The sequence below is a fragment of the Triturus cristatus genome, chromosome 7, assembly GCF_964204655.1.
Source record: "Triturus cristatus chromosome 7, aTriCri1.1, whole genome shotgun sequence".
In the NCBI taxonomy this organism is placed as follows: domain Eukaryota; kingdom Metazoa; phylum Chordata; class Amphibia; order Caudata; family Salamandridae; genus Triturus; species Triturus cristatus.
Genome location: NC_140590.1, coordinates 1,595,932,971 through 1,596,005,059, shown reverse-complemented (window position 1 = coordinate 1,596,005,059; position 72,089 = coordinate 1,595,932,971).

Here is a 72,089-nt window from a genome sequence, read left to right as displayed (position 1 = left end):
AGGTGACCGTTGCGGAAGTTGGGGAGTGCGGGCCACGCATGGCTGATGCCATTGAGCTGCGGCCCCGTCCCCTTGCGTCGATGGTTGTGCCCTGCAGCCTGCCTGCTCCCGGGCGTTGAAGAGCCTGGGGCGGGCCTCGGGCCGCGTCATTTCGTTGCATCGGGGGAAACGCGGCGAGTAGTGCAGGGCTGCCCTCGCGAGGGCGGCGCCGCCCACCGGGGGGGGTGGCGTCCAATGAGCTGTTGAGGCTCGCGATACCGACGACTGTATTGCCGGAAACAAAGGGGAAAGGGTTGTGGTCCGTCGGCTGCGCGCCGCCTCTGGTGCAGTAATGCAGAGGGGGCGAGACGCGAGGTCGCGTCCACATTCTGTGAGTCACTTAATCACTAATTCACTCAATTCCCCGTGCCTAATTATATGTACGTAAACATGAACTTAATTATGGTTCTATGTAGAGCGTTCGCTACGATGAGGTGGCCTAACGGCCAGGGCGCTCGACCTCGGACCTCGGGAACTAGGTTCGAGTCTCGGTAATGCCGATGAACTTCCTGTGATTCGGGGCAAAACACTTGATCTCCCCGTGCCTTACAAAACGTGAATGTGGGTCCTCATGTAACGGAACGGGGGCTATGTAAGGCGCTGTAATACTTAATTGGTTTCGGGTCAAGTTCGCGCTATATAAAACTCGGCAAATATTTTCAATGCCTTCGGGTCGAGCTCGCGCTATCTACAATACGCGTAAAGGCGTAACCTATACATGAACCGAGGCTCATGTCCTCAAGGTCCGCTAGGAGCGGTGCCAGTTCACTGAGGCTCGGAGAATGGACGGGAGCGGTGGGAGCATCCCAGTCCCATGGTGTGTCCTCCTGTGCGGGACCCTAATCTTTAAAACGGTGTCTTTTCACCAATATCAGCGTGAGAAAAGAGGTTGTGGCGGAACGGCCAGAGCTGCCGACATTGTAAATAGGAACCAGGTTCGAGCCTCGGCGTCGGCAAAACATCCCGTGATTCGGGGCAATTCACTTAATCTCCCCGTGCCCAACAAGAAACAAGCAACCTCGGAGCGGGGGACCAGGGTGCGAGAGTCGGTATTGTCTTTTATATTGAATGCGGAGACGATTCATAAAATATGCATAAAAGCATAATCGAGACATGAACCACGCCTTATGGCTTCAAGGTCCGAATCTGGTTCGGCAGACACCTTCATCCCCAGCGAACGGATATGGCCCAAGGGAGAGTGGGGAGCGGTGCCGGTTTCTGAGGCCGGGCGTATGGACGGGAGCGGTGGGAGCATCCCTGTCCCATGGTGTGTCCTCCTGTACGGGGCCTTGTCCGCCTGTCGTGGCATCTCCTCACCCCCGCCGCACTGACTCTGGGGGTGCGAGGTCTTAGAGCTTCGGAGCCGCGTCCGCATCCCGAGTCGATAGGCCTCCCTGATTCCACTCGTAGGGAGCAAATGCGTTTGTCGGTTTACATCGGTGCTCGGGTACAGCGCTTTCAGACCTTCGCGATGTACAACTATAGTTGGGTTGTGATTTGAATAGCGAATGGCCCTTGGCCCTGACAACGATACAGGGTACTTAACCAGGGGCGAGCCGCGAGGTCGCGTCCACATTCTGTGATTCGGGGCTAATCACTTAATCACTCCGTGCCTCAATGTGTATGTAAATACGGTGCTACGGGATATATGCATAAAGAGCGAAACGTATACAAGGACCGAGGCTCAGGTCATCAATCTCAATCTGGTTGGTGTTTCGAGTCTCGGGGCCGCATTCTGTGATTCGGGGCACATCACTTAATCTTAACGCCCCCGTGCCTAAATATGTATGTAAATGCGGTGCTTCACGCTCCAATACCTTCGGGTCGAGTCGCGCAGGATAAAGAAGATATGCAGAGATTTCCAACTTAGGGGCAGGGAAGCAAGGTTCGAGTCTCGGGGTCGACGCCACATCCTGGGATCCCGGGCGAATCACTTAATCCCCCCGTGCCTGAATGTAAGCGGTGCTCATGTAGAGCGCTCTAATACCTTAGCGCTATATAAATCTACATTAAATAAATAACACTTGAATGGTGCTTGGCCCTGACAATGATACAAGTGACCCCAAGATGCGGGGGCAAAAGTAAAAAATAGCCATTGTCATACAAGGCGTATTTGGTCCCCGGGACATTACGTCACATGCTTGACAGAACCTGGTCGAGCGCCTCCTATACCTTGTTCAATTGCGCTCACCTTTCAATTCTCTCTCCTAGATCGTGCTTGGTGTCCGGTTGACCGACGGAACCCGCTGGTGACAGGACAAGGGTGTAAGTGGCGCAGGGGGCAAATTACCGATACCTTTGCGCTGTTGAAACATGCACAATTGGAACACTAGGTGGGCTCTCCCCACGTTGCCTGTGATGTGTTTATCGCCGGTTTTGAATGAGGGAATGGGACTAGATTGCTTGCTGGCAGTGGACCTCGTGCACGTTAGTTGGTATGGGAGCGGACAGCCAATAACCCGCGCACCCGGCGCACGGTGGGAGCGGGCATGAGCGTGCGTGGGTCCTTTGCCTTGGGACGCTTGCTCGCAAAGTTACAGGTTCAGGTTACATTGATTCTGTATCGGTTGGCGTACCTTTCGTTTGGTCCGGTAGAGCACACAGGTTAGTGATCGCCCGCGGGGCATACTTCACAATGGCGGTCGCCCTCGCGAGCGAAGTAAATTAACGGGGGTGCGGCCGGCTTGAAGCCGCATACCCTGTGCCGTGGGAGCCGGTAGGAGACTAGTGTGGGTTCACAGCCCCAAGGCACCAGCACTGCAAGGCTGGGAGCTGCCTGGGTCCCCGCTGATCGCGGTAAGTGCAACCCCTGTGGCTCTCCCTGGTTAAAGTTAAGGTTATCGCCCCCCCTCCAGTCGGCTACGCTGCCGTCGAGGGTGGGGGGGGGCATGCAGTGGGCTGCGTGCGGCAGGCGTAATGGACCTGGCTCGGGGATCGTTTAGTATGACACGAATCTGGTAAGCCCCCCGCGCTTGAATGTGTAATGTAAATAAGGTGCTCAGGTAAAGCGCTCCAACACCTTCAGGTCGAGTTCGCGCTATATAATTCTGCAACATGTATTGCTGATTTCCTATAGGGCAGTTAAATGACACAAGTGCGTGCATTGTTCACATACGCGATTATGGGCATTAATAAACCCCCGGCACCTCAATGAAAATCTGGTGCGGTGCTCGCGTGATCCGGTTGGGGAGCGGGTAATATGGTACGAATTTCTTAAGCACCCCTTGCGTAAAGATGTATTGTAAATACGGTGCTCATGTAAAGTGCTCCAAATGCCTTCCGGTCGAGTTCGCACTATATAAATATGCACCATGTAATTGCAGGCTTCCGATAAGGCAGATACATGATACCAGTACATGCACTGTTCACAGCATGCGATTACGGGTTTACTAATCCCTCCACGCACCGCAAGGGTTAATCGGGTGCGGTGTTCGCGTGACCTGGAATGGGTTTCGTGTTCTGTGGTACGAATTTCTCACGCTCCCCGTGCCTGTACGTGTAACGTAAATACAGTGCTCATGTGAAGCGGTGCAATACCTTTGGCGGCGAGTTCGCGCTATACAATATGCAACAGGTATGTGCTGGCTTGCTATAAGGCAGATACTTGATAAAAGTGCAGGCATCGTTCACAAGTCTTTGCTCTGATACCTTCGGGTCGAGTTCACGCTAGATAAATATGCAGCATGTATTGCTGATTTCCTATAATGCAGACACATATTCCACTGCAACCATAGACAGAGTTCGGGTTGCTTATGTGGGCCGCCTTCAACGGTCACTGATATGGGGAACTCACACATATCTAACTGTAACCTAGACACCCGGGTGGGTGCCTAGTCGGGCAGGGCAACGCAACCGAGATAGAAGGGTAGTTATTATCTAATGCTAAAGGAAGTCTGGATTGAGCCACTAGATGGTGTAGATATGGGTGCAGCTCAGCGCCCCAATCCCATTGAATTCGGGGACGCACTGGCATAGCGGCAAAAGAATAAGTGGTCACCACATAGCGCATCACTAGGGCCTAATCACGGCAAGGTTACCGGCGTGATTGTCCAAGTGGTTGCGGGTGCGCCGCTCGCGAGCGGATTGCAACCCGTGGTTTTCCTCTGTCTCAAATCGACCGATAGTTCATGGTTAAGCCGTTTGGCCTGCAGCACACTGAGCTGGGCTCCATAACCAAGAGTTAGGCCTGCAGGAGGATTAGCTGAAGGAACCATATAGGAATAGGTCCAGATGTACTTTGGGGGGCATTCCCCTGCAACCAAAGACAGATTTCGGGTTGCGCAATGAAGACCTTCCACCCGGCTGGTGGGTGGTATGGTTGTTATATAGCAAGTGTGCGGTCGTTCAAAGTTTGGTAAAGACCACGTAGAGCCCCAGGGCATCAGGGCATTATTGACCGTGCAGCACTCGCTACGTTCAGAATAGGGCCGGTATTTGCACCAAAGTCTCCGGTTGGTTCCCACAGACTTGTCTGCTCCCAAGGTTATCCTCCAGGGGTAGAACTTGACCTAAGGGGGTATTGCCTGCTTCGGCGGCACAAATAAGCGATAGCTACGCCGGGATGGAGTTACCATGCAGGTCCTGCCACCACTGGGTTCCCCCCAGGTGATGGGATCAAGTTAGGTGGGACCGCGAAGTCTACGGTTCTTGGGAAACTTCCTGCAGTAGGGCATTTAGCAACAGATAAGATACCAGCGTGTGAGTATCAGATATCTGCTTTCCAGCAGCTCCGTGCCCTGGGAGCACACGCGTTGCCCTAACTCTGTGGCCCTCCCACAAGGGAGCCGGGTAGCAAAACAAGTGAATAGGCTCCTTAGGCGGGCCTCTGGCCTTCAGCTGGGTGTAATCACCATCAATTGAAGAGAGGCCCAGGTAAAAGGGGCTTTCCGTAATGCTTGGAGGACCATTGCGGTTGGTGGCACCCCCCACCGGAATCACTGGTCGCGTACGGCAGCTGCAGGAGACTGGTGCTGCTGTTCCAATATCTGGGGTGTCAGCGGGGCAAATACAAGGGGACATTATGACAGTGCGCAACGCTTAAGCCAAACAGATTCCCGAAGCTGGTATGCCTATGGGATCATCACTGAGGGATCCGTAGGGGCATAATTCCTATAAGGTATAAGGGATGGTGGGCAGGGGCAAGAGTCGCCCCTTGCCCATGGTCACGCGCTGGCAGTGAGGTGCACTCCTGTGCCCCAGGTTAACTATCTGAGGGGACTGTACAAATGTTAAGTAACCCTTCTCGTCATAATAGTCAAAGCGGGCAGGCCCAGGATTGTGAATAGGTGTAACCTTCCCGCTGGGGGGCGAATAGTTATCGCACATCTTCACAGGCCCCTCTATTTCAACAGACCCCATCCGATTGGGATGGCGTCTGGGGATTGGGGACATAGATGGGGCCATCTACAATCCAGGAGCTATAGCTCACTGGTATGTCTTGGGCCTGTGGTTATAAGGGATCTCACAGGGTTTGAGTCCCGCCCAAAGGGGTTTGGGCTTTATTCGCCATGAGATGATCCGGGGGAATGTAAAGGGGTACTTCGACTTGGATGGAGTACACCTCTCCCAAAGAGGCATGGATCTGTTTTATTGGATTTAAGCCAAGCATTGGTGAATAGAGGGTGCAGGTAAAGAGCTAGGTTGGTGGGGGGCCCTGGCTGCGACGGTTAGCCGCCTCCAGGGCTGTGGCGGAGTTACAGGGCGATCTGGAAGCAGGCCGGTACAAAGGGTACCTCTGCGCGGCACCACGTGGTGCCTGAGCCAAAACGAGGAGCCTCCAGAGAGGTCCCGGAAGCCGGTCGGCGCCCCGCTAGGCCTGTGGGCGGTTGTGGGCCTGAACAACCGGGGGCTTGCTATGCGACGCTCCCCCCCGAGAGGGGGGGTGTGAGTAGAATCTCAACGGCACGTGATCGAAAAAAGAATCACTTGGGGGGCAGCACTTGCGGCTCGTTCCCGTGCTGCCCGGCTCATCAGGCGGGGCAGGTGAAGTAGATGGCCGCCTGCCCTTGGATCGCCCGTAAGATAACCCACCTATTACATATCCTGGAATTATGTAATAAATCCTGCAGCATTTGTTACCCAGTTACAACTGTTTCTTGTGTCTTCTTTGGGTAACCTAATTTGGGGGAGGGGGGAAAGCGGGGTGCCCCTGGGGGTACTATGCCGCTGACCGCGGCCCCCGCAGGGGGCCACTCGGCGGTCGGCGCCTTAGTGGCCCCGGGGCCCCGGTCACCCCTCCCCACTCCCTCCTTTGGGGGGGGGCGGGTGCGGGGATCCCGATTGTTGCCCCCCTCCGTGTCAAGGGCCGGAAGTGACGCGAAAGGCGCGTCACTTCCGGGCCCAGGTGTGAGGGGAAGACTATTTAGCCTTCCCCCACCCTCACTGGCGACCTCTTTGTCGCCCACCTCGCCTTTTTACACTCCCTACCGCTTACCCGGCGTGGTGTGGTGGGGTGGGGTTTTTGGCTGAACGTTTTAATGTTTTCTTTTCGTTGCAGGCGGAGTTACAGGGCGATCTGGAAGCAGGCCGGTACAAAGGGTACCTCTGCGCGGCACCACGTGGTGCCTGAGCCAAAACGAGGAGCCTCCAGAGAGGTCCCGGAAGCCGGTCGGCGCCCCGCTAGGCCTGTGGGCGGTTGTGGGCCTGAACAACCGGGGGCTTGCTATGCGACGCTCCGCCCCGAGAGGGGGGGTGTGAGTAGAATCTCAACGGCACGTGATCGAAAAAAGAATCACTTGGGGGGCAGCACTTGCGGCTCGTTCCCGTGCTGCCCGGCTCATCAGGCGGGGCAGGTGAAGTAGATGGCTGCCTGCCCTTGGATCGCCCGTAAGATAACCCACCTATTACATATCCTGGAATTATGTAATAAATCCTGCAGCATTTGTTACCCAGTTACAACTGTTTCTTGTGTCTTCTTTGGGTAACCTAATTTGGGGGAGGGGGGAAAGCGGGGTGCCCCTGGGGGTACTATGGAGCGCTCTTCGTAAATACCGAAGTAGGGGCAGACCGGCGGCCGGCCTCTACCTGGCCTTCCCAACTATTCATATGAACCACGAGGAGCAGTCGCTGGGGTTCGAATATCAAATGCCCATTTTACAGTGAGGTGCAGACACCACACACTTGTCGGCGCCGTTGACCACACTTGTGCAACTAAAGCTTCTCTTCACTTTAGAAATCTGATTATCTGCAAGGGAGATCCCTCTTCAGCAACAATATACATACAGGGCACACACATACACATCAGCGAACAGAGACTTGCGAACAAGCACATGAATGTGCGCACACACTTAGACTTAGTCAAGGACACACAGACAAGCATACACGAACATACACAAACAACCTCACATAAACACACAGACGAATCAACACAGGCACTCATACATGCACTCACAGATGAACATATAGATGAACACATGTACTCAGCAGGCACATATGTATACACGCGTATCCACAAATACACAACACGAACGCCGGTGAGCACACAAGCACGCAGGAAAACACGCACACCAACCCACTTACGCACTTCAGATCTTAAACACATTCTGAAACTAGCCCGGCGGGCCTGTCACGCGACCCAGTCGCAGTGGTATGCAGGTAGGCTTAAAGAAAAGCTCCTTTTAGTTGAAGGCGGCACCCGACACCACTTTGGGTACGTTCGAGTGGAGAGTAGCTATCAGAGGCGGGCACGGACTCCAGCAAGAACGGCCTCTCACATTCCTGTCAGCCCCGCAGGAGGTGCGGGCGAGCACCGCGTCCGAGGGGCCACTCCGAATTGTTAAGTCTATTGTAACTCTCTCTCCTCCATGATAATAAGCCCTCGCAGAAGCATTGGCATTCTCAAAGAGAGGGGATTCAGGCCGGCGCGCGACAAGGTAATGCGGTGCTGAGCCCTCTCTCCTACGCTCCCTGTCCCTCCCTTCAGAACATCAGGGCTCCCGGAATGGGCATTTAAGACACATATTCAGAAACAAGTTAGCATGATAATTAAACAGCTTTACTTTATGTTGTATTATTGACAGGAGACCAAGACTTCTTTCAGCCGGCTGTCTGCAAATATTTATAGAAAATGCAACACCGAACTTTGCCTCAAACAAATCGACTTGTTTTTATTATATTGGTGCCATTCCTAAGAGCTGTAAATAAAATGTGTTATTTTTACCTTAATTCGTGGTAACTCAATTTACCTATCTTTAGAAGGATGGAAGATTGAATCCCTTGAGCTGATTTCAACTTGTGACTTGAAGACCACCGCCTGTTTCATTAGAGAACCCTCAACCCACATATCCATTCCGTCATCTCTATAATGATGCTGTAAATCAACACAGAGTCCCCAACCATGCAAGTACTTTATATAGACAGAGCATCTCAGAATGATATATAATATCTGTGCAGAACTGACCACTTGTATTTATGCACCTGCATTGTATTAAGTGAATTAATTTATTTAACCCGACATTTCTCCTTAGTGCATTATTTTAGAGGGCACCGTTCAGAAACAATGGGCCCGATTCACAGAATTAACTTAAGACAAAATCCTAAACTTACTATTTTTGGTATTCACAGAATGCACTTACTACTTTTGGTATTCACAGATTGGATTTACGACTTCTAACTTTACGTCCGCACTCGGGCCGCAAATTCTGGCCTGGAGGCGGGGCTTCCGGCCCAGAGGCGGAGCTTCCAGGCCAGAGGCGGAGCTTCCGGCCCGGAGGTGGAGATTTTGGCCATGGCTAAATCTCCGCCACTGGCCGGAATCCCCACCTCCGGGCTGGAAGCTCCGCCTCCGGGCCGGAAGCTCCGCCTCCGGACCGGAATTTCCGGCCTCAGTGCGGACGTAAAGTTAGTAGTCGTAAATCCATTCTGTGAATACCAAAAGTAGTAAGTGCATTCTGTGAATACCAAGAGTAGTAAGTGCATTCTGTGAATTCCAAAAGTAGTAAGTTTAGGATTTTGTGAATCGAGCCCTCTCTCTCTGCGCTGGTGCACTTTAGGGTTCCTTGCACCGCATATACACCCCCCCCTGTTACCTAGTGCAAGGGTATGTACATGATGTCTAGCATAGGTTTTAAACACAAATGGTACCCTTATAGTACAAAATACGACCTTTAGACAGTTTAAAACTTTTCCCACTTTGTATGTGTGCTGTAGAGTAGATCACACTTGTAAAGTTGGAATCGTTTGGATAAGAGTAAATGGTTTCCCATCATTTTGCCTGCCTCGAGGAGGTCTACATTTTTGGTGCCAAGCCCTGTCTACTTTTTTAAGTGAATAAATCCCAGTTCAACACTTAGCTCCAGTTTGCATCAGTATTCATTGTATTGTAACACAAACCGGGTGCACAGTGTTAATACATTTCGGCCACAACGCCATGTTTATATTGGCTGTTTGAAAAGTGCAGGTGCCTGCAAATTAACAAAACTCCCCGTTTTTTAAGTCTCGCATGCGTTGCAGAGCAGAGCCCTGCTCCGTGAGAGATTTTGTAGGAGAGGATTTTCAGAAGAGGGCTTTAAGCCCCGCCCCTCATTCCCATTGGCCGGCGTCACCGTTTATGTTAAACGGAGGCCTGCCATTGGAAATGAGGGTTTTTGGTTGCCGCCCTTTGGCTTGCGATCGGACTCGTGGGGTGCTTCACGGCTGTCGTGAAGCACTTTCTTATCTTTATGGGGCCATGTGTTTAAACACATGGCCCCATAAAGACAAGAGATCCCCGCGTGATCCTCTTTCGCTTTCGGAACCGCGCTTGTTGTAAGCTTGCGTTGACAGCGGCCTCTAGGGCTTGAAAGGCCGTTCTTTCATGGTCCTGACCTCGGATTACGTGAGCATTTTATCTCTCTCTGACCCGGTGGCTCTGACTCGGCTCCTTTCAAGGTCTCTGTACAGCTTCACACGCACTGCTGCAGCGCACAGAAACAATGGCTGCGCATTTAGGAGCACTACAGCTGGTTATCCTTTTACAACCGAGGGGGGCTGAGCAGAGGGCGAGCGTTTTTAAACATTGCTTCCACTAAAGGAAGGTAGGGCTGGTGCTTAGCCGGTTACACTGCACAGTGCCCGAGGTGACTGATGTTTTTTCTCAAACCCTACTAGCCCATCTGATGTAAACTGTCATGATGCCAGGCCTCTCCGAGGAATGTACCACCCCTAAACCATCTCCACCCCCGGTCGGAGGCCCATTACTTTCTGCTGTCCTAGTCCGGCCCGAATTGATGGAAGCGCGCGTGAAGCCTGTTCCTTCAAAGCTCACATCCTCCATCATGATTATCCAGCATCACCATGGAGGGGACAGAAATGACGAGGGGGAATGCCCATGTACAGACTCGACGACTCACGAAAATCCAATGGATTTCTTTTGTGCCAGAGCACAGCTGAATAGATGCGGGGAAATACAATCGATGGTGTCCCGAAGGCGCGGCTGCGAGCGTACACTGCGCTCTCGCCGATCCTGACTTAGTCACACTTGGTCATTTACATCACTGCCATGCACGTGTGAGCCATGATGGGGCACAGAGTGTATCAGGGCCTCTGGCTGGCCTAGACCCTCTGCCGGTGAAGCTGCCCTCCGCTGGCAGAAACATATCACGACGCGTCTTCCGTTAATTATTACTGTGGGTTCCTCTCAGTCTAGGTCCTCCTTAGCGTAGTGCAAGGCCTGCTCCCTCACTGGTGCTTCTGGGGGCGCAAGTGCACACACTAGCTAGAAGTTCGTGCTCATCCCACCTTGGGCTGAGCATTAGTTTAGTATTTCTTTCAAATTAGACAGCATCACTCACTGTTTGTAATCGCGTGCACTGCATGTAAATGGAAGCCTGAGGGCAGTGTCACAACAAGACTTTAGGAGGCTCCTCTGCACGGTGAAGCGAGCGGTGCCCCCCACCCAACAAACAAGGGGTGGGCCCCCACATACAATCACCCTTCCACCCGATGTGTTCAAGTTCCTTACTATGCAACCCGACAGCATGCGTTTCAGTGATGCAATTAACTGCATAAATATAGTCATGACAGCAGCTAATACAATTTAATTTAACAAAATAGGGGTTGAAGGTCTGTGTCCATATCTGGCCTAACAAAACTTACATTTTCTGCATACCATTACTGAACAGTCACCACCCTAATGGAGGCCTTAAGAAAAGGGTCTTCATCAAATTACTTTGTGGGGGACATGTAGATGGAGTTTAAATCGATTAAAAAAAAAAAAAACAATAAAAATGTAATAGGTCTCGCCTTTGATTAAGTTAAAGCCATTAGATTTGCTATACAATACCATTAGCAAAGCAAATGCCTTTAACTTAATCAAAGGCGCGACCTATTGCATTTTCAATGCTTGTTATGCTCTGCTGGTGCTCCCAGAAACAAACCCCAGAAATAAATTCTCAATACAGAAAAGCCTCAAGGTCGGAAATGTTGGGCTGAACATGAGTTGTTTTCATTCCTATCCCTACAAAAATGCAAAATACAGCCGAAAACTGTGACTACAACCCCAGACTCTGTTTCAGTTTTCACTCATATACATAGTAACCAAAAAACGAATGGTTTTTTATCAGAGTCCAAATTAACAGCTTCACTTAAATGGATACATTCAGAACAGAAAGATTGTCATTAGGGAATAGACACCTAAAGATTGGAAGCTGCTGTGCACTTCTAGGCTCAGACAAATCACTGGTGAGTTCAAAGCAAAAGAGAATGGAACATGTGCAAGTAGTGCAATTAGAACATCATCTGGACCACATCGGTGCTGATCCTCATAGTATCCAAGGACCATAACTTGGCCAGGTGGAAGCAGATAAAGGGCATCCAGAACCGATGGCCTTCTGTGGGCTATGATGCTTTTGGCTCCATGTTGGCAAGACGTAAAATCAAAATAGGGAGCATAACATCACATGGCCACAAACTCACATAATGTAGAAAAGCTTTTTGACATTGTTTTCGATAGTGAAGTTCTTTTGAGGTTAGGTCCAATTGTCTCTGATTCGAATATTTATACAATGCTTCCTGGCTCTAGGATGGATCTCTGAAAAGAACAGGGCCAGTGATCGCACTGGGGATACATTTCAATGTGCTGCAACTAAGTAAAAAGTCTGATGAATTTTAAACTGCTTACTTACATGAAAAATGTATTGGAGTTGCCATAGGTAAGGGCAAATAATGGGAGAATTTACTAGGGTTTTTACTCTGGCGCATGCACGGTGAAAGATGACATAACGCATTTCATCAATTTACTTATCATTATAAAAACCAGCGGGTGCATTGCATGTACTGCTTTTTAAGATAAGATTTTATCGAAATAAAGCCTATTGACTGACTGACTGGCATTGCCAAGCTGCACACTAACTAAAATTTTGTAGAATGCAGTGAGATGCAGCAGTGAAAAATATAAACACTTCTTCAAAACAGGTTTGTTTTGTAGGACCTTTTTGCCCTACAATTTTCCCCATGGAAAAGGGGCAAATTTGAATCCTCTTAAGAACTAACAACTTTGTGATGCTCAAATAAAAATACCCCGATTTAAGACTTTGGCAGACTTCTCAGGAGATTGCAGCATTCTGCATGGACAGAAACATCTTAAGGTCGATTTATTGCTAGTCTGGTCACTTGTTGTGACTGAATAGAGCTTCTGGTATTTGAAGAGTGAGATATGGATTATGGCTTTTCATTTGTAGGTCATTTGAGCAAGTCTGCATACTTTCAAGTCGACAACCAGGTCTAGAGATGGGGGCTCTGGACAAGTTTGAACAGGTGGGTGGTTAACATTTCCTGATCTGTAGTGATTCCAAAACTGATTTGGACAATGCGGATGCAAACAAATTAATTTGGGCGAATAGCACCCTGATGGCTCTTTAGAGTCAGGTATCCATAATAATTAGAATGACCTTAGGTATTCCATTCAATTTCAGGACTTCCTTTTTCAAGATGTTCATTAAACATAAAGGTATTTTTTTTAAAATACTCAGACACTTCATCACCACTTGACAAAGTCTCGATAAAAATATGCTTCACAGACACAATGGCTTTATAGTCTTTAAAAAAAAAGGATAATAATCATGAAAATATATCAAATCACAATACTCTCTGTAAATGTAGTGTATCAAATCCCTGCCTCAAGGGAAGTACATCTGTAATTATTGTTGTTTCACTGAATATATTAGTGCAAAGTAGTGATAAACCTCTTATGTTTGCACAGTGACGAAATAAGATAGCGTTGAACAATTTCTAAAGTTGTCAGAGGATGATGATACTTACCTGTGCTTCTTCTAGGCAGGTAGTGGGGCGCCAACACTACCAGCAGTGATACAGGCAGTGTTACAAGCTTGCAGTAAAGCAATAGCGTTGACAGGGGAACAGTCGAAACACCGAAGTCTCGACCACAAGTTTTCCGACTCTGCAAGGTCTACCACGCATGCCTTAACTACGCGTATGCCTTAACCACGCAAGTGGGTGGTTAAGGCAATGCGCGATAGGGCCTGTGGACGGACGGAAGCAGGAACCAGGGAGCGATCCACGGTGATGTGTCAAGGTTGTTTTAAGCGGGGCTGGTGGGTGGGTGGGTTTGGATAGTTTTGTGGGTGTGTCGGGGGTAGTTTGGTGGGCTGGAGGGTTGGTCGGGGGTAGTTTCGTGGGCCAGTGGGGTCAGGGTAGTTTTCTGCCTGGGGGGTCAATCAGGGGTAGTTTTCTGGGCTGGGGGATTTGGGGCTAGTCTTCAGGGCTGGGGGATTGGATGTAGTTTTCAGGGTTGGGGGATGGGGCAAGTATTCAGGGATGGGGGTCATGGATAGTTTTCAGGGGTGGGGAAATTTTTTAGAGCTGGGGGTCAGAGTAATTTTTAGGGCTGGGGGAGTGTTGGGGTAGTTTTTTAAATTAGGGGTTAGGGTATTAGGCCTCAGGGCAGGGGGAGGGGAATGGGTAGTCGGGTAGTTTTTAGGGTTTAGGGGAGGGCAGGGCAGTTCTTAGATCTGGGTCAGGGCTGAATAGGGTCATGTTAAGGGACAGGGTTTTAGGCATTAGGGCTGGAGGAAGGCGCAGTGTGGGAGTTGGGAGGGGGTAGGGGTATTTGCACCTCAGTGCGTGAGAATGGCAGGGGTATTTGTACCTTAGGGTGATGGGGGGGGTGGGGGGTGGTGGCGACCTTAGCCATGCATACCTCTTTCCCAGGCATGCCTTTACCATGAAAATTTGTGGTAAAGGCATGCGTGGTAAAGCAATGCATGGTTAAGACGCAGTTATTATTTAGACAGCGTTGTTTAGGCATGTGGGGTTAGGGACTTTGTTGTTCTGTCATACAACCGCGTTCATATGATGGAAGGAACAAGTTCAGAAGGTTTTCTAGATGTGATGCTTTCAGTTTGTCCATAGTGGCAAACATATTATGGATGGTAGTGTTGAAATCATTCTCCCAACTACGAAGAATATGACCTTTCCACTTTCTCATGATTTTAAGTTCTTACAGTTACGCCGTGCTGAGGGTCCTTAACCAATAAACTTGTTGTCGGATGTCCCAAACGCAGCCCCCTAGTGTACAGTATATTAACAGGTCTTCTGACCTGCTCTCCCATTTCACACTCCACCTCCCACATCAAAAAGGAGAATGGAGACCCTTTAATAGTCACATTACATAATATAATATATTGATATTGTGGGCCTAATACACAAAGTCAGATTCATGAGTTAAAATGCATGCCAGTCAAGTATCCCGCAATGGGTAATTTGCACTTACTAGGGGGTAATTGTGTGTCACAACTTTGCACAATTATATACGTGTGGAGTGGGAGGATGACCCTGACCCACGATCGACCTTTGTACTTTGTGATTACCCTTCAACTTGTAAGCTGGTGGGCACTCTCAAACTCTTGTCTATCCCAACTTGGCAATTGTAAGATATTTGCTCTAGCAAAGTGTTGGAGGAAATCTTCAAGGGTGGGAAGTGAAAAGGAACACTCTAAAATGTTGTGGAGTGTACTGGAAAGGAATTCTCCAGGCAGAAAGATATTTTTCCTGTGAAGAAACAAGTACAACTACAAAGCGATCTTTTTCAGTGAGAAAATGTACTGTCTGTACAATCTGCATTTTGGAAATAGTAAAATCCAAAAATGTGACACAGCCAAAATGTCATATTAAGAAGTCATTGTAGAGTACAGGGATTGAAAAAAATACAAAAAAAATAAAACAAAGTGGTGGATATGGTCCAACACTCACAGAGCCAGACCCCCCTTCCCCCCAAAAGGGGCACAACAGTCTTTCTGCCAAATTTGGGGGTAGAGTGGTGGGTTGACCCTAATCTGCTCCTGGGGTACAGAACGCCCATTATACACTAGGTTAAACAAAAGGAAGAAAAAAAAACAAAGGGTTGAAGGCAGCCCACCATCTGTAGGGCCATGTCCACACTCAAAAAGAACACAAACAGCCTTTTTGCCCCCTCTTGGGTGTATTTTGGGGGATTTGTCCCCAATCTGCCGCCCCTTCAGGAACAAAGCTCACTAGACTCAAGAGATAGTACATTTGGGCAAAAGAAAGGGGTGTAGGCATCCCACCAGGCCATTGAGCCATACCGCCACACCAAAGGGGCCAAGCCAGTCTGTCTTTTCCCTGGGGGCACAGAGGGGGTTTTCCCCCAGTGAGGCAGAAAGCTCACTAGACACCAGGGATTGCAAAATGGCACCAAAACTAACAAAAGGATAGGGGTGGACTCCCCTGGCTGAGCCATACTCCCAACTCAAAAGGGGCAATGGAATCTTTCTGCCCCCATGGGGGCAGATATGAGGTTTGCCCAATTGGGAAGGTTTTCCAGATCTTCCCTCGCCAAAGGGGCAAACCAGTCTTGGCGAGGTTTACCTTCGGGAGGGGCGGCAGAAATCCACCAGACTCCAGGGATTTCAAAATGGCACCCTTACAAAAAACGAAGGATCACGTTATTATCATTTTATTTTCTCCTACTTACGCAGCTTCGCATGAGGGGGCGGGGTAGGGGATGAGTGGAAAGCAGCACCCTACTAAGTGCGCAAAACAATCTTGTGCACTTCGCATTTTCTCCATGAAGGCTGCATCGCAGCCTATGTGAAGTACAAGCCCAGGCCTCCAGTCAGCATTTGAGCGCCGAAACACGGCTCTCTGACCAATCACAATGCTGCTAAGTATTGGTGTGCTTCCTGTGGCTGAGCGAGTGAGGACTACAGAGGAGAGATGCGGCGAGGAAGCGGTGAAAAGGTACGCTTTTTTTTTATACCTGCTTTCCCTGTGTCCTCCCCCACCCCCGCCCCTCTACCTCTGATCCGTGCCGGCCGCCGCTGCAAACCACTATTTCTACCTTTACGGGGGCAGAGAGGAGATTTCTGCTCAATTTCCCTCCTGGGGCAGAATTCCTACTAGAAATCAGGAATTTCAACATGAGGCTAAAACATTCAAAAGGATGGGGCGGCCTACCCTTGCATTTAGCCACACCCACATTCCAGAAAGGACAACAGAGTCGTTCTGCCCCCTGGGGGCAGATAGGAGGTGTGTCCCGACTGAGGAGATTGCCTCTAATCTGACCCCTGTGTATGGCAAAAGCCCACTAGACACAGGGTTTTCACATTTGGGCAAAAGAAAGGAGCAGGGCATTCCACCTTGACATTGGGCCATACCCATACCTCAAAAGGAGCAAACCAGTCTTTCTACCACATGATGGGCAAAGAGGGTGTTTGCCCCAGTCTGCACTAATGGGGAAGGAAGAAAGCCCACTCAATGCCAGGAATATTTTTATATAAAATAATTGGGTGTGGTCTAGCCCATCCTGACATTAGATCACACCCTCAGCCCTAAAGCGACAACCATCTTTCTGCTCCACTGGGTTTTAAAGCATCCTCATTCCACTGGTAAGTGAGCAGAAATGTTGATTTGTTTGGTTGTTTTATTATACATAAGGGCCTGCAGAGTGTTGTTAAATCCCAATATCGTCTCACTTGTCATTGTTAATGGCTTCACTTTTCAGGCTTGAGTAAGCTGCTACTTGGGGAAACCTACCAAATCCAGACATTTCTGAAAAGTGGACATAGATGGGTGTCCATCGTGCAGACGTGCTTAACAAGTAGGGCGATGCGACTCCTGGCTTGAAGTTTGGAATCACTGCCCAGGCGTGCTTCCTTTTTGACAATGTTGCCCTGTCCGAGTGAAAGGACCACAGCCTGACGCTCTTCTTGATGACTGTTTTTAGTGCCGACTGCGAGGGATTTGATGCCCAGAATTCCTTGATACCTAACAGTTGTAAACTGTGGTTCAGGTGGTGCCGATATTTGTTGGTGGCATGACTTTTCTGGATTTCTTGGCAGAGAATGGCCTCCAAGGAACCCTCCCAAGCTTGACGCAGCCTGTTGCAGAACTTAATAAATGCGCCTGCTTCTACGCCGTGGTGGTCGAGTAGACCTAGTTCAAGGCGGACTTGTGCTGGTGATGGTGACTTTGGTAGGTAAAATGCACGTTTAAAAATTTTGATTGATAGTTTGTTTAAAAGAGTATTTGTGGTGCCCATTATGATCTCATGGCCATATGTCAGTGCGTTTGTTATCTTTACCTTCATCACTTTCAGCATTGGCGAAAAACTAGAGCCTAGTAGCTTCTTGGACAATTTCACAGCAGTGACCTCTATGGCCAGGGCTTTGGTCCTCAGTGCTTCTTTCTGTTTAACAAAAGATCATCTGGAGTCGAGAGTTATCCCCGGATATTTGTATTGAGATGTTGAGTCAATTTTTAGTTTGTTGAAATGCCACCCTCCACGCATCTTCTTTTGTTTCCCAAAGGAAATTGTTTTTGTTTTGGATAAGTTCAGCTCTAGGAAGTTGCTTGTGGTGTAGTCAAGCAGCTCGTCGAGTAGCCTCTGCAGGCCCACTTTCGTGTGGCTAAGCAGCACCAGGTCGTCGGCGTATAAAAGATTACTGATGCGCACTCCGTCTAGTTTGGGTGGGTGGCAGTTGACGCTGTCAAGAGTTAGCGAGGGGTCCGATATAAATAGGTTGAATAGAAGTGGAGCTAACACGCAGCCTTGTTTTACTCCACTTCTTGTCTTAATCTTTCTTGAAACGTGGGAGCCTGCACCAAGCTTGATTCTGATCCATGTTCCAGAATGAAGTTCGACTATGGCAAGGAGCAAGGACCGGGGTACGCCCCATGATTTTTATTTTTGTCATAGTAAACCCCGGGGAACTCGATCAAAAGCCGATTTGAAATCTACACAGCAGCAGTGGAGTTGGGTTTGTTGGACTTTCGCTTTCTCAATCAGGACGGACAAAGTTAATAGATTTGTTGTTGTAACTGAGTTAGAGAAAAAAACAGTCTAATTGAAAGGAAGGCGCTTTGTTTCGTTGGCCCAGGCCAGCAGCTCTTCCAACAAAACGCTGACATAGTATTTAGACTCGATGTCTAGGAGTGCTATCATTCGATAGTTGCTGGGGTCGCTTCTCTTCCCGGTCTTGTATATGGGGTGGATGATAGCACCTCTCCAGGACTCCGGGATGGTGTTATTTAGCTTGAGGTAGGAGAACTATGAGGTCAGATTGCCTGACCAGAATTCGGCATCCGATTTAAATAGAGCCTGCTGGAGACCATTTAGCCCAGGTGCACCCTCCGCTCTGGCTCTCTTTATTAAGCGCAGGATCTTGTATTTTAGTTCTTCCGTTGTCAGCTCAGAGGGTGGCACATTATGAATCCCGCAGTCCATGGATGTTGGTTCTTCAAGTGCGGAGGTGAGTGAAACTCTGTGACCAGGGGGGGGAGACTTTGTGGCCTCCGAAGTTGGTACCTTTGCGGTAACTTTATTGGGATATTTAGGGCTGTCTTCTTTGTTATTATTGCTCTGAAAATGAGATGATAAAAAGTTGGACCATTCGTCGGCACAGATGTTTGCGCTGCCGGAGCCACTTCCCCCATGCTGGGACCTGTTTACCAGAGCCCAGAATCGCTTTGAATTAGATTTCTTACTTTCGTGATAGAGCTTTAGCCAGAATTGATCAGTAGCCACTTGTTTTTCCCTACGCACTGCGGCCTTAAAGGCTGCTTGGGCTTGCGTGTATTCATTCAAATTGTTTTTATTGCCTGGGTTCTTCCTAGATCTCCGAAGGGCACGATTTCTCAGTAACGTTAATTTTTTGGTTGCTGGTGAAATGCGCGGATGAAATACGTGCTGCTCAGTGCTTCTCTTGAGTTGGGCTGCTTCTAGTAATTGGTTGATAAGGTTGGTCCAGCGGCTAGTTTGCAAGAAAGGACAACCTTTTTCATCGACAGAGAATACATTTGCAAGTGCAGGGGTTCTATTTACTTGGGTGATTTTTATTTTCACTAACTGGAGTTCAAATGTAACTGAAAATATTTTCAGATGTAATCCAAACATGAATATGATTTTGAAAATGGCACCTATTTGCAATTCATGTAGAAGTGTTATAGACATTTTCAGACTGATTGACAAGGATAAAATGGAAGTGGTGATTTCAAATGATATTGCATTACTGAGCGACTTACACGTACACAGAATATAAAATAACAATAGAAGGAACAAAAACAATGGTTGCAGATGAACTGTGTAAGTATTTTATGTTTAAATCCATGTGTAGATTGCAGCGAGCGAGTTAAACCAAGCTGACCGCACCCCAAGGGGACAGACTAAGGCGTTTAGCCCCAGGAATATTTTGCAAAGAAAGGGAATTCTTGGTGGATTTTACATCAAGTTTCTGAAAAGAACAATAAAGCTTTATGGTTTACAGAAAATTCTGACCTGTCGATTATGAACTGTTTCAATATTCTCAGCAAGACATGCCCGCAAAAGAGTGTCAGAGACATTCACTCAGAGAACATTTCTCAGTATAATTTTCCAACAAAACTGACTACAAGGCCGTAGGTTTCACAGGCAGCTCATAATCCAGCTATGCAATTTAGCACAACTTGTCTCTTGCTTGTAGCTTCCACTTTCTTTTATTTGCCTTCCAAGTCTTAATCCAGTTGAATAATTGGAATGAGATTTCTTTTGGAAAGCAGAAAGTAGGATAATGAAAAGTTAAACAAAACTCAGAGTCTCAGGCCTTAGACAGAAGTGGTATACTAAAGGTTAAAAAGATCTTACATGTTGGCTCAGACAGCAGAGATATCACATGTACAGGTTCAGGCAGCACACATACTCTCTAAATTGCAGAAATCCTATAATTTAGGCTTCAGTCTGTATTAGTGATGATATTGTTCTAGAAATATTTTACTCTAGTTGATGAAATGCCTTCACAAGTGGTATAAAATAGTCTTTGCCAAAAAGTTCCCTATTTATGCATGGCAGGAATTACTACTACATTTCAGATAGGTCCACTTTAAGGAAGGGTGGTCGCCAGACATCAGGAATGCTCATTAAGTGTCAGCGTTGGCCACCAGATATCAAGAGGAGCTACAGTGGCGTTAAGAAACTCATGTGGCCATCTTATGCCAGGAATGGCAACTAAACACAATGTCTCAGCACCTAAGCCAGAGATGGCCACCAGCTGCGAGGAAAGATCCACTATGCCAGGCAACCCATCTGAGGGTGAAAGTGGTGGCTCCCAAATATCATAGAAGGCCACATTATGTCCAGTATGCCAACATATGTTGGGTTTTCGACCAAGATTCAATGTATGACCACCAAAAGTAGCAGTGCCCACCAGTTAGGGATGGTTACTTTGTGGCAGGTACAGCGAAAATAATATAATTACATGTTTCTATATATCACTTCAGGATTAGGTCTTCCATATATAGTGCTGTAAATAAACAGTTGAACTGTTATCTAATTTATTGCTATACAACTTTACCAAAATTAGAGGGATGGCAGGTAGAGTTGGCCTTCCCAGTATGCAAATTTGCACCTGCATATCGCAGCGGATGATAGTAGTATTGGTTAACCTACTAAGGCATCCACTGTTTAAAGAGTTTGGCTACTGTGGGCCTTTGAGAAAGTGGTTTATTACCCGGGGTAGATTTCGGTTCACTACAAGTAAACAAGGCACCATACTTTTAGGTCAAGCCTGAGCCAGCGCGCAAGCGCTTCTCTGGCGATCTGCTGTAGGAATTGTACAGAGGAGAAGCCCCACCCATATTTTTCATTGGCTTGTGTCTTTATCCTTCGTAAATGCAGGCGTTTGATTCCTTAATAGGCTTGTTAGTCCCTCCTTAGTTCGGCCATGTCGTCATTTGCAACCTCCCATTGCTACTGGCCCCTTTACTTGGTTGTTACACGGTACGTTAACTTTTTCTTTCTTTATTGAGCCGCATATATTTTTTTAAGGGGGACACATGTCCCAAGTGAAAAATAGTGACGTGTGGAGGCTCCTTGGGAAAGAGTGAAACTTGATAGTGTCTCTGGCGAGCAGGCAGCAGCAGTGCTTCGAGCATCCATGGAGGGGAGACAGACCGGTCTAGTGGCTTCCCCCTCTGTGCTGATGCTGGAGCCTGTGTAGAAGTATATATTTATTTTCCTTGGCTCACCTTCCTTCTGTGGCTGGTGCTCCCCTGCGAGCCCGGGCGGCAGACGCTGAACAGGTAGTGGCTGGAAGAGAAGGCCAGGCGGTAGCATCATCGAAGCCAGATCATGGCGCAGGCCTGGCCTCGCCGCTCTTTCCTGGACGTGGAGCCCGGGTTGTAGCCTTTGGAGGCCGGCAGGAGTCACGGCTGCACGCGAAGGGGATCGGGCCGCGCTACTGCAACACTTCACCTGAATCTCTCTTGTTTATTTTCCCTGGGTCCGACTGGGGGCACGGGCTGACCGCGCATGCTGGTGTCTGGGGTGTGTTCCCTGGTGAGCTGCGGCTGGAGGTGGCGCTGAGCCAGTCTTGCGCTGCTCCTGGTAGCGGAACCGGCCAGCAACCGCATGAAAGGGACAGTGTGCTGCGGTAGGGCCCGGCTGGTGGTGCCCTGCAGGGACAGCAACCAACAGATCTCCAGCTTCATCCAGCAGACGGTGACCAGCTACAGGAAGGCCATTGCCAAGATGAGTCTGGGACAGCTGGGGGGCCCACAACATGGCGCTGCCCGAGAGCGGGTCAGGGAGAGGGCTGGCAGATAGCTCCGGGGAGGGCAGCGGAGCCCCGGGACACACACTCCCTGCTGATTTCCTGAGGTAAGCAAGAAGAGGCAGGGGCGCATGGAAGCCCACACGGTGCGTGAAACTGAGGCACAGCTCCAGGCTGAGTTGGTAGCAGGATGGTAAAGTTTAGTTGCCTAGGAGACCCTGGAAACAGTTTTTAAGCTGTTCCACCCTTTCCTAGTGCACGCAGTGTTTTCAGAGAATGAGCCAATGCACCACACTGCCAATTAAAAGGTAACGAGAGTGGCACTGTTGTGCCTCACGTGGGGGGGGCGATTGGCAGACCACAGTGTCTGTGTAATTTACAACACTTGCACATCTTCTTCACTGCACTGTTTATCACTACTTTGAAGACGTCGCAGGCCAGTCTCTTCGTCTGATATTTACAATCTAACAAGCAGTCGAGAAGGCCCTTTATTGCAATGCAATAGGTCTCACATTTGAAAAAGTTTAAGCTATTAGTATTGTAAATGAAAATGCCAATAGCTCAAACTCGTGTGAATGCGAGACCTATTGGATTGAAAATGCTTGTTAATGTTTGCATGGTGGAAAAGGCTAAAAATGAGCAAACTTGTTCTTGTGTCGTAGTATCATTTATGTAACTTTAATCAGGCTTAGTGGAATTTTTCAGACGCATGTATATTGATTTAAAAAAAAAAATCGAGTAGCTTGTTTTACTGTATTGTATAACATGTTTAATGGCTTTTATATTGGTGCATATTTTATTGTTTTTAATGATCCTGTACTGTATTTAAAACGTGAATGATCATATTTTTGATCGATTGAATAATTAATAATCTACTACCTATTTAATTCTATCTTGGGTTCCGGAGCAGCGTGCTACTCACTGTAAAGCGCTAAAGCACCTTGCCAAGGGTAGTAAGTCCTAAATGAATACAATTTACTAGTGTGGAATCATTTTTAGCAGGTGATGTGGGAAGCTGAGTGGTAGGAAATGTGTGTATCCTTGCAGATCCCAGAACTTTCCCTCGCAGAAATAGAAGGGAATGTATGTTTTTAGCCAAAGTTTGAGGCTTACAAAGTCATTTTTTTAAAGAAAAACTGTGTTAGATCCACGCAAGTCATGCAACACTTTCCCACATTTCTAGGTTTAGTAGGTTTCCCTGGGTACCAGCTAAACTAGAACCCAAAACCACAGCTACCTAAATTGCAAAAAGAGTTGATGGTCAGTGGAACAATTTGTGCATGTTGGATTTTGAGCCCTTACTTATAGTGGGTGCAAGACCTACCCACACAAGTGGGTAAACTGTGGGAATGCTGGGTGGTAGGTAATTTGTGGTTCCGGGAACTTTTCCACACAGAATAGTGAGGGAAATCTTTGTTTTTAGCCAGAGTTAGCGGTTTGCAATGGCTTTTGGATAAAAACAACCTCATGAGATTTACACAAGTCACACCACTCTGATGTCTAGTTTCAGAAATGTCTGGGTATGGCAAGTTTAAGAGGGTGACGGCTGAACTAGGGTCCAAATTCCACAGTCACCAACCTTGTAAAAAGGGTTGTTTTTCAGTGTAAAAATGGGTCCTATCCATTGTAAAAAAAACTTTTATTTTGCTGGCTGAAATGTGATGTCTGTAGGTCATATTTTCGGGCCTTTTGTGTTACACTCGCTAGACTCAACGACACAAGTGTTATACCATTTTTATCGGGAGATGCGAGGAAAAACAGAATAGTAGAACATTTGCAATTACTTATTGGATTTCTCTGCATTTGTGGCTTCCAAATGTAAGGCAGCTTGCAAGAAAGAAGACATTTTGCAAAATGTCCTCTGAATCACATTATGCTACAGGTAATAACAAATCAGAGGTGTACAAATAACCCAGTATTTTGTGTACATTTCAGAAATACATAGATTTCCTTCATATCCATTTTTCATTCTTTATATTTTATTATATGAATTGCTGTATAGCCTCTATACAATGATTTTGCATTGTAAGGAGCAGTTCAATTGTTGGCTCTGGGAACATGTATTTTTGGAGAACCTACACACCCTATATGTAGTCGAAACTAGAATGGTCTGTCATACATGGTGGTATATTGCTTTTGTAAGGTCTCCATTGTGACAAGAATTTACAGATGAAAACGTTCTCTCAATTGGCTGTCTTTTTCCTTCCCAGTTTCAATATTTTTTTGTTTTAACAGTTAGTTTATTTCCATAAAACTTAAGGGATCTACACAAGAAAACCCTTGCTGAATGCAGAATATTGTCTACCTTTCAGAAATGTTTAGCTTTCTAGGGTCATTCATGGGCTTCAAACTATTTTCCAAAACAATCTGCGAGCAGATGGCTAAAACCACAAAAATTAGGAAAAATTGACTACCCCCTTAGACAAATGCAAAAATTATGGGAAAACATTTTTTGATACAACTCTGCTTGTTTCTAAAATCCGTGAGGATGGTGATCTGAGCACAGCAAACCATTAGTTAATAGCTTTTTTAGGGAAAAAATATGCGGTCTTCCACAGCACTTTTTATCATTTTTTTTCCACCAAAAACAAAATGTAGCTATATTTTGGCTATTTTCTCAGTTCTCTCCAGGAGAATCTGCAGACATTGGATACTTTTAAAATCCCCAGATGCTGGAAAAAAAGACGCACAATTGGCATAGATATCTTTTGTGGAAAAACGTTACGGAGGTTTAAACGGGAGCTATCTCTAGCATCACGAAAAGAGTTTAGCCCAAAGGAGAAAATCCCTAGCAGTCAATAGGTTAATAAGTGCTAAATATGCCCTGTGTGATCTCATTTAGCAAACAAGCGGCCTCAGATCAATCATTGTCCCTACAACCCCTGTAGCACCCATCTAAACTCTCTCCCTTACAAAACATAACAAGCCTTGGCATAGCAATAGGTCTCGCCTTTGGGACCTTATAAGTGTTTAGCCATGCAACAGTTGATGTTGTTGCACCAAGGATATTGTTCTGCATAACTAAATACTTTTAAGGTCCCAAAGGCGAGACCTATTGGCTATACCAATGCTTGTTGGTTCCTGTTAATGGTACAATGTGTTGTCTAGGACTCCAAGTACCCGGATGTAGGAAGACTGGCTAACGGATGAGATCAGAGCAGAACACTGTGGATCCCCACCATGCCCCAGTGGGGAAGTACCGGCTAAAGCTGCACAAGGAGCCAGGTCAAGAGACTCGATTAGGATGGAGGAAAAATCAAGCTGTGAAGCGTGCAATGCCAACAACCTCTTTGGGTATCTGCGTAGTAAATCTTAGCTCCCGGTAAAGAGCAGAAATAAAACAGAAATTTCTTTTTTTATTTCAATTTTTTTTTAAATTGTTTTTACAACATATAACATATAACATGTAATCGTCAACGCTTAGTCGTTACAGGGCGGCAGCCCGAACTGGCTGTGTTAGTTGTAGTACAGTTTCCAGGTAATTTCTGCTTGACTGCCCCCTATCCACTGTCACAGTTAGGGAAAAGGAACGAGTGAAAGGGGAAAGGGGAAAGGATAGGAATTAAGGTAGAGAGAAAAGGAGATAGCATACCAGAAGTTCCCTATTTTCCTCGCTAGTGTCTTGAACCAGTGGGGGTGTGCTTTTCGAGCCTAATGTTTCATTCTGTTACTACTACTCAAGGCTAAAACAGAAATTTCATTAAAGAATGTTAAGTTCTTTGTTAATGGATTTAGGCTAGGGTTCGCCTTCGGTTAATAAACGGTTCAGTTATTCCTCGTAAAATATTTTACTCATTCCATAACTTCCATACGTCTTGTAGATAAATGTCTGCTTTCAGTCCGTACAAATTCCTTGCAATAACAGCCTGTGAAGTCCGTCCCAGTCACGCGCTCACATACGCAGTCTTGTCAGAGGATGCCAGCATCGCATTCCAGATGCTTTTCGGCTTGACGTAAAACATAGTTAATTGCTTTCAGTGTTCTGCAACTGTGCCCCGCCGCGGCATCTAAACACGTGCGCCCCGCCATTGCCCGATGGCAGTAATTGCAGAAGACGCAACCGCCACCGACCCTCTTCCAGCTGGACTCCTGGTGCTAAGTAATTGTAGCCCACTTGGAGCACACTGGGAAACTGGCCACATCAGACAGCAAAAAGGCTTTCTGAGCTGCGGTTAGGAGATTGGAATGTGTGTTATGACAGAGAAGGAAAAACTTGTGGAAGAGTATTTAGTCTAAATGTAAATTCATAAAACTGTTAAGGGAGTTTGAAATTGCGAAACATAATTGAGAATGGCGAGTTAATGAGGTTAAAGCTTACTAGAAATTGAGGTAAGTTTCTGTGAGGGCTCAGGAATACACCACACAGCCCTTGGCTCGACCAGCGCTGCCTAAGCGCTTCCTTTATAGACCCTTGCTTCCCTCCTAACATGGCTGACTCGGTTTTTCCTCGATGTGAGTATGTCTAGGTAGCAGGTGAAGCAGCTATGAAGCCTCACCTGCCATGATTCCATAAAAGATCAAAGTGGGTGTGTCCAACACTGATCAGAATTGTTCCGAAGAATGAGAGAAAGCTTTTTGAGGCTGACTTTAAAGCATCCACACATGTAAAGTGTTTTGTGTTTTCAGAACATAGGTGGGCCACTCAGCCAAAGCAACCCCTGAGCGCGCATTTTTGCGGCCTAATTGGAGCTTGAGTAACAAAATAAGGAGCAGGTGTGCTAAAAATTAATTTACAAAAAGTGGTTATAATTTGTGTACCAGCTATTTGTGAATCATTTCTGATTTTGCGAACTGAACTAAGTAGGAATAGGTCGGTGCACAAAATCAGCATTCGGAGTGATTTGCACTTTGACCTACCTCATCAGTATTCATGAGGTAGGTCACAAATTGCGACACTCTGATTGCATGATATCACAGGGACGGTGGTCTGCTGTGGGTCAGCAGGTCACCATTTCTGGGTTCACATTGTAATAAAGTATTTTTGTTTTAATGCATCCTGTTTTCATTAAAGGAAGGGAGGAAGGTCTGCATTAAAGATAGAAAAACGGTACTTTAAAATAAACATTTTAAAAGTTTGTTTGAAAATGGGCAGCGGTCCTCCAAGGACTACTGTCCACTCTTGAACAAACCTTTTTGTTCAATCCATTTACAAATGGGTTTACCACCGCCTTTGAGGGATTGGTAACCTATTAATATTTTGCAACCGAAAATACAGTTGCAAACCATTGATACATAGCATTCCCAATGGCTATTTGGAATGGATGTCTTAAACACGCCCCTTCCACATTGCAATTCAGAAAGCATTTCCTAACGTATTTTTTGATTTAGTAACCTGTTACCGAGTTGCAAATTGAGTTAAGTACATTTAAAAAAGCCATTTAGCGGTTGTAGACGAAGTGATTTAGAGAATTGCAGGCTTTGCAATATCTAAGTGGCTTAAAAAATCTGCCATGTGTGTTTGTAGCGAGTTCATGATTCTACCAGATGTTTATTTGGAATCTGTAAAAGTGGAGTGTATGTTCTCTCTCTTAAATTGGGTTTTGGGCTGTGAAAATCTAAGCTCAGTCCAGCTGCTCTCTGCAGGTAGAGCCTGTGTGAGGAAAGGCTGGCTTTCACAGATTTAAGTGGTCTGTGTGTTGTGATGATCAACTTTGTCAAACACTTTTAATAAAATCTCAGCAAAATGTGGCCCATTTTTCCACCCAATGTTTAGGTCTGCCAGAGCTCTTGCCTTTACTCTTCTAAAAATATACATACTGTGAAATACAGATGACTAAACCTTGCTCACTTCTTGCTGTTTGGCAAATCAATCATTCCACCTCCTTGGAATGATTGCACCTCTATTGCAATGCTTGAGAGACAATTTACATCTGAAATATCTTAGCATTCATCACACGTTTTGTCTTATTCACACTTTTATTTCAAAATTGCATTCTCCTCAGAAAGCAATATTTGTTTAAAACAATATTTGTTTAAAATATGCCATTCTGAGGAACTTCATGAAAACTGCTTTAAAAGCACTGTAATAGCTAGTGCCATGACGAACCATTAGCTACCAGGACGCGTTTTATGTTTCAATAGTCATTGTAGACATCCTATAATCGTACTTTTAATTTTCAATTTTAATATGGTCAAATTTTTATCTTTATAACTTGGGCATCGTCTCGCCACCCGTAATGCGCTTTGAAAAGTCGGCTAATATGCACAATGTTTCCATTTTTTTAAATAATGGTTTTGATTGACCAACCAATAAAGATGTCTATCTACAATCTTGTTTTCATACTGTACTTAGGTATTTTTTTTCCGGCTCTGCTTTCTCGCTTCTGACATCTTCAGCCTCACTCTTGCGTTTGGCACTTCTAAGCAACGATTTATAAATCACTAGCACAACTCCTGGTCATTTACATTTCTTATATATTTTTCAAGGGTGTTTTTTGTTCTTGTCGTGAGAATGCTGTGCACCTGCCAATCTGAATTTCAGTTTCTGTCGCATGTACTCTCATTTAAAGCAATGCATGTAGGAACCTATCAAAGTCAAGCAGATTGGCGTGAGGTCAGCAATAGATGCTCACTGTTGTTAACGGGACATAGCATCATTGCTTGGCGTTGCAGTATTGCAATTTGCTTTATGTGCTAAACAAACATGTGCAATCTTCACGTAGGCATATGTGTGCTTGAGTTCTCTCCAACAATTCCCACAATAATACACATATATATGCTTTAAAACTAGCTTGACATACATAGATGTTTGCCTCATTTGATCCAGTATATGTTCATCTTTTTTTCATATCTTTTTTACCACTCTTCCAATCAAGTACTACCAGAAACAATAAGTCTGCCTATAATGTGCTAACGAGTGCTAACCACATTCCTGCATGCCTGTGTTTGCATGTGATAGCACATTGAAGCCAGACCTGCTGGCTGTGCTTGTGCGCTTCTATGCCTCTTTGCAAGCTTCGCCTCCTCCCCTGCATGTCTGACATCCTCACCCTCTGATGCTCACTCCGCCAACCGTAGCATTAGCATGCACATTATTGCTGTAAAGTAAAAATTAATTTATTTTAGCTAGCTATCCGAAACAAGCCCTGGAGCATGTTGGCTTTTATGCAATAACTGTTTTTGTTCAGCTTCGTCTTCGTTTTCATGCTAATATATTAACACGTAATCAAAATTCAAGGCACTATGAAGGCAAATAATAAAAAATATATATATATACTTTACTGGCCGTCTTCCTTGAAGCTTAATGTTGTCTTGTGGTTACTGTACGTGTAAAAAATTGATAGAAGAGGCAATGAACCATGGCTTGCCACCGGTGATCATTACTGGTGTCAGTAGGATCAATTTTAATGTTGGTGCCTGTGATGTACTTTTCCTTCTTGTTTTTTGTTGTCTTTGATGCTTGGTTGACAGATTAGTATTCAGGTTATTGGAAAATCATGCTGATATAATTTACGATTTCAGCTGCATTATTGAATTTACATTAGAAGTCCTGGGTTCCCCGAGGTCCGTCGATATTTGCAGTTTTACTCCCTTCGCAATGCAGTCTGGGAGTAAGGCTGGTCTTGCCGACTCTGACTTCAGCTGGCTGTGCAAACCGGTCACTGGTGGCTGATGAATTAAAACCGGAATCCTGGCGCGTTTGTGAGGGCCGGTTTCAAGGCGCGGGGACTTGGCATGCTTTGTGAATGTTTGTAAGTCTAGTATTCTTTCAGTTTGTGTCTGGCAGTTAGTGACCCTAGTGCCGTTTTTAGGTCTCGCTGAGTCAGCGCGCATGCGCTGCTCGGAGAGACTTTAGTAGGTGAGTTTTCAAAGTGCTGCTGAAGTCTCTCCGAGCAGCGCATGCGCGCTGACACAGCGAGACCTAAAAATGAAATACACCTAAACACTCTCTATAAACTCGATTTTCTTTTTCTTGACAAGACCAGGCTTGAGGAGGCTTCCATCCTGGATCTAGCCATGGCAACGCCATCTGGATTTAAGACCATGCATGTGGATAGGGATAATAGTAAAGGGAGTGGTCTTACACTTCTATTTAGAGAGACATGCAAAGTTCTGTTTTTGTTCTCAACCCGGTTTTAGCTACAGAGCTGATGGCTTTTAAACTTATATTATCCCAGTAACTCTTTTACAAGCATTCTTGTTTATCGTCCTCCAGCCCCAAGTCATAGTTTTAGTGCTTTGTTCCCAGAACATCTCTCAACGATTGGGGCGAAGTCATTAACTTCTTGGTTTAAGGTGATTTTAATGTATGGGTTGACTGTCCAGCTCTTCCTAGCCCAGCTTGCTTCCTAGAGAATTGTAAAGAGTTAGGTCTTTCCCAGATGGTTTTGAGTTTTGAGTTTGACCACATTATGGGCTACACCCTTGACTTACCTTTTTATTAATCCAAATAGCAAGCAAATGCAAAGCACTCCCCTCCCCTCGACAGCTCATTACATAATACAGTTTGTTTGAAACTTGGTAGGCGTCTTAAAATGTTGTATAATAATAATAGTAATGCTATTACGATCTGTGCTTGACATAAAGGCACATCTGGGATATTTGCAGGTGTTTTCCGCTCTGTCGTACCGGTTTATGCCATGGATCTTTCGGATTTAAACCTTGTCAATAATACATTTATATTGCCTTGGAAGAAATAGCTCCAAGGAAAACTGTGCATTCTCATTGTACAAACTATATGAATCTTGGTTTTCTGATCAAATATGTATGTTAAAAAAAACACGTGAACGTGAATGGTTCAGTGACAATAATTCACAAAATAAATTAGAGTATGCAGCATTTTTTCACCACTACAAAACAATGAGTAAATTCTCTAAATCCAAGTATCTTGCCGAACAAACACAATCTGTGTCCACCCCCTTTCAACATTCTGAAAAAGTTTCTTAAACCTACAAACTGTCAAGTGAAGTGAAATATACTATCAAACTATGCCCTTGAGAAAATAGAGAAATTCTGTAAGAATTTCGCCGGAACGGATTTCTCCCTTAACTTAATTGGTTTCCAGTGGAGAAAATAATCATATTTGAAACAATTTTCTCATTGTGCCATTATGAACAACGGTCCCCTTCATATGCAAGAATAATTACACAGGTACAGATGGACTAAATGCCTACGCACTGCATCAAAAGATAAGTTGAACATTCCCCCTTCAAAAAAATATGTTATGGTTGGAGGGCTTGCTACACTCACTGCAAAATATTAGAATTATCTTCCTCATGCCTAAATTGGTAGATAACCATGTTAATTTTAAGAAACTGCTAAAATCCCCTTTTTATTGAAAAAGTGGTCCACGGTGACGTAGATTTCCTCAATTGCCTTACCATCAGGATCCCTAGATGGGGACAGTGTTCTATAAATCATACTAACATAAATCATTCCTAACATAACCTACAAAGTTTGCCACTCGCCACTGCATGTGGGACTGGTCGTGATTCCAAACTGCAATTTGCTAATCTCTGCATCAGTGTACACACAATCTTCTAAACTACTGTCGTACATCATTGACTGGCTCTTAATGTCCTAATCTAGTGCATCGGAACATTCCCATTCACAAGGACATTGTGAAATGTGCCTCGGTGGCAGGTGTACACTCAGTTGTTCCCAGATGCCAACTGCTCCTCCCTAATATGACCATAAACTCCAAACCCCTCCCATGTGTATCCTGTTCTTTATTTCACTGGCGACGAGGATGGGTTTGTAGCTCCTCGCAGCTGAGTCTGTCAGCCAGCAATCAGAATTTGAAGATTGTCACTGCATGAACTACTCTTCTCTGCATGCATACAAGAAGGTTGAGAGACACTGTTGTCTCACAGTGTATCCTTTCAGGACTATTGAGGTGAGGTACAGCAGTTAAAGTTGTTCCTGCCATGTCAGGCATTGCCAGACCTGCACATTATCAGAGCCACTTCTCATGCGCATTATCAGAGCCACTTTCCTCAGACAAGCTTTTTTGATGTTGGTATACCAGTGAATTGACCCAGCCTTCTGTCCGGTTCTGGGTCCGGCTACAGAGATTCCAAGATCCACGGGAGCGAAGATAATGTCTATACGCTCTCACAGGGTCCAGTCCCCTATAGGTGTATACACACTAGAAAAAGACATAGACCCCCTAGAGGGCGAAGAGACCAGAAAGGACCACCAGGTCTTCTATCGGGATGTCAGGCAAGAAGGTCAGGGTTCCTACAAGGAGACACAAACAACAAGGTATTCGTAAGTCTTAATCCCTCGTGAGCTCCCCCCACTACTGTCTGTACATTATATGCCTTCTCATACTCACACAATCAGACCTGGGGACGTGGACTTAAGGACTCTTCATGAAACAGGAAACTGCGCCTCTAAAGAACACCAGTGAGAAGAGGGCAGACTTCAAATAAGAAGGGGGGATTGAAGGAGGAATCACGCACTCTCTATGAAGAAGAAATACAGCGTCTTACACGGCGCTGTGATTAGAGTCCATCCACATATGTATATCTGATTTATCAATAGTCCTTTCCTGTTGACGATGATTTGACAGTACTGTGTGTCTCTGTTAATGAAATAGGACTGTTTGTCCAAATAAAGCTTCGAGCCTTCAATCCCAAGGACTACCGACGTCTTGAGGCACCAGTGATTTGAACAGCGCGTCCCAGCGCTGGGGGAGGAACAACTGGCAAGGGATCTAGCACGTTACCCGCGCTAATCAAACAGGAGCAGGCAGGAATCACCACAGCGCTTCCTAGCGCTAATGCCACAAGCAATAATCCCCAAGAGCGCGTTTCCAGCGCTGAACAAACAGGAGCAAGCAAAAACCACCACAGCGCTTCCTCGCTCTAGCGACACAGGCAATAATCCCAAGAGCGCGCTTCCAGCGCGCGAATCATAACATAGGCACGAAAGGTCGTAATTTCCACACGCAACCCAACTCACGGTACTTCAGACTTGAAGAGGGATGTTCCGTTGGTTTGCACTCCCCACACACGCGGGAAACAGGGAAAAGACGAGGATCAGGACCGGGAAGGATCCAAACAGGCAAAGGGGGCGTGGTCCTAATGCAGGAAGCAAGGCCAAGCACTCGTGATTGTGAGCCGACAGCCTATATGCCGGCCGCCGTCACGTGATCTATTGTAGTGCAGCATGGGAAGGCATACAAGATACTCCCTTTAGCAAGGCATTCTGGGAGTTGGAGTTTTCTGTGTTTACCTCTGATTTACATATAAATAGGGAACATGTAGCACGACCCCTAACAGTTCTCCCCCCTAACGGTCTACTCACAGGCCTGGGTTTGGAGGGGAACAAGGCGTGAAATCTCCTGACTAATACTGGAGCATGAACATTCTCTGCAGGTTCCCAAGTTCTATCTTCGGGAGAGTACCCTACCCAATCTATTAAGTATTGCAACTTTCCTCGATGTCTGCGAGAATCGACAATACGCCTGACTTCAAACTCTTGCTCACCATTCACAGTAATGGGAGGAGGGGGAGGCTCTGGGTTAGAGGGAGGGATGAAGGGTTTAAGGAGGGAAATGTGAAAAACGGGGTGTATATGCATTTCTGTTGGAAGTTCAAGTTTCACAGCTACCGGATTGATTATCCGAGTGATAGGGAAAGGTCATATATACCTGGGCCAGAATTTACGTGGTCCTGTTAGTCTGAGGTTTTTTGTGGATAATCATACCTAATCACCCTCAGAGTAAACAGGAGCCTGGCGCCTATGTTTATCTGCCTGTTCTTTCATGTGTTGTTTGGTTTTGTGCAATTCTCTAGTGGCTTGTTCCCATATGGACTTAAGGATCTTGTGGTGTTCATGTACTGCAGGAATGTTTAGCATTTCAGGAGGTAGATGTAAGGGTAGAAATTTTGGGTGTTGCCCTGTTACAAAGAAAAAAGGGGAAATCTTGGAGGCTGAGTGTGTGGCGTTATTGTAGGCAAATTCTGCCAAGGGAAGTGCTTTACTCCATTCACTGGTTACAGTGCTCAATAAACATCTCAAAAACTGTTCAAGAGGTTGGTTAGTTCTCTCCGTTTGTCCATCCGTTTGTGGATGATAAGCAGACGAGAGTCTGTGATCTATCTGCAATGTCTTACAGAGTCCATGCCAAAATTTAGAGATGAATTGGGGTCCTCTGTCTGACACAATGACCGAGGGTAATCCATGTAATTTCACTACGTTGTCGATGAAAATGTCAATGAGTTCAGTGGCTCGGGGAAGACGTTTGAGAGGAATGAAATGTGCCATTTTCGATAGCATATCCACCACCACCAGGATAACTGTATAACCTCTACTTGTAGGTAAATCAGTGATGAAATCCATGCTGATAGTGGACCAGGGGCACTCAGGAACAGGTAAAGGTCTTAACAGACCAGCAGGGGCACAATGCATGGATTTCTGCCGTGCACAAGTGGAACAGGCTTTACAAAATTCAGAGATGTCATGATACATTTCCTTCCACCAAAACCACCTTTGACAAGTTTGACGAGTTTTGTCAGTTCCAGGATGCGCAGCCAGAGGTAACGTATGACACCATTTCAATATCAGAGAGCGTGTTGCAGGTGAGGGAATGAACAGTTTTCCATCATGATAAAACAAGCCGTTCACCACGGTATTCAATGGCTCTGTTAACCATGTCTCTTGCCCTAACTCTTTATACTCCTGTTCCAATCGGGCAAGAAAGGAATCAGCCGTACCTTCCTCCTGTGTATTCAGAGCCACAATCTTGTTTTCAGGAATGATGGGCATAGGTTCTTCCTCTATAATACTAAGCTCTTTTCCTAGCCGAGATAAGGCATCTGCTTTTCCGTGCCGGGCTCCTGGCCTAAAGGTGATAATAAAGTCATATTCACAAAAGAAAGATACCCATCTCATCTGTCTGGGGGTGAGAGCTCTAGCGGATCTAAAGAATTGTAGATTTCTGTGGTCTGAATAGATTGTAATGGTATGAGGTGACCCCAGTAAATAATGCCTCCACTCCTGAAAAGCCATCTTTATGGCTAACAATTCTCGTTCCCCAATTGTGTAGTTCTGCTCTGCTTGTGAGAGCGTCTTTGAGAAATAGGCCACAGGATGGAGGGTACCTGAATGCCTATCTCGCTGCGACAAAACTCCCCCCACTGCGTATTGTGAAGCATCCGCTTCTACAAAATACGGTAGGGTCTCATCAGCGTGTCTGATTATGGGGGCAGAGGTAAATCTGTCTTTTAAGGCCTGAAAAGCAGCTTCTGCTGATCTATCCCAGACAAACTGCACCCCTTTCTTTAGCAGTCTAGTGATAGGAGACACTAATTCAGAGAAGTGGTGTATGAATCTTCTATAAAAATTAGCGAATCCTAGAAAGGATTGTATTTCTCTCACGGTCTTGGGGCTGTTCCAATTGGTGATAGCAGCTACCTTAGCTGGATCCATATGAATCCCTTCTTGGGAGATAACAAAACCCAAGAAATCAACCTTTCGTGTATGAAACAAACATTTGTCCAATTTGGCAAACAGGTGGTGTTCTTGCAATCGTTGCAGTATTAGCTTCACATGCTCTACATGGTCTTGCTCGTTTTGTGAATAGATTAGAATATCGTCAATATAGACAATAACAAAGAGATCTAAATAATCTCGCAAGATCTCATTCACAAAAAACTGGAATGCTGCTGGAGCATTACAAAGGCCAAACGGCATAACGCAGTATTCGTATAAGCCAAATTTGGTACGGAAAGCCGTTTTCCACTCATCTCCCTCTCTTACACGAATCAAATGGTACGCACCTCTAAGAGCTAATTTGGTGAATATTTTTGCCTTACGTACTTGATCCAAGAGAGTGGAGATAAGCGGAAGAGGGTATTTGTTCTTTACCGTGGCTTTATTTAACGCGCGGTAATCCAGGCATGCTCTCAATCCTCCTTCTCGTTTGGGGATGAAGAAAAGAGGCGAGGAGACAGGGGAGGTAGAATGTCGAATAAATCCTTTCTTCAACATCTCCTGCAAGTAGTCATAAAGATATTTTGTCTCTGGTTCAGTCAATGCGTATACTCGACTGACAGGCAGTTCTGCTCCAGGGATTAAGTCTATCCTGCAATCATATGCTCTATGAGGGGGTAGAGCTGTAGCCTTCACCTCATCGAATACACTACCAAACTTTGATATTCAGCCGGCAGACTGGTGGAATGAGATGATGCAGTAGCGCAACATAGAGGTGTTTGCCATAAGGCCGTTTCTTTGTAACAGTGTAAAGTGCAATAGGAGGACCTTAACGTTACTGTTCTAGAGACCCAATCTATATGGGGATTGTGTTGTTGCAACCATGGTACTCCTAATATGGCCCCAAACGTGGGTGTATCTATGAGATCGAAGGAGATTACCTCTGAGTGCCCATTGTCACACACCATGATAATATCAGGAGTATGGTGTTTAATCAACCCTGATGACAACTCTGACCCATCCACTGCTCGAACCCTTTCAGGACAGGATTTCGTGATGAATTGTAACCCCAGAGCTTTAGCTATTTTTATATCTAAGAAGTTCCCGGTAGCCCCAGAATCCAGTAAAATAGCCATAGACTTTCAGTGTTGAGAGGGCAGGATGAAGACCACCGAAATGATAAAATGTTTAGACATCGGAGACAAACTGTTAGAGACAGACTGCGAGATCTGAGACACTGAAGGACTTGGGAAATCGATCTCCAAACTTACCAAGTCTTTCAGTTTTCCGACACAGAAACTGCCCCTGATTTGTTTACGAGTTTATCTAGTTTTTTAGGCTTCACAGGACATTCTCGGGCAAAATGCCCTCCCTTACCACAGTAAAGGCATAGATTCAAACGTCGTCCGGAGACGGGGCCGCTGCGCCGCCGGATCTCCAGCAGATGATGCGGGAGATGAGGCAGGGCTTTGCCACTGTTGTGGATAAGGTGGACCGCCTTTCCTCGCGTGTAGATGCGTTCGCCCAGAAAATAGATGCCCACGAAGAACGCATCACTGAGGTGGAGCGCCGAATATCGGATAACGATGATACCACTGCAGCCCACTCTACGAAGCTTACAAAAATGGACAATGTACTGAGGGTCATCGCCGCTAAGAACGAGGAGTTGGAGGCCCGCAGCCGACGCAATAATATACGCGTGGTAGGTGTGCCGGAGTCCACCAACACGGGGCGCATGGAGGACTACGTGGAGAGGATCCTCCTGGCCGCGGTTGGCGCGGAGGCCCTCTCTAAACAATTCATCGTGGAGAGGGCACACCGCTCCCTCGGACCGCGGCCCCGGCCTGGCACTCCGCCTCGGCCCATCATCGCGCGACTCCTGAATTACCGGGACCGTGACGCTGTGCTGCGGGCTGCACGTCTGAACCAAAATCTATCTTGCGATGGGGTCAGCTTTACTGTCTTTCCAGACTTTACGCCTATGGTTCAGGAACAGCGGCGCAAATTCGTTGAAGTCAAAAAGAAGCTCAGGGCTCTCCAAATTGATTACGCATTGCTATACCCAGCGAAGCTACGAGTCACGCATCAAGCGAAGCAACACTTCTTCTTGAACCCTCAGCAAGTTGAAGACTTTTTGAAATCTTTGCGGAAGGTGCGGGATGCACGTCCTGAAGAAGACGTTGTCGACTGTGGTAATGAACATTGACTGCTGACTCCCCTGCCGTTGAGGTAGGAGGCCCTGCCTCGCATGCGACCCCTCTGTTTTGTTCCTAGTGGCTCGTGGCGGACGTCCTTCCTGCTGAGCGGTGGTCCTGGCTGACCGAGACTGTTCTGGTCGTGTGCTGGCCGGCGGACGGTATTGTATTCCAGGCACCACCCTTTCCCCCCGCTTCCTGTGTCCCGAAGGGGGAGCGGGCTGCAATGGGTGGATATGTGTGCCCCCTGGATGTCCCCTGTAGGGTATACCCCATTTACTAAACTGACTTGGTTGCTCCTGTTGAGCTGTTTGATTGCACTGTTGGGTGGGGGGTGGGAAGTCTTTTCTGGCGAGTTGGGGCTGCTTCAGTGGGTGGGGGTGGGGGGGGGGGGGTTTTGGGGCCTCGCAGATTTCCTCCAGTTGTCTCATGGGGGCGGCTGGGTTGCTGATCCTGCGGGATGTATGGTGCCCCCTTGGGGCTCTACTTGCCTCTTATGCCCTATTGGGTCTCGCTGCCCTTCCTGTAGGGGGTCACAGTGTGGCCACTAGGCTGGGCGGCTTGGTTCGTCCTCTTGTTACCTATTCAGTTGTATTGAGCAGCGAGGCGCATGACCCGGGATGGGGGAGCGTGCTTATCTCAGTAGGGTGGGAGTTAGGGGTTGAGAGCGGAGGGTGGGCTCCTCTCCCGGGTTGGGTAGCTCGTCACATCGAACTGAGACAGCCGCACGTTAGGGTAGGCTCCTGGATGGTATATGGCGATCCTGGCCCCAGTCCTTCTGGGTGGGGCTGTCACGCTCCTCCTGCCCGATTAGTACGGGGGCTTTGCATAGGCTTCCAATTGATGTTGTTGTCAGTGGTGGTTGGGAGTTTGGGAATGTTTCATATGGTTGCTGCACTGTTGAGAACAGCCGTGGTTGAGATAATACTGTCCGCGACGATGCCCGGGGTTGCCACTGGGTGGGCGGGACATGCCCCCCTTGTGTGGTGGAGAGGTTATATCATTGAAGACGTGATGTGTGGATGTGGCCTTGCAGATGGTGGGTGCCGTGGAGAGACAGGGCCCCTGCGAGTGGTGTGTAGCGTAGAGGACGTGCGTGCCTGTTTGAAGGTGGATGGCCGAGGGCCCTGTGCCAAGACCTACTGCTATTTATATGTTCTGACCTGCCTATGGGGGATACTGACCTAAATATCATCACTTGGAATGTCAGGGGCCTCGGAGATCCTAGAAAGCGTCGGCACATCCTGTCTTATTTAGATCGGCACGCAGTCCACATTGCGTTTCTCCAGGAAACCCACTTCCGTGCGCAGTCTACTCCTACCTTTGCGGGTAGATGGGCGCAATGCACTGCCTTTTCTTCCTACTCTACGTACTCCCGTGGGGTTGCAATATTGGTCAGAAGAGGTACCCCCTTTGTTCTGGCGGGCACTAAAGGCGATGCCCAGGGCCGCTATAGCCTGATGTGGGGAAGACTAGGGCACAGGATGGTTACGCTTGCGTGTTGCTACGGTCCCAATGTGGACGACCCAACCTTTTTTGCAGACTTGATTGCAGACGTGGTGGGTGTAGGCACGCAACACCTCATATGGGGGGGTGATTTTAATGTAGCGCTCCGCCCTGTGATGGATAGATCCCACCCGGCCCCGCACCATTATACTAGGTCCCGGGAGGCGCTGTCTGCGATCGTGGAGGAGCATAGACTAATAGACACATGGAGACACCTCCACGCTGAGGTCCGGGAGGGCACACATTTTACAGCGCAGGCCCGCACCTGGGCCCGGCTCGACTATGTCTTCCTGGCCCCGTTATTCCACGCGGCGCTGGTTACGGCACGACACCTCCCGCGAACCTTCTCTGATCACGCACCAGTTCGGGTTACCCTGCGGGCTGCGGACCTCGGCCCCCCTCTGGCGGCCTGGCGCCTGCAGCCCCGGATGCTCCTCGATCCCCCTTTCCAGGAGGAACTGCGAGAGGATTGTCTGGACTTCTTTCGGCGTAACAAAGACTCCGTGCGGGCTGTTGAAACCATCTGGGATGCGTTCAAGGTGACCTTGCGAGGCCTGTGCATTGCCAAAGGCTCGGGAGTTCTGAAGAGCATAATGTCGCGCCTGCGTGCATTGGAGGCAGACCTCCAGGCGCTGGAGACATCGTTGGCCGTAGGTCCGGATGATGCCACGCTTGCTAGTATCCGAGACAAGGTCTCGGAATATACTGCTGAGGCTGCGAGAGAGACGAAGTTCAGGGGTAGGTACTGGGTGGCCCGGAGCTACGGGGAAGGTGAGAGACCAGGGAAAGCCCTGGCGGCGACCATGCGCCTAGTGCGCCCTTCTAATACGATCATGGAGATAGTGGGAGCGGACGGCACGCTTTATAGGGACACTGCACACATCCTCAACACCTTCGTGGCACATTACCGTGTGCTGTACACGTCGTCTAGGTCAGAAGAGCTCCGCTTGCACGACTACCTCAAGGATGTCTCCCTGGGATGGCTTAGTGATACACAAAGGGAATTCTTAAGCTCTCCTTTTGAATTGGATGAGGTGAGGGAGGCCATCATGCACATGAAGTCAGGCAAGGCCGCCGGGCTCGATGGGATACCGATCGAATTCTACAAAACCTACATCGATTTTATGGCACCGGTTTTACGCGAGGTGTATGAGGACGCTCTGGAGGTGGGCCGCCTCCCCCCCTCTATGCGCATGGCCCTCATCACCTCGCTTCTGAAGCCAGGGAAGGCGGCGAGTGATTGTGACTCTTACCGGCCCCTATCCCTGCTAAATTGCGACGTGAAAATTCTAGCTAAGATCATAGCCACCCGCATCAACCTCCTTCTCCCTAACCTGATACTGCCCGATCAGTCCGGGTTTGTGCCAGGTAGGGCTACATCCCACAATCTCCGCACTTTCTTCTCGGTCCTTAATTCTGTACACGAAGACCTTCCCATGGCCGCCGTCTTCCTTGATGCCACGAAGGCGTTCGATTCTCTCGAATGGGACTACCTGTTCCAAGTGCTGGGGCGGATGGGATTCCCGAGCATTTTCATTTCATGGATCAAGTTGTTATACATAGATCCTAAGGCTAAGGTGTTGGTGAATGGTCAGCTCTCCCCCGCGTTCCCTATTACTAGAGGCACCAGGCAGGGATGCCCCCTCTCGCCCCTGTTATTTGCCTTGGCCATGGAGCCACTGGCGGCCAAGCTGCGGCAACACCATCGAGACAAGGCGTTGCGTTGCTTCCAGCGGGAAATATTGATATCCATGTACGCTGATGATATCACCCTTTACATCCGTGACCCTAAGGAGAACCTCAACCCGATCCTTCGAGAATTTGTTCGATTTGGCATGCTTTCCGGTGTCCAGATCAATTGGAGCAAGTCTTGCCTGTTTCCACTGACTGCCTCTACTGCGCGATTTGAGCTGGACTTCCCCCTCGCCTGGAGTGATGGGGATTTCAAGTACCTGGGCGTCCGCGTTGAGAGGAGTAGGGACGAGCTTATTCGGGCTAATTATGGTACCGCGATGTCTCGCATTACGGATTATGTCACTCGCTGGATCGCGCTGCCCCTCTCCATGGCTGGCAGGTCATCATTAATCAAAATGGTAATACTGCCGCAACTGCTGTACCTCTTCTTGAACATTCCTTTTTCCCCCGGTGCCTTCTTCTTTCGCCAGCTCCGTTCGGAGCTCACCAGATTGGTGTGGGGAGGTAAGACGCCTAGGCTCAGGTGGGAGATACTTATTAAGCCCTACGACCAGGGCGGGTTTGGCATTCCCAACTTCGAGCTCTACTACCTAGCGGCTCAGGCGCACTATGCCTACTTTTGGATACGGCAGCCTCGGTATATGCCACAGGTTGCGGCTGAGCACTGGCTGGCGCACCCCATTCCTATAGAGGGTGCATTGTACATTCCAGTGCAGGGAAGGGACAGGACCCCCACGACGCTGATTAGTACAGTGACTGCATGGCAGGGGTTGACTGCCACTCTCGGATTGGACTTGCTGTACGCGCCGCTGTTGCCCCTGGCTTACCACCCGAATATGCCCCTGTTGCAGGAGGCGGGTTTTCGGAAACTGCTTCACGCTATACATGTTGAGACATGGGGGGATTTGTACCATAATGGCGCGTTCCGTTCTATGGAACACTTGTATGGCGGGTTGCAGCCTACTCCCTTGGATACCTTCCTGTACCTCCGACTCCGGCAGGGGGTGAGGGCGCTCACGCCCGACTTCCCGCAGGAACCCCCCCATATGGTCCCACTGCAACGCATATTGAATGACGACACTCCGGCCAGGCTCGTTTCCAGAATATACCGTTCAGTGCATGCTTCGGCGCCGGCGCCGCAGCTGGCGGCCAGAGAAAAGTGGGACAGTGAACTACCGGCCCCGCTAACGGATAAGCAGTGGCAATTCTGCTTAATGCAGACGGACCGCGTTTCCTCCAGTAGTCGCCTTAGAATTATCCATTATAAATACATCCACAGGCTTTACTATACCCCGGCTAGGCTTCATAGCTATAAGCTGCGCGAGGACGACCGGTGCGAGCGCTGCCGGGCTTCTGGTGCGGGCTTTCTCCACCTAGCTTGGTCATGTGCGGCGGTACATCAATATTGGTGTCAGGTGTTCGAGGCGCTCTCGAAGATGATCTCCACAGCTGTGGCACCGTCTCCTCTCCTTGCCCTGCTGGGTTACGTGGAGCCTATACAGGCGGCGCACCGCAAGTTCATGGCGCTTGCCTTTCTGCTTGCTAAGCGACGAGTGGCGTGTCGATGGGGTAGGGGCAGGGCTCCGAAATTTAAGGACTGGATGCGGGATATGGTATACTGTCAAGAACAGATATGTACTTATTCTGAGCTTATGCCCCCGACGTCCAGGCCCACGGATATTTGGGATCCGCTGCGCTGCTATTTGCGTAGTGAGGGCGCCGCCACAGGTGATGTGCCGTCAGCTGAGTAGTGCTGTGCTGGTGACCGGGGTGACTGGCGTAACTGGATGCCTGGGCTGCTGGCAGATGTCAGGAGCGGGGTGAGTGCTCTAGATGTGAGTCGTGTGACTGGCTGCCTCGCTATGACTCCGGCATGGATTTTGCAATGTCGGATTTCCCTCCCTGGGGTGTGCGCGCCGGGCATCGCTGTCGGAGATTTGAAACAGAAATGTTGATTTGCATTGATCTCCATCTGATGCTCTAACTTCTGTCATTTGTACTGTACTGCGAGTCCCGCTACCACGCCAACTCTGTCAACTGCTGACTGTTCTGTGATTCAGTGATTCTCCTTGACCACAGCTGTATGTTTTGCTCTAAAATTCTCAAAAATAAAGTTTAAAAAAAAAAAAAAATAGATTCAAACGTCGTCGTTTTTCTCTTTCTTCGGCAGTTAAAGGGCCTCTGACCCCTCCAATCTGCATAGGCCCACTCGAATCTTTGGGCTCTTTTTTATCAGGCCTTGACAGAAAAAGACGTGAGTATTCTCCTTTTGACTTCTCTCCCTTCCTTTCTGTCAGCCTATGGTCCAATTTGACCACTAAATCAATAAAGGACGCACAATCTTCTGGAGGATCTACAATCTGAGACAGAATGTGTCTCAGTGACTAACCGGTTGAACGTGGTTATATACGTAAGAAGGTCCTTTGACCCTTGTTTCAGGTTCAGCAACTCGTTGTCGCTGGCCTGCATGTAAGAATGCCGCGCGAATAAGCTTCGCATCCGTTCCTTGAAGTGGGCTAAATTATAGAGAACCGGATCGTCGTTATCCACTAACGGTACCGCCCAAAGGGCTGCGTTCCCACTCAGATAAGATAGGATGAAAGCTACTTTTGCGGCATCATCGGGGAACGCCGCAGCTCGACAAAGGAACTGGAGATGGCACTGGTTCATGAAGACTGCATATTTAGTGCTATTCCCATTGAACCGTTCAGGCATGGCCAAGGGAGTATGGGGTGGAGTGACAACCGTAACATTAACAGGGGCAGACGGGGATACAGGAGACCCGGATGTGCCTGGGGATGGGAGATGAAAATGACTTGGCTGAATATAACTACGCTTCTGTTTGGGTAGTGTTCCTATTCCTGCCGTCTCTAATGATGCGTGTGTTTTTAATATTCCTAATTCTGTGACCAAACGTTGATTCTCTCCCCTTAACACTCTAAGTTCTGTCTGCAATGTGAGTACGGTATTCGCTAACCCCGACATAGTAATGTCAGGATTGTCAAGGCGCGACGGTTCTAACCTAGATGCATCATAGGAAGCGCCCTGATCCATCTTCGCTCAGGGGATTTAAAAATACGTGGGCTTGGCCTTTCTGTCCGGTTCTGGGTCCGGCTACAGAGATTCCAAGATCCACGGGAGCGAAGATAATGTCTATACGCTCTCACAGGGTCCAGTCCCCTATAGGTGTATACACACTAGAGGAAGACATAGACCCCCTAGATGGCGAAGAGACCAGAAAGGACCACCAGGTCTTCTATCGGGATGTCAGGCAAGAAGGTCAGGGTTCCTACAAGGAGACACAAACAACAAGGTATTCGTAAGTCTTAATCCCTCGTGAGCTCCCCCCACTACTGTCTGTACATTATATGCCTTCTCATACTCACACAATCAGACCTGGGGACGTGGACTTAAGGACTCTTCATGAAACAGGAAACTGCGCCTCTAAAGAACACCAGTGAGAAGAGGGCAGACTTCAAATAAGAAGGGGGATTGAAGGAGGAATCACGCACTCTCTATGAAGAAGAAATACAGCGTCTTACACGGCGCTGTGATTAGAGTCCATCCACATATGTATATCTGATTTATCAATAGTCCTTTCCTGTTGACGATGATTTGACAGTACTGTGTGTCTCTGTTAATGAAATAGGACTGTTTGTCCAAATAAAGCTTCGAGCCTTCAATCCCAAGGACTACCGACGTCTTGAGGCACCAGTGATTTGAACAGCGCGTCCCAGCGCTGGGGGAGGAACAACTGGCAAGGGATCTAGCACGTTACCCGCGCTAATCAAACAGGAGCAGGCAGGAATCACCACAGCGCTTCCTAGCGCTAATGCCACAAGCAATAATCCCCAAGAGCGCGTTTCCAGCGCTGAACAAACAGGAGCAAGCAAAAACCACCACAGCGCTTCCTCGCTCTAGCGACACAGGCAATAATCCCAAGAGCGCGCTTCCAGCGCGCGAATCATAACATAGGCACGAAAGGTCGTAATTTCCACACGCAACCCAACTCACGGTACTTCAGACTTGAAGAGGGATGTTCCGTTGGTTTGCACTCCCCACACACGCGGGAAACAGGGAAAAGACGAGGATCAGGACCGGGAAGGATCCAAACAGGCAAAGGGGGCGTGGTCCTAATGCAGGAAGCAAGGCCAAGCACTCGTGATTGTGAGCCGACAGCCTATATGCCGGCCGCCGTCACGTGATCTATTGTAGTGCAGCATGGGAAGGCATACAAGATACTCCCTTTAGCAAGGCATTCTGGGAGTTGGAGTTTTCTGTGTTTACCTCTGATTTACATATAAATAGGGAACATGTAGCACGACCCCTAACAGTTCTCCCCCCTAACGGTCTACTCACAGGCCTGGGTTTGGAGGGGAACAAGGCGTGAAATCTCCTGACTAATACTGGAGCATGAACATTCTCTGCAGGTTCCCAAGTTCTATCTTCGGGAGAGTACCCTACCCAATCTATTAAGTATTGCAACTTTCCTCGATGTCTGCGAGAATCGACAATACGCCTGACTTCAAACTCTTGCTCACCATTCACAGTAATGGGAGGAGGGGGAGGCTCTGGGTTAGAGGGAGGGATGAAGGGTTTAAGGAGGGAAATGTGAAAAACGGGGTGTATATGCATTTCTGTTGGAAGTTCAAGTTTCACAGCTACCGGATTGATTATCCGAGTGATAGGGAAAGGTCCTATATACCTGGGCCAGAATTTACGTGGTCCTGTTAGTCTGAGGTTTTTTGTGGATAATCATACCTAATCACCCTCAGAGTAAACAGGAGCCTGGCGCCTATGTTTATCTGCCTGTTCTTTCATGTGTTGTTTGGTTTTGTGCAATTCTCTAGTGGCTTGTTCCCATATGGACTTAAGGATCTTGTGGTGTTCATGTACTGCAGGAATGTTTAGCATTTCAGGAGGTAGATGTAAGGGTAGAAATTTTGGGTGTTGCCCTGTTACAAAGAAAAAAGGGGAAATCTTGGAGGCTGAGTGTGTGGCGTTATTGTAGGCAAATTCTGCCAAGGGAAGTGCTTTACTCCATTCACTGGTTACAGTGCTCAATAAACATCTCAAAAACTGTTCAAGAGATTGGTTAGTTCTCTCCGTTTGTCCATCCGTTTGTGGATGATAAGCAGACGAGAGTCTGTGATCTATCTGCAATGTCTTACAGAGTCCATGCCAAAATTTAGAGATGAATTGGGGTCCTCTGTCTGACACAATGACCGAGGGTAATCCATGTAATTTCACTACGTTGTCGATGAAAATGTCAATGAGTTCAGTGGCTCGGGGAAGACGTTTGAGAGGAATGAAATGTGCCATTTTCGATAGCATATCCACCACCACCAGGATAACTGTATAACCTCTACTTGTAGGTAAATCAGTGATGAAATCCATGCTGATAGTGGACCAGGGGCACTCAGGAACAGGTAAAGGTCTTAACAGACCAGCAGGGGCACAATGCATGGATTTCTGCCGTGCACAAGTGGAACAGGCTTTACAAAATTCAGAGATGTCATGATACATTTCCTTCCACCAAAACCACCTTTGACAAGTTTGACGAGTTTTGTCAGTTCCAGGATGCGCAGCCAGAGGTAACGTATGACACCATTTCAATATCAGAGAGCGTGTTGCAGGTGAGGGAATGAACAGTTTTCCATCATGATAAAACAAGCCGTTCACCACGGTATTCAATGGCTCTGTTAACCATGTCTCTTGCCCTAACTCTTTATACTCCTGTTCCAATCGGGCAAGAAAGGAATCAGCCGTACCTTCCTCCTGTGTATTCAGAGCCACAATCTTGTTTTCAGGAATGATGGGCATAGGTTCTTCCTCTATAATACTAAGCTCTTTTCCTAGCCGAGATAAGGCATCTGCTTTTCCGTGCCGGGCTCCTGGCCTAAAGGTGATAATAAAGTCATATTCACAAAAGAAAGATACCCATCTCATCTGTCTGGGGGTGAGAGCTCTAGCGGATCTAAAGAATTGTAGATTTCTGTGGTCTGAATAGATTGTAATGGTATGAGGTGACCCCAGTAAATAATGCCTCCACTCCTGAAAAGCCATCTTTATGGCTAACAATTCTCGTTCCCCAATTGTGTAGTTCTGCTCTGCTTGTGAGAGCGTCTTTGAGAAATAGGCCACAGGGTGGAGGGTACCTGAATGCCTATCTCGCTGCGACAAAACTCCCCCCACTGCGTATTGTGAAGCATCCGCTTCTACAAAATACGGTAGGGTCTCATCAGCGTGTCTGATTATGGGGGCAGAGGTAAATCTGTCTTTTAAGGCCTGAAAAGCAGCTTCTGCTGATCTATCCCAGACAAACTGCACCCCTTTCTTTAGCAGTCTAGTGATAGGAGACACTAATTCAGAGAAGTGGTGTATGAATCTTCTATAAAAATTAGCGAATCCTAGAAAGGATTGTATTTCTCTCACGGTCTTGGGGCTGTTCCAATTGGTGATAGCAGCTACCTTAGCTGGATCCATATGAATCCCTTCTTGGGAGATAACAAAACCCAAGAAATCAACCTTTCGTGTATGAAACAAACATTTGTCCAATTTGGCAAACAGGTGGTGTTCTTGCAATCGTTGCAGTATTAGCTTCACATGCTCTACATGGTCTTGCTCGTTTTGTGAATAGATTAGAATATCGTCAATATAGACGATAACAAAGAGATCTAAATAATCTCGCAAGATCTCATTCACAAAAAACTGGAATGCTGCTGGAGCATTACAAAGGCCAAACGGCATAACGCAGTATTCGTATAAGCCAAATTTGGTACGGAAAGCCGTTTTCCACTCATCTCCCTCTCTTACACGAATCAAATGGTACGCACCTCTAAGAGCTAATTTGGTGAATATTTTTGCCTTACGTACTTGATCCAAGAGAGTGGAGATAAGCGGAAGAGGGTATTTGTTCTTTACCGTGGCTTTATTTAACGCGCGGTAATCCAGGCATGCTCTCAATCCTCCTTCTCGTTTGGGGATGAAGAAAAGAGGCGAGGAGACAGGGGAGGTAGAATGTCGAATAAATCCTTTCTTCAACATCTCCTGCAAGTAGTCATAAAGATATTTTGTCTCTGGTTCAGTCAATGCGTATACTCGACTGACAGGCAGTTCTGCTCCAGGGATTAAGTCTATCCTGCAATCATATGCTCTATGAGGGGGTAGAGCTGTAGCCTTCACCTCATCGAATACACTACCAAACTTTGATATTCAGCCGGCAGACTCGTGGAATGAGATGATGCAGTAGCGCAACATAGAGGTGTTTGCCATAAGGCCGTTTCTTTGTAACAGTGTAAAGTGCAATAGGAGGACCTTAACGTTACTGTTCTAGAGACCCAATCTATATGGGGATTGTGTTGTTGCAACCATGGTACTCCTAATATGGCCCCAAACGTGGGTGTATCTATGAGATCGAAGGAGATTACCTCTGAGTGCCCATTGTCACACACCATGATAATATCAGGAGTATGGTGTTTAATCAACCCTGATGACAACTCTGACCCATCCACTGCTCGAACCCTTTCAGGACAGGATTTCGTGATGAATTGTAACCCCAGAGCTTTAGCTATTTTTATATCTAAGAAGTTCCCGGTAGCCCCAGAATCCAGTAAAATAGCCATAGACTTTCAGTGTTGAGAGGGCAGGATGAAGACCACCGAAATGATAAAATGTTTAGACACCGGAGACAAACTGTTAGAGACAGACTGCGAGATCTGAGACACTGAAGGACTTGGGAAATCGATCTCCAAACTTACCAAGTCTTTCAGTTTTCCGACACAGAAACTGCCCCTGATTTGTTTACGAGTTTATCTAGTTTTTTAGGCTTCACAGGACATTCTCGGGCAAAATGCCCTCCCTTACCACAGTAAAGGCATAGATTCAAACGTCGTCGTTTTTCTCTTTCTTCGGCAGTTAAAGGGCCTCTGACCCCTCCAATCTGCATAGGCCCACTCGAATCTTTGGGCTCTTTTTTATCAGGCCTTGACAGAAAAAGACGTGAGTATTCTCCTTTTGACTTCTCTCCCTTCCTTTCTGTCAGCCTATGGTCCAATTTGACCACTAAATCAATAAAGGACGCACAATCTTCTGGAGGATCTACAATCTGAGACAGAATGTGTCTCAGTGACTAACCGGTTGAACGTGGTTATATACGTAAGAAGGTCCTTTGACCCTTGTTTCAGGTTCAGCAACTCGTTGTCGCTGGCCTGCATGTAAGAATGCCGCGCGAATAAGCTTCGCATCCGTTCCTTGAAGTGGGCTAAATTATAGAGAACCGGATCGTCGTTATCCACTAACGGTACCGCCCAAAGGGCTGCGTTCCCACTCAGATAAGATAGGATGAAAGCTACTTTTGCGGCATCATCGGGGAACGCCGCAGCTCGACAAAGGAACTGGAGATGGCACTGGTTCATGAAGACTGCATATTTAGTGCTATTCCCATTGAACCGTTCAGGCATGGCCAAGGGAGTATGGGGTGGAGTGACAACCGTAACATTAACAGGGGCAGACGGGGATACAGGAGACCCGGATGTGCCTGGGGATGGGAGATGAAAATGACTTGGCTGAATATAACTACGCTTCTGTTTGGGTAGTGTTCCTATTCCTGCCGTCTCTAATGATGCGTGTGTTTTTAATATTCCTAATTCTGTGACCAAACGCTGATTCTCTCCCCTTAACACTCTAAGTTCTGTCTGCAATGTGAGTACGGTATTCGCTAACTCCGACATAGTAATGTCAGGATTGTCAAGGCGCGACGGTTCTAACCTAGATGCATCATAGGAAGCGCCCTGATCCATCTTCGCTCAGGGGATTTAAAAATACGTGGGCTTGGCCTTTCTGTCCGGTTCTGGGTCCGGCTACAGAGATTCCAAGATCCACGGGAGCGAAGATAATGTCTATACGCTCTCACAGGGTCCAGTCCCCTATAGGTGTATACACACTAGAGGAAGACATAGACCCCCTAGAGGGCGAAGAGACCAGAAAGGACCACCAGGTCTTCTATCGGGATGTCAGGCAAGAAGGTCAGGGTTCCTACAAGGAGACACAAACAACAAGGTATTCGTAAGTCTTAATCCCTCGTGAGCTCCCCCCACTACTGTCTGTACATTATATGCCTTCTCATACTCACACAATCAGACCTGGGGACGTGGACTTAAGGACTCTTCATGAAACAGGAAACTGCGCCTCTAAAGAACACCAGTGAGAAGAGGGCAGACTTCAAATAAGAAGGGGGATTGAAGGAGGAATCACGCACTCTCTATGAAGAAGAAATACAGCGTCTTACACGGCGCTGTGATTAGAGTCCATCCACATATGTATATCTGATTTATCAATAGTCCTTTCCTGTTGACGATGATTTGACAGTACTGTGTGTCTCTGTTAATGAAATAGGACTGTTTGTCCAAATAAAGCTTCGAGCCTTCAATCCCAAGGACTACCGACGTCTTGAGGCACCAGTGATTTGAACAGCGCGTCCCAGCGCTGGGGGAGGAACAACTGGCAAGGGATCTAGCACGTTACCCGCGCTAATCAAACAGGAGCAGGCAGGAATCACCACAGCGCTTCCTAGCGCTAATGCCACAAGCAATAATCCCCAAGAGCGCGTTTCCAGCGCTGACCAAACAGGAGCAAGCAAAAACCACCACAGCACTTCCTCGCGCTAGCGACACAGGCAATAATCCCAAGAGCGCGCTTCCAGCGCGCGAATCATAACATAGGCACGAAAGGTCGTAATTTCCACACCCAACCCAACTCACGGTACTTCAGACTTGAAGAGGGATGTTCCGTTGGTTTGCACTCCCCACACACGCGGGAAACAGGGAAAAGACGAGGATCAGGACCGGGAAGGATCCAAACAGGCAAAGGGGGCGTGGTCCTAATGCAGGAAGCAAGGCCAAGCACTCGTGATTGTGAGCCGGCAGCCTATATGCCGGCCGCCGTCACGTGATCTATTGTAGTGCAGCATGGGAAGGCATACAAGATACTCCCTTTAGCAAGGCATTCTGGGAGTTGGAGTTTTCTGCGTTTACCTCTGATTTACATATAAATAGGGAACATGTAGCACGACCCCTAACACCTTCAACCCTTGCATCCATCACAGCAGCCATTTTGAATTTCATTTCGTAATAAAAGGAAAAGCTCCCTATACTTTACCACAGTGAGATCTCCGTATGGTAAAATATGGGGACCACTTAGAACGTTTTTTAAACTTGGAAAAAAGTGTGTATAAATATTAATTAATTAATTTTATATATTTATTTTAAATGTATAACTGAAGAACAAAGTGCTACGGCACTATTGACTTAATTTTGAGTTAAATCTTTAATAAATGTAAATATATTAATTTAAAATACATTTATTTTTCTGAAGTTTAAACTAAAAAATGAATTTCCACCTAAAGTAAAAAAAATCGTTTTTTATTATGTATTAATAATGATTAAAAGTGGATTATAGAATTAATTAAAAGTAATGTAATTATATTTTTAATTAAAATATCAGCTAACATTAATTGTTAATTCTAAAAAGGTGGTGAAGATATTTTATAAATAAATATGAATTATTTTTATATATTTATGTTTACAATACATTATATTTATTTATATATTTAAATAATTAAAATAATTTAATATTATTTCCTACAGGATTTTATTTCAAATCCCTACCTCTTTCTATGTGATGGTGTTTTAATACAACTGGTTGGAAATGTGTGGTAAGTATTTATTGTTTGATTAATTTAAAAAAATCTTACAATAAGCACTATGATAATAAGACTCGTGCGTACCACTTTTAAAACAAAAGATAGCGATGCAGATAACAGCGATGAGCAGATTTAGAAGAAAAATGACCACATTTTCTAAAATGCGGGGCTTAAAAAGGGATTTAAGCAAGTGGTAGTTATATAGACACAATTGGATTAGTTTACAATGTTAATCCTCAGCCTATTATAATGACACATTAAAAAACACATGAGCAGGTATGGAAGCCAGGGTGGAAAAGTGCGAGTGCCAGATTATTAAAAAAAAGTTCAAGTATGGTGTGGCCTCAAAGTGCATCAAGGTGGAAGAAACATGATGTCCAAATGAAGTGAAGGTAGGTGAAAAGTGTAAGGCCCAATCATTAAGACTGAGTTACGAGCTGCTGCACCATATTGGTCACCTCACGGATTATATCAAAGCCTGAATTCTGATTTTATGCGTTTGTCAACAGCTATGAAAAATGTGATGAAACGATAAGTAAGTTGAATGTTGAAACACTCCATGTAATGATCATAGCCTGCTGACAGAATCCTATTTGCAGGGTGTTAAATAGTGGTTTTTATAAACAAATCTACTCCTCCTTAAATTTCGAGCACATGCACAATAAGTGCATGGCCGATTCATGGTGATAATCAGTAAATGCAGGACCTCCCTGGAGTTGCCTGCTCCCATGGGGGAGCACAGTCTGTTGAAGGCTGGGCACCAAACCTATTAAACAGAAAACACCTTTTCAGTGATAGTTGAAATGTTTTCCCAAATATTGTTGAGGGTTTAAGAACTTATATGATTTAACGACAAACCAAGCGTGAGATCGAGAGTAAAAAAAAGTTTTATCCTCCAAGAGTGACGCTTTTTTGGCCATGGAGGTAGCTGCCTTTTTGAAAAGAATATGGGGGCATATTATCAAGGACGGTGTTAAAATTATCGGCAGTTTAGCAGCAGAAAACTGCCGCTAAAGCGGCGATAATGGGCTTGATAATATGCCCTGGAGAATTCCAATAGAAGCCCATGTTCACACCAGAACATGGACTACTATTGGAATTCTCCAGGGCATATTATCAAGCCCATTATCGCCGCTTTAGCAGCAGTTTTCTGCCGCTAAACTGGCGATAATTTTTAACGCCATTCTTGATAATATGCCCCATGATTTTTTGTAACATTTCAAAGATCTTGTAACCCTAACTTAATAAGTGAAACTAGTCTTGTCAATTTGGCTCAACCCCCTGTTTCAAGTGCCCAAAGTAATAAAATTACTCAAAAGGGTAATCTAGTCTTCAGGAGGGCATTGTATCTCAGAATATCATTAGCAAATATATTGTCTGATATAAATATTGTGTTCTAAATATTGGTTTAAAAAATATCGTCCCTCTGTATGTAGATTTTCTATGATTAATTCCAATTGAGCGATATGCTTTGGTAAACAATATTTAGGACACAATATTTTGGTCAGACTATGTTGGTATTCTGTTACCATACTGCTTAGCTATTTGACCTTGCAACCCTTCTTAACCCCTTCAGCGCGGCGTGGTTTTCCGCGCCACGTTGAAGATTCCGTGCGCGGGCGGGGCCATGACGGAACGGTTCCGTCATAAGCACAGCCCAACCGACGTGCATGACGGAACCGTTCCGTCAAGCGCGTCGAAGGGGTTAAAGTCAAATTCTAAGGAGGAAGTACTTGGCAATTAATTGGGATTACAGTATATTATGGCTCCTGCGGTTCCAGGGATCACTGCAATACTTGATTGACAACCAATAGATCATGTTGACCCTAGTGAACAAATACCCCAGGACCTTAAAGGGGTCTCTGATTGGGAAAGTAGTAGGGGCCCCACAGCATGAAGCACTTTACAAATACACTTAAAATATGACATATCAAACTTTTTTGTCTAAAGTGGTCAGTTCTGTGCCTTTTGTTAATTTATAGTGCACAAAGACATATAGATATATATTCATCAGACATAAAGAAAAAGGCAACCTAATAAATTATTTTCTCAGACAAGATTGGAGCTTTTCATACAAGTTCAGTGCTTAATCTTGCCCTTCGGGTCAGATGGTGAGCAGGGGTCTCGTTTTTGGGTATCAGGACTCACTTTTCAGCATCAGATATCGACCCTGGGCATGACAGAGAAAGACAGAAAAGAGAGAAAGAAGGAGGGAGAGAGAAAAAAACTGACCCAATGGAAAGAACAGCCATGACAAATAACTCTCGAGATTGAGATAGAGATGAGATAAAGAAACAGGAAGTGTAGGGGGTGAAAAAAGAGTCTTGAAGTCAGCACCTCACCTCCTCTTTTCAAAAAAATACTAATTAAGCACAAAAAAGTGTTTCTACACAATTTGTGACGCCATTGAGATCTGCTGATCTCTGCTTGTATCATTATTTTTAATTAGAAAACAAATATTCTATGTAGACAAATGCTCACTGCTTTCCGATACACATGCGAACAAGCAAAAATGTGTGTACTATCACTGAATCTCACTTCTAATTTTAGCTGTGGGTGATAACCGGTGAGCACATCCCATAGTCGCCTCGGGTGATCGGCACGAAATATTTCACCGCCGATAAGGATCAGCCCCCAGGAGATACATTCCTTTAATTACAAAATATTATAAAACGATTTAAAGAGGGGAGACAAGGGCTTAAACACTCATTTGTTGGCACCAACAATATCCTACGCTGGGTACTGTAGGCTGGAATTTCTAGGTAAAAGATCCCTTTAATAAATTGTTTTCTTTAACATAATTCTACTTTATGAGGTCTAAAAACATTTCTAAATAGTAATGAGTGTATGGGTACGGCACCTATAAACATTACCACTGCCACCCGCGTACCTTAGTAAGCCGAGCCCCCACCTTTCGGTGATTTAAATTATTAACCAATTGAAACCTTTACTTGTGAGCATCTGTGTACTAGTTTGTGTCCTGCTTAACGTTTTCTGCAGGTACTCTGCGCTCTAAAACTATAACTAGCGACCATTTTGTATGCAAGTACATTTCTTCCAAAGCGTTTTCTCTAGATACTCGGAAACAGGGACATTTTAAGGATTTTGGGGGCCCTGTTTGGAACATTTGAATTTATAATCCAATTTCAGCTCTTTCGTGCTCTCTTTGGCCATGTCACTGACAGTGCACATTCGTCCAAATTCTAATATTCAGGGATAGTGAGGTGTGTTTTCAATATTGTAACACAGCAGCAGCTCAGTAACATTACTGCAAATAATCTCTGTGACACCCTCCCATTTCTCATATAGGAGGTCCTGTTTTGATCTAAAAGAAACTGTTTTTAATGGATTTTGCATGAAACAAAAACACAACAATTCTCAAAAAATTTCCGTAATAGACACACACATCCAGTCCTGCCAAGTATCACGCATCACGTGTGACACTAACGCATTTCAGTGTGGTGTTCTGCATCACCGCACTGAAATGCTTTGTCACGCATTTTTAATGCCACTGTCTTGGGTGCTACTACTAGCGCGCCGGCTCTGCTGCTCCCAGCAGTCTTGCCGCCAGCAGGCCGCTGAGCACTCTGTCTGGCTCATAAACAGTTAAGGATCGTCATCATGCAGTTCTGGCTGGAGTCAGAGTGCTGCAGTGCTAGCTACAATGTCACAATTTGCGGCCTCACTGAGCCGCGCCGCCTGGCTTTATTATTCCCGGTGCCGCGCGGCAGGCTGTGAAACTGGCACACAGCCCACACTCACCAGGGCGCCGGGGCCTGCCCATGATTATCCGGATGTGACCTCAGCTCTCGCGGTCCTCCTGCACACTGCAGGAAGTGAGGTCATCGCCAGATAAGGCTCGCTCACTCGTGGAGTGAAGTAGTGCGGTGCGCTCGGCTGCAGCTTAGCTGCACTGACTGAGTGACTGCTGCCTCAGCAGCTGCTGCTGCTGGCTGGCGCGGCGCAGCCAGTTCCACCAAGCTGAGGTGCCTGAGCCGGGTTCCACCAGGCAGCCAGCGCAGCCCTGAGCCGCCCCGTTGGATGAAGGCGGGCAGCGCGAGTCACAGTTACTGTGGCTGACAGTGACTAGTGTCAGAAGATCATGATGATGATCATCTCGGCCCGCCGGGCCCCGGCGCTGCATGATGACTGGCATCGTGGGCGCTGCGGGGGGGGGGGGGTCTGACTCGACTGCCAGAGTGACTGGTGGTGCTGCAGCCGGTCATCATGTCATGTGCCAGCCAGTGCGCCCGCCGTGACCCGTCCCCGCCAACTAAGTTCCACCACTGGGCAGTCTGGACTGGCGCTGCTGCCACACTGTGCGGTAAGTAAGTTAAATAGTCTCTATCACAATCACTGTGTGTACTTAGCACCGAGCCACTCACACGGTGAAAATTAATGAGATCATGATGTTGATCTGAATTTCAGACAAAAAAAATCTGCAGGCAGGGCTGCTCTGACTCTTCATCCTGTCCGAGACAGAGAGTGTGAGGTTATCTACTAGATGATATAATCTGCATTCATACATCAGTTTAATTATCTGTAGGCCGAGCGGCAGGGCTGCTGTGTGAGTCAAACCTTCAGAGGTCATTTGGCACCGACCAGTGTGTACAAACTAAACTGAGTGTTTGTCTTCAGACAAACAATTACCGACTCTCCCCCAATCGATGCCCGCGGCTGTCATTATGAGTTAGTGAATTAACTCATTACTTAGGCAGCTCATCTGGGACGCTGGCTGAATAACTGGACTGTAGGTAGCGGCGCGCCGACCCGGGCGGACTGCTTAGAGCTAAGTTTTAAATTCGGGTTGACTCTTTTTTGCTAAACACTTAGCGCCCTTGATGCCGGCTGTAAGTGGCAGTTATGAGTTATCTCTCACCATATAGTAGTGCAGACACCGAAGAACGTGTACCCTAACATTACAACATGGCGAACTGTATTTTATGACATAACAGGTGCACGGTTACCCGTAGGTGTCCTGGCACTGAATAACAGATGTTTATTGTTACCCAACTCAATGGTACTCATTTTATTGACCTCAGATGGATGAAAGGCTGGGTGGACCCGCCAGGGTTTGAACCTGTGACCATGAGGTTGAACACAGGCCCCTGAAGTGGCTGTTTTATTTAACTGAGCCACCAGACCTGGCTGTAGACAGCTCAGAGGGTTTTTGCTTGTGCCACGGCAATTCTTTTCTTACTTTTGGTCCAGCCGTACCTCCGGCTGAGCTGGAAGACAGGGTGGTGTGCTTGGGTGTAAAAGTTCCTGCAGGAGACTCGTGTACCCTGACATCAGGAACTGTATTTTATGTAGACCGCTCAGTGGGCTATTGCTTTTGCGACAGAGATAATTTTCTTACTTGTGGTTCAGCGACTCGGCCGAGGGTCAGGGTGGTCCCACCCCGTCCGTCCCCATACCCGCCGGTCCCTGGGACTGACGCGACTCCGGCGTAGGTCAGTGCCTTCCTCTCGGCCATGAGGGGCCTGGCTCCGCCGTCGACGCCTGCCGGCGTGCCTTTGTGCCCCGCGGGCTCAACTGGGCGACCTCGCGTGCCGGCGGATCCGACCCCGGCGCTGTCGACGACTTCGGTCCCGACACTGCAGGTCCCCGAGGGATCCAGGCCTGGATCTCTGCTGGCGCCGGTCGACCTCACGACGCCTCCTCTGCCGGCGCCGACACCGGTTCCGCCCCCGGCGCTGTCTCTGGACGACGCCGTTCCCCGGTTTAGCCCCTGTCCGGGCCCGGCGCCGGTGCGGCGCCGCTTGACGCCGCACCTGATGCCGATGGATGAGCGTTTCATCTACCGCCCGGCTCCGATCATTCCTCCTGTTTATCAGGAATTGGATGACGTGGGCGACTGGGAGGGGTCTGCGGACCCTATGGCCATACAGGGCCAACTTTCACAGGACTGGGCAGACGAACTGGGGGATGCCAGTGGTCTGGCCACTTCCCCGGACGCTGGTTTCATCTCTCCTCCGACTGTGGCCTCGGAGGAAGGTGCAGCTTTTTCAGTGGTGCTGCGCAAGGCGGCCGCAGCCATGGGGCTCGAGCTGCCTGCTGTGGCCGTGAGGACTAACGTCCTCACAGAGGTGCTTCAACCGTCAGCAAGCTCCACTGAGCCTCTGCTGCAGTTCAATGAGGCTCTCATAGACGTTCTGCAGGGCACTTGGTCCAAGCCCTCCACAGTTCCTCCTGTGGATCGGAACGTGGCCCGCGCCACCGCCCTGCTCCGGGCGACCCCAGTTTCCTGTCCCAACACCCCACCCCGAGAGTCTGGTTATCCAGGCCTCCACTTCCCAATCCTCCTTTCCGTCCGCCCCTCCGGATCGGGAATCCAAGCGGCTAGAACAGTTCGGAAAGAAGCTGTTCTCTTCCCTGAGTTTGGGCCTGCGGTCTTTGAACACCGCTTGCCTCTTGGACCGTTTCTCCCACTCTCTGTGGGATACGGTGGAGGACGTGCTGCCCCTGTGTCCGGAGGAGGTCCGGACACGTCTGTCCCAGGCGCTTGCTGACGGGCGAGATGCAGCACGACATGCCATACGGTGTGAACTAGACACTAGACTCGCTGGGTAGGGCGATTTCCACTACGGTGGCGCTCCGGCGCCACGCTTGGCTGCGGTCCACGTCTTTTTCGGGGGATGTACAGAGTTCCCTCATGGATATGCCCTTTGATGGCACTCGCCTTTTTGGTGAGAAGGCGGATAGTGCGCTGGCTCGTTTTAAGGACTCCCGGGTTACGGCCAGGTCCTTGGGTCTCTCGGCCCCACGGCCGCAAACTTCCGTGTTTCACCCCTTTCGTGGCCAAGGAAGGGGCGCCTCCTCTTGTCCGCCTAGCCAACGGCCGCAGACCCAACCTGCACGCGGTCGCGGACATGGATTCCGCCGTGGCAGTACTAGAGGACAACGTGCCGGTCAGTCCACATCCACCCCGGCAGCATCCGCCTCAAAGCCCTCCTAGTCCGAGCTTTCAGGCCCATTCCACGCCAGTGGGCGGCAGAGTTCCCCATCACCTGCTCCACAGGTGATCCATCTCTTCGGACAGGTGGGTGCTGTAAATCGTCCGAAGGGGCTACTCCCTCCTCTTCGAGACGACCCCTCCAGCCATGCCACCGCAGTGCTACCGTCCTCCGGAAGGAACGGTTCAAGATGCTAACTTTAGCACAGGTTCTGGCTGCCCTCGACCCTGGAGACTGGATGGTAGCGTTGGACTTGCAGGACGCCTATTTCCACATCCCCGTCCTGCCGGCCCGCCGGCGTTACCTGCGGTTCACGGTGGGTCAGGAGAACTTTCAGTTCACCGTGCTCCCTTTCGGCCTCACCAGTGCCCCTCGGGTGTTCACGAAAGTGATGCCGGTGGTCGCAGCTCATCTGCGCAGATCGGGGGTTCCAGTCTTCCCCTATCTCAATGACTGGCTGTTGAAGGCGGGCTCGCCCCAGCAAGTCGTCTCCCACCTCCAGACTACGGCTGACCTCCTGAATTTGCTGGGGTTCCCCATCAACGTGCCGAAGTCACACCTGAGACCCTCCCAGAAGCTCCTCTTCATCGGAGCGGTTCTCGATTCGGCGCAGTTCCGGGCTTATCCTCCGGAACAGCGGGTCCGGGATATTCAGGCTCTGATTCCCATCTTTCGGCCTCTATCCTGGGTTTCGGTCAGTTTGGTGCTGCGGATTCTGGGGCTGATGGCTTCCTGCATCCTGTTGGTGCATTACGCCAGGTGGCGAATGCAGGCTCTGCAGTGGGACCTGAAGTTTCAGTGGGCCCAGCATCGAGGCAACCTGTACGACCATGTCTTGATCTCGGAGGGCACTGCGAAACAGTTGCAGTGGTGGCTCACGGACCTCAATTGGGTCAGGGGCAGATGCCTCTCCCTACCCCAACCGGAGCACGTAGTAGTGACGGACGCGTCCCTCCTGGGATGGGGGGGCCATATGGGAGAGGCAGAGACCAGAGGCCTCTGGTCTCGAGTCTCAACTCCATATCAACTTGTTGGAGCTGAGAGCGATCCGGCTTGCACTGAAAGCCTTCCTTCCCTCTGTCCGGGGAAGTGTTGTGCAGGTGTTCACGGACAACACCACCGCCATGTGGTATTGCAACAAATAGGGCGGCGTGGGGTCGTGGACCCTTTGTCAGGAGGCTCTGCGCCTCTGGACATGGCTGGAACACCAGGGCATCTGGCGGGCTCTCTGAACGCCAGACCAGACGAACTCAGCTGCCAGTGCATGATTGATCACGAATGGCGTCTGAACTCGGACGTGGCGCAAGGTCTCTTTCTGCAGTGGGGAGAGCCTTGGTTAGATCTATTCGCCACCGAAGAGAACGCGCAATGTCAGCAGTTCTGCGCGTTGGAATTTCCAAAGCGGCACTCGCTCGGAGACGCTTTTCGTCGCGAGTGGAGTTGCGGTCTGTTGTACGCCTTTCCGCCTATACCACTTCTGCCCAGAGTGCTGAAGAAGATCAGGCACGGCCCAAGTCATCTTAGTGGCTCCGGATTGGGCACAAAGGTACTGGTATCCCGAGCTACTCAGTATGTCAATCGATCCTCCGATACGACTGCCTCTTCAGGAGGACCTTCTGTCGCAGCAGCAGGGGACGGTCCTCCACCCGAACCTGTCCAGTCTCCACCTCCATGCGTGGAGATTGAGCGGCGACAGTTGATGCCATTTGACTTGCCTCCTGAAGTCTGTGATGTGATTCTGGCAGCCAGGCGTCCCTCCACAAAATCGGTATACGCCTGCAGGTGGAACAAATTTGTGGCATGGTGCACAGCAAAGGCTGTGGATCCCCTTTCCGCCCCTCTTTCTGAGATTCTACTCTTTATTCTTTCTTTGGCCCAGCAGGGCTCTGCTCTGGGCACCTTGAAAGGTTATCTTTCTGCAATCTCTGTTTTCTTACGGCTTCCTGATCAGCCTTCTCTTTTCAAGTCCCCTGTTGTTTCGCGTTTTCTTAAAGGCATTACTCACATGTTTCCTCCTGTCCCCTTCGTAATGCCTCAGTGGGATTTGAATCTTGTCTTGACCTTTCTGATGTGCGCTCCCTTTGAGCCCCTTTACAATTGTCCACTTCGTCTTCTGACTCTTAAGACGGCTTTCCTGCTTGCTATCACCTCGACTAGACGGGTGAGTGAGCTCCAGGCTCTGTCATCTAAGCCTCCCTTTCTTTCTGTTCATCCGGACAAGGTTGTCCTCCGGACTCGTCCTTCTTTTCTTCCGAAAGTGGTGATCCCCTTTCACATCGGGCAATCGGTCACTTTGCCCACCTTCTTTCCGCCTCCGCATCCTTCGAAAGAGGAAGAGAGGCTCCACCGTCTGGACCCAAAACGTGCGCTGTCCTTTTATTTGGATCACACCAGACAGTTCCGGGTGGACGACCAACTTTTTGTTGGATACGTAGGTGCTAAGAAGGGGAGAGCCGTACACAAACGGACCATCTCACGGTGGGTCGTCTTGTGTATAAAAGTTTGTTACTCCTTGGCGAAAAAGGACCCTCCTGTTGGGCTAAGAGCCCATTCCACCCGGGCCACGGCGGCGACTACTGCCCTGGGATGGGGAGTTCCCTTGCAGGACATCTGTCAGGCGGCGACGTGGGCCTCACTGCACACGTTCGCCAAGCACTATTGCCTGGACAGCCAAGTTCGGAGAGATGGCTTCTTTGGCCGTTCTGTTCTCCAGGACTTTCTGGTGTGATCTTGGTTCGCAGACCCTCCACCGGGGTTAGTATTGCTGGGGTATCTATTCTAAGGTGAGGAATCTAACTAACGTGTTTCTTTCAGATGAACAAGTAACTTACCTTCGGTAACGATGTATCTGTAAGAAAAATTAGTTAGTTAGATTCCTCACCGACCCACCCATCCTCCCCGCACTGCGAAGCGACATCTAGGGTTAAGGTCATCCTGTTCAGGGTCCTAGACTTTTTGGCACCAGTGTCGGTCTCTTGCATGGCTCTGCGTTCCTGGCGCGGAAAGCTATGTACAAGAACTGACGTCAGCGCGCGAGGGCGGCGTCTAAGTACTCCGACGACGTCATTCCGGCGCACGACGCCAACGACGGACGCGGAGCCGCAGACGACGCCTAGCGACGCGCAAGGGGTATTGCTACAAAAAATCTTTCCGGATCCAGCCTGACGCCTGGGGATATTCTAAGGTGAGGAATCTAACTAACTAATGTTTCTTACAGATACATCGTTACCGAAGGTAAGTAACTTGTTCGTCAATTTAATAAAATATGTATTTTAATAATTTTGGGTCCTTTTTCTAGACTGCCTAAACTGTGTGTACAGGGAGCCAGGTCACTTTACAGTATTGCATAATACAACACTGAACAAGTGTATACATGGTATAAAACAAGAACTAAGGCCTTTGAAGGAGACAGAGACATATTTGTAGTAAATCTGTAGGGGGAGGGAGGTACAAGGGGCCATGGGCTCGGCTGGCATGTGAGAAGGGTAGTGGTGTGGGAGGGAAAAAAATAAAAGCTAATAATAAATAAAACAAAAAACAAAAAAAACTTACCTTCAATCCTGGTGCGACGTCCTCCTCTCTTGGGTCCAGGCAGGCAGCCTCCAACACGGCAGGCCCAGGAAGCTGAAGTAACCAATCCTGACGCTGCTTTCATGCAGAATGAAAGCCGTGCCAGGACTAGGGGAGAAGCCTCCCTTACCCCTCGCGAGGGCACTCTAGCCCTATGCTGTCTCTAACCTAGCTGTCCTAAGACAGCTGGGTTAGAGAGGTTTAAACTGCGCATGTCTGGCTGGCCGTCGCAAGACGGCGGGCCAAAAAGCAAAGCACAGTCTAAACCTAAGTGATCTGCCCAGCACTGCTTTCTGCTGTTGCCTGACCGACAGCAGCAGAAAGCACAACCACCCCCCCCCCCATCCCATCCTGACGCTTGGCTCAAGACGGAGTTCGGAAAAATAAAATGGGAATAAATGGAGTTCATTACCATTTTATTTTCCCATATCTGGGGGCAATTTGGTGTGTGGGGTGATGCCCCTCTGCCTTCACGGAGGAGAAGCCCCTGCAAGTTGCAGTAAGGGGCACGTGCAGATGGGGTGACTGTGCCAGGTGGTGTAGAATTTGTCGGCTCCATTCTTTAAAGTTTTGATAGGCCACATAAATATATTTATATTTACACTTGACCTTATGTATTCGTATGACACAATAATATTAATGAGATGTGGTGACCAAAGATATAAAAAGTGCATCTATTATGTGCTTTGACATATATGTGTGTATGTGCATATTCATGTTTTTCCTTTTCAGAAACATCTGGATTACTGATACTGAGCTTCTATAGGTTTAGATTGTAAGGTGGTGCGCTAAAATGCATTTTATGCAGTGCATTCACCAGGGATTAGTGTGAATAAATCATATGTGTGTTCAATGTTTTCTTTATAAATTGTGACCAGATGTCGTTTTTTGTTTAAAAATACATGTATTAATTACTGTGCAACATATAACAGTACAGCACGATACAGCTTGATTCATTAATAAAGATTTCATTTATTGGATTATGTGTAGGTTGTAGAATTAATATGTTTTAAAGAGAAATGTTAACTCAGCATGATTGTGGGCCTTGAGGTTACTGTGGAGACAGCTAATATTGGTGTGAGAGTTATTTTCTGCATGTTTCTCTTTCTGAAGGTGCAGGCCAAAGGCATTTATAGTTAGTGAAAAGCACATTGTATTTCAGAGATAGTGAGGCGAGGAGGAGTTGGCAAGGTCAAATGATTTTAATGAAGTACAGAGGGAGTGTTACCAGTTGGTACTATCAGGCAAAGGGAGGAACCAGGGACGCTTTGGAGAACTGAAAAACATATGTATGAGGTCGTGTTTTCTCGAATGTTCTTTGTGCATTTTTATCAGTGAATCCACCTTGGGTTTAGTTAGATTCCATTTTGACTTGGAGAGGTACAGACCTCTCTTGACATCTCTGATTGTGTGGCTTCATGCTATACATGATTCTTTACTTATAGAACTTCTACAGAGGTTCTTATACTGACACCTTAGATGTTGCAAATCTTTTCCATGTATGGGGAGAAGGATAGAACCCATTCAACGAGTCATCAAAGCCGTTTTCCTATGTATTGTATTGCCACTCCTGAGATCCTTATATGCTCTCTGCTGTTGAGGACCAATATTGTAAGATGCTTTGGTCTTCCTTTGATCATTTTATACTTTTACAGTATGTTCCTGATTTATATCAGTTTGGCTTTGACTTTGTAATAAACCTTTTTGACTTAAAGTTGCTGGCTCAGACTTTTATTGTGTGGTCCTATTGATCGCACTGTACTTTTGTGAAACTTAAAATCTGAATCTCTCGTTTTCTAATTCAGCTGTGCTTCATCCATGCTCACCTTTGACCTGTTTTCAGCCTGACTCTATCCTTGACACCACACGAATCTAAGTTCAGACATTGTAGGCTGCGTAATGTCCGCACTGTGGGTTTCGTGTGTATTTTAAACAGTGATAAAGCCTTAGACAAAGTTTGTTCAGGTAAGCCTATCTTGTAATGCAGCTTAAAAATGCGACAGTTACACAAGGCACCAAGGTTGTTGATTCTTACCGATTGTCTCATTTGTGTGTTCTTCCCAGAGCTCTATTTATCTCTGGGCGTTCCTTGTCTGGGGTTTTCCCTATATAAACCCATGTAACCATCGCTTAGTGTGTTCTCTCCTTGGGTATCTTGATGGTACTTGTCGGATGGAGACCCATTCATGAATGATTAATAAAATAAATGACCTATGGTTTTCTCCAGTGTCGTTTCCTCCTTACTTGAAAAGAACCCGTGGCGAAGTAGTGTGCACCAGCAGATTATTCATAATTTGCCCCACAAATTGGCACCCGAACGCGGTGCCCCATCAAAGGCTTGCAGTCGGACCAGGGGAGGAGATCGTGTCGGTAAGATGAACTTCGCGAGGGGCGCCCCACCTGAAGAGACTAGTGTTGCTCATGGTCCAAGGTGATTTCTCAGCTCTCCGACTCTGATCTTCCTGGCGGCTGCTGGCTTTGACTGGGACCTTCGGACGGTCATTTTTGGATCAGGGAGGATCGACAGGTGGGAGTTGAAGACTACACATGAGGTAAATCTGTATTGAACCAGTTCATTTGTTCATTTGGTTAGGATTTGCTTAGTATCTGCTTGGTTTGGAATTTGTCTGATATCTGCTTGAAATTTTGAAACTTAGACTTTGTTTTGAAACTTGCTATTTATTATTGCTAAAAAAATTCTTACAGGTAATGTGAGAATATTTTTTATTTCTCTCTGTTTATAAGTTTTATTAATCTTATATAACATGCCTGTGTTTAGCACCCTATGGAAGTTTTGTTGTTGCTGCTGCGATAAGCAGAGCATTTTGGAAGCAAGTCAGCTGGCGCCACCAGAAGGTACGCCAAATTTTGAGATGTACATCAAATATGGTATTTGTCCCATCATGTATAATGCATTGTGGAGCAAATATACAAAAGGGGATCCCCAGTTAGAATGGCCATTAGAGGGAACCATGGACCCTCACAAACTCGAGTATTTAGAGAAACAATTGTTTTTAAAGAAAGTTAGGCCAGCTATGTTTGACAGTTTGCGTATGTGGAGGAAAGAAGTGAAGGAGCGGCAGCTCAAAGCAGAGAAGATACAAAGGAAACAGGAAAGGAAGACAGAGTATCAGAAGTATAAGGAATTGAAGGATAAAGACGTTCAGGAGAAAAAGGAATGTTTAGATAGAGAGCATATATTATTAACATCTAAAGAATATATAGTTAGACCAACATTAGCAGTAGAGGTCCACCAAGAAGATGTGGACTCAGATATTGATGGATTGTTGGTAGAATGACCACCGCCCCCATATGTACCCTTAACATCTCTTACCCCTGGACCCCTAAATATCGCCCCCCTTGTACCCCTGGCTCCCCCTCCTTTGCCTGTGGTTGTCCAGCTCCCTATTTTCCAAACCATACTGGTACATTCTTTACCCCCTCCAACCCAGGCCACTGCACCCCCACCCCAAGCCTTTGCACCTCCACCTCAGGCCACTACATTTGAAATGACTAATGATTCTGTGCTTTCTGCATCTGTCCTGACCCCTCGAGTCCTTCGCTCTACTGTACCTCAGTTTCGTCAGAATGCGATAAGATTGATGGTATTAAATTGGTTGAGTGATTTAGAAATGGAAGTAGGAGAGAAGATAGATTAGGTACAGGATTTCTCTGAGGGTAAGCTTCTATGTCTCATAAATAAGCTTTCTCATCAATTTATAGTATAATGGGAGATGACTACAGGACAGAATGGCCCAGTTGATGTTAGAGCTATTAATCGACAATGTCAGATAGGGGCCTTCCCTGTAAATAGAGTTAATATTGACAAAGCAAAGATAATTGGATACCGTAATGAACTCTCTTCCTCTCCTCGAATTAGACCTATGAGGGAAGCTGCGCCACAGTTCATTCCTGGAAGAGGGAATGCAGACGATAATGACCCAAATAGTGCTAATGCTAGAGCCCATTTTTTGTCTAATTGGATATATACGCCCTGGAAAAGGACGGATGTACTCACTTTAAATTCCTCCTTATCAGACATACGGAAAAACCCTAGAGGATTTTATAATGATGTACAGGCAGCCATTGATTCTTGTATTATGACTTTAGCGGATATTGATATGTTTTTTGGTATGATCCTGCCACCAGATATGTGGCGACTTACCCGGAAACAGGATCATGCTGTTTATTTGGGAGGAGATTGGACTGCCATAATAGCAGCTGATAGGGATAGGAAACCTGGTTAGAAACCTAGTCAGCTTATACTGGATCTGCCTGGTAACATACTTATTTTTTGTTTTTCAATGGCCCTTGCGCTTGAGAGTGCACTCGATTCTGTTCGGCCCATCAGGGATTGTGTAACCTCGTTGCAGCTCGCCATCCTGTCATCCCTAATTAATTCATGCTCGACGCGTTTCGAGGCATCCCGCCTCTTAGTCATGAGCTGATGTACAGAGGCATTAGAAAAACATCACCAGTGTTCCAACTTTATTAGTTAAACTGAACCGCCTTTAGTGGGCGTGGCTACCATCAACACCAAATAGCATGATGGACACTGTAGTTCCACAGGTGAGTACATTATATTACCTTGGTAGGCTCCATGCCCCTGTACAGTCCATGAAGCTTTCATTAAAATCCTTTTGTAGGAAAGAATGACATGGAGGGCGGGCTTCTTTTTGCAATACGAACAGCATGCTTCTAGGATTGGAACATTGTCCTCCACGGCCTTCCTGAAACACCAGGAATGGTGCACATCTCATTCTGCGGCTAGGGCAGCCGCGCATCTTATTGTTTTTCAATGGCCCTTGCGCTTGAGAGTGCACTCGATTCTGTTCGGCCCATCAGGGATTGTGTAACCTCGTTGCAGCTCGCCATCCTGTCATCCATAATTAATTCATGCTCGACGCGTTTCGAGGCATCCCGCCTCTTAGTCATGAGCTGATGTACAGAGGCATTAGAAAAACATCACCAGTGTTCCAACTTTATTAGTTAAACTGAACCGCCTTTAGTGGGCGTGGCTACCATCAACACCAAATAGCATGATGGACACTGTAGTTCAACAGGTGAGTACATTATATTACCTTGGTAGGCTCCATGCTTACTTATATAAAAACGATGGTTCCAGCTAGGGAAATAGACTGGGCACTCCTTACTGCTGGTAAACAAAAACAGGGAGAGGCCTTCCCTGATTTCTTTACTCGCTTTGAGGAAGTGTTCCATGATTTTAGTGAACATGATACATCTACACCTACAGGTGCACATTTATTTGTAGATAGATTTGTGGTAAATTTGCTTCCTGAGATATCAGTTCACTTAAAGAACTCTGAAAGCACATGGGCTTCAGTGACTCCAAAAGCTATATTAGATATGACTCAGTATTACCAGAATCAGGTTACCACTGAGCAAGAACGAAAAGAAGGAAAATTAAAAGAATTGAAAACTAAGGTGATGAAGGTTCAGGCCTATGGACCCCAAGGTCGAGGCCGTGGCCAAAATTATGGTCAGAAACAAATGCCTCCAGTAGGGCCATTGTGTAGACAAACTCCACTGGGACTGGATCAATGTGCTTATTGCAAAGAGAAAGGACATTGGCGTTCTGAATGCCCTATTTTAGCTTCTGGTGGGAGAGGAAGGGGACAAGTGACTAGTAGTCAAGGGACTTCAGCTCCCCGACAACAGCCACAGCAGGTTCAAGCTCCAGAGAGGAATAGGTCAGGAAATTATTTTGATCAGCGAAATAATCAATATTCTATGGAGGATTGGGAATCAGAGGAAACTGTGGGAACACATTTTGCCTAGGACAGCGTAGGACAAGAAGGACCAGTTGAGATACCTGTAGATCAGGCAGGGCCCTATGTAACAGCAACCATACTTGGGCAGGAACAGGAGTTTTTAGTTGATAAAGGGGCAACACGTAGTGTGATATCTCAGAAACTGGTCCCTGGGACACCCTTGTCTGGGCAAGTAATCACATCCATAGGGTTTGATGGAACACCAACTCCTAGCCCTGTGTCCCAAAAACTACCTTTGCAGGCTGAGAATGTCATCACTTCAGCCCCCTTTTTACTCCCCCCACATGCTCCAGATAATCTAATGGGACTTGATCTTTTGAAATATTTCCATGCTACTATACATTGTTCCCCATCTGGAGTACTTGTCATTTTTGGGGAAAAGACATTGCCTAAACAATATAATTTTTCTTTATGTTTGGATCTTGATTCTGTCCCTGCATGTGTTTGGGCTACTTCTGACACAGATGTGGGAAGAATGGATATTTCCCCAGTACATATACAGGTTCGGGAGGATGCTTCCTTACCAAGGGTCCTGCAATATAAAATATCAAAAGAAGGTGAAGATGCATTGATGTCTATCATTGATGACATGATTCGTACAGGAGTTGTTGAGGAAGTTTCCTCTAATGTATGCAATAGCCCCATTCTTCCTATTCTAAAACGGGACGATGGAACAGGAGATAAGATTTACAGATTTGTGATCGATTTGAGGGAAGTTAATAAAATAGTAATCCCTCAATATCCTGTAGTCTCTGATATTACGACCTTGTTGACATTAATTCCACTTACAGTGACTGTATTCTCCGTTATTGACCTCAAGAACGCCTTTTTCTCTATTCCTATACATGAAGACAGTAAATATCTTTTGGGGTTTTCATTACGAGGTCGCTCATTTAGATTTTGTGGGGCTCCACAAGGCTATACAGAAATCCCTAGAATTTACAGTCAAGCACTTAAGAGACAGTTGGATGAACTTCTTTGGCCACCAGGAGTTACACTTGTGCAATATGTCGATGACATTTTGTTAGCTGCAGACACAGTTGAGCATTGTAAAGAGGCCACTCTTTCTCTCTTGCAGCACCTTGCTGTTAAGGGACATAAAGTCTCTAAGAATAAGTTACAATATTGTCAATCTGAGGTCACTTACTTAGGTCACCTCTTGTCTAAAGAAGGTCGCGCTCTGACTAAAGGCAGGATTCAAATTATCCTAAAAATTCCTATTCCAAGTACCCAGAAACAAGTCAGGGCACTTATTGGATTTACTTCCTACTGTAGACAGTGGATCCCACATTTCTCCCTTATCATCAAACCTCTTTTGTCCCTTGTTACTAAAGACCCTCCCTCACCTTCACCATGGACATCTGAATGTCAGGAAGCATATCAGCAGCTCCGTGCATCCCTTTGTTCTGCTCCTGTGTTAGGCACTCCAGTCTATACAAAGCCTTTCATACTATATGTACACGAGAGAGAAGGATGTGCATTGTCAGTTTTGACACAACCATATGGTAATAAGCATTGTCCATGTGATTATTTCTCAGCTGTATTAGACCCAGTAGCCAGAGGACTCCCAGGTTGTCTCAGAGCGGTTGCCGCCACAGCGATTTCTACACGCCAGTCTGAGGGAATAGTGTTGAGTAATAAGCTTATGGTCATGGTACCACATTCCGTGGATGCACTTCTGAATCAGACTAAGACACAACACTTGACTAATGCTAGACTTACAGGATACAAACTTACGCTTTTGGCACCCCATATCACACTTAAGAGATGTTTGACAAGGAACCCAGCTACATCGTTACCTTTGCCAGCGGAACAAGCTCATGATTTGCATGACTGTATTTGCCTAGCAGAAGAACAGACTAAGGGAAGAATAGATACAAAGGATATACCTTTGTTAGACCCTGAATGAGAACTGTGGGTAGATGGTTCTTGTTTGAGATTATCTGATGGCACCACCTCTGCATCCTATGCCATAACTACTTTACAGACTGTGGTGTAAACAGCCCGTATCCCACAAAAATCTGCCTAAGCAGCTGAACCCATTGCGCTCATGAGGGCTTGTGAACTTAGTCAGGGATTAAGAGTGAACATTTATACAGATAGTCAGTATGCATTTGGTGTGGCACACAACTTTGGCAAGCTCTGGAAGGAACTGGGATTCCTAACCTCCCATGGCTCTAAAATACAACATGGTGAATTGGTAAACAGTCTTCTTACTGCCTTGACATTGCCAAAGAGTGTAGCCATTATCAAATGTAGTGCCCACAAAAAAGTTACAGACAAAGTGGGACAGGGAAATGCTTTTGCTGACGAAATTGCAAGTGCACTCACGAGTAAAATATATGTTCTACGCTCCCAAGCTGAAAGATGGGAAAACATGTATACCGAGATTAAGGACATACAGCAGTCAGCCACTGAACAAGAAAGGGCAGAATGGCAAAAGGAAGGAGAATTAGATGATGAGGGATGTTGGAGGTCAAAAGACATGTTAAAATGGAAATTGCCCTATGCCTATGTATTGCCTTTTGTGACTATGGCTCATGGACCTGCTCACGTTAGTGCCAAAAACATAATTTCCCAATTGAATCCAGTCTGGGATAGTTCGCTCATTCGGAAAATGGCTGAGCATGTGGTTAATTGTATGATCTGCTTACAGCACAATCCTGGAAAGGGAGTATCAACCCCTACAGGTGGATTTTCTCCACCTCAGGTTCCTTTTGAAGCACTTCAAATGGACTACATCCAATTGGAGTGCTGTAACAATTTAAAATACGTACTAGTTGTGGTTTGTTCCTTTAGTAAGTGGGTAGAAGCCTATCCAACCAAAGACAACACAGCCTTGACAACAGCTAGAATTCTGTTAAAAGAGTTCTTCCCTCGTTTTGGGGTTTGTAGAGTTTTATGGAGCAATAATGGCCCCCACTTCACTGGCCAGATAATAGAGTACCTAGTGAAAGGTTTAGGGGTAAAACAGAAGTTTCATGCTGCTAATTATCCCCAGGCAGCGGGTTTGATAGAAAGATACAATGCCAACTCAAATTGGCAAAAATTCAAGCAACAACGGGCCTTAAATGGCCAGATGCTTTGCCACTCGCTTTGCTATCTGTTCGTTCCATCTCACACAGTAAGATTGGACTTTCTCCCTACAAGTTAGTCTTTGGTAGGCCTATGAATGTATGGGGACCCCCAAGACCACATATGATTAAAGAAATATGGTACCCTGTTTTGAGTGACTATCTTAGAAACTTGACTGAAAAATTGTTTCTGATTCATCAGCAAGTGCGTGAAGCTATTCTTGAAAAATCAAATGGTCCTGCCCATGGTCTCCAACCTGGAGAGTTTGTAATCCTCCGAAATTTCCAGAGTTCTAAGAATCTGGAACCTCGTTAGAAGAACATCGAGCAAGTGCTGCTGGCAACCGGAACTGCTGTCCGTGTCACCAACAGATGCCACTGGATCCATGCAGGGCACTGCAAACGAATCCCAACAACTGTTCTCCAGCCAGAAGGCAGAAACGATCTGAAGGATATCTTGCAGACTCAGAAAAGTGTTGCTCCTCTGAATGAAGATACTTTGTTCTCTGATCAAACTACGCCTTCAGTAACAAGGTATGATTTACGACCAAGGGAGGGAAGGAGCAGATAGAGATACCGGAGGACCGATTTCAATTAGTGGGACGGTTCGACTATGACACGGTGGGATCACAGAATTGGCTGAACTAGGTTCAGAGGGGGTTGTGATACATGTTCAGTGTTGCCTGGATCTCTCTCCGACCTCTGGTGTATCGATACCGAGAAGGAGACATGCAGAGACCGGGATCTAAGTTGCAGTTGCGAAACAAAGACAAGCCTCTATGTATGGTGACTCTGATAATACTCTTGATAATCTTGGCAGCAGTTTTTTGGACAATGGAGAAAGTGATTCTGGCCAGAACCCTATTGCCCGCTACTACTCCTGTCCCCACAGAACACGTGTACTATACCCTTCCCTATCACGAACAAAAGCACTGCATGTCCTACCTCAACAACACTTTCATACAGATGTTGCATCATACTCACAACGCTACGAACACCACCAACTGTTGAGTGTGCGAAATGATGCCAGCTCCCCAGAAAAAGTGAGGAACGCCTTTCATTCCCTTGCTATTTTCACATAACGGCTCCTGCAGAGCCTGGTTCGCACTGTTGTGGGCCTCTGATATTGATAACATTACTGACTATGATGTAGGAGGACTTAATGCGAAATTGAACAGAGTGTGTTACCCCGATGAGGAAGGG